Here is a 67,268-nt window from a genome sequence, read left to right as displayed (position 1 = left end):
GTGGGGAGCGGGGGAACCCCCGCGGGCGCCTCCTCGGCCCGGTCGTGTATTGGGGGCGCCGCCCCCGGGCCTCGGCGTCTTCCTTCGTAAAATGGGGCCCCTGCGGGGGCTGGCTTGCGCGCTAATGGCAAGCGGGAGGCGAAGAGAAGGACAGAGAAGCCGGGAGACGGACCCTCACAGCGAGAGGCTGAGAGACGCGGTACCCCTGACTCCCAGCTGGCCGGGGCGGGGCCTCGGAGGGGCGGGCCCACTCGGGGGCGGGGCGGACCCTACCGGGGGCGGAGCGGACCCCCTCGGGGGCGGGGCCGGGCCGGCACCTGGGTGAGGTCGCGCCGCCCCGCCCCCTTGCACTTCCGTGTGCCGCGGCACCCGGGCGAGAGGCGGCAGCCCAGAACCCCCGAGCGACCCCAGCGTCCGCCCGCCGCGCCGAGGGCCGGGCCGTACCTCCCTGGCCGCTGGGCCCGTCCCCATCGGGCCCGCGCCGACCCCCGTCCGCGCGCGCGCCCCGGAGCCGCGCGGGGAGCCGGGCCCCCGCCGCCGGGACCCTCGGCGCCTGGCCCTGCGCCCGGAGGTGAGTGAGAACTGGGCCCGGGCGCGGGATCGGCGCTACCCCGAGGGCGCGACGCCCTCCCTGCCCCCTCCCCGCTCCGGTCCCCGTTTCCCGTTTCTGAAACTGAAAAACTGAGCTGCGGCCAGTGAAAGTCCCGCCGTGCGCCGAGACTCGCCGGTGCCTCTGTCCCCTCGTCCGTCGGTCCGATCGTCCGTCCGTCCCGCCACTGGACAGTGGGGGCTGAGACCCTTTCGTCCTACAGCTCCCGGCCCCTCTACCCTCCTGTGTGGCCCCCGCTCCTCCAAGGGGTCTGTGCGTCCCTTCCGAATCTCTCCGGGGCCCTGTGTCCGTCCGTCTGTTCCCTCCCGCTCCGTGCTCGCCTGTCCGCCGCCCGCCAGACCCGCTCCGTCTGTCCCTCGCCCTCCGCGTGCTCCATCGCCCCACCCCCACCCAGCCGCCCCCTTGATCCTGTCCTCCCGGAGCCGCGCCCCCGGCCCACGCTCGCCTCCCGCTGCCTGTCCAGCCTCCTCTGCTTTTCTACCGCCCCGCCGAGGCCGGGCCGCCCGCCGGGGCTCGCCTCCCCCCTCTCCCCTCCCCCCTCCCTCCCCTGGGTCCCAGCCGGCCCGACCTGCGCGGCGCCTCCTCCTCGGTCTCTCTTTCAGTCTTGGAGTCTTTCTCGTCTCTCGGTCGGTCTCTGGGCTGGGCGTGGCTCCAGTCTCAACCATCCGCCTTCCTGCCCCTCCGCCCCTCTCAGCCCCCTGCCCTGGTGGCCCCTGCCTGGTGCGGTCTTTCCCTGCCCGCTAACCCAGATGCCGCCCCCCGTGGGGGGCCCAGCCAGTGGAAGGGGGGAGGGAACATCAGCACTGCTCCCACTTCCCCAAAAGAGCCCCACTGAACCCTTACCTGAACTGGACAGAAGGATTTGGTATGAATTGGGGGGGCCCTACCTGTACGCAGGGACCCTGTCTCCTTGTGCTGAGTTGCCTGTATCCTGGCTTGTGGGTATGTTGTGTGTCTGTCTCCTTCTGTGTTCTTTGGCACTTGCCCCTGTGCATGCATATTCTTTTTCACATGTGTGACTTGCCTGTATATACGTTCGTCTGCTTGTGTGTCCTGAGGCTCTGTGTGTGTCCTTTGCAACTGTATGTGTACCATGGCTTGGTGTGTTCTTTGTCCCCTCTGTGTATGTGTGTGTATATCTTTGCCTGCCCGTATGTGTGTCCCTGTGTGTCTGGAAGGTTCAGTGTTGCACACTGGGTGTATCATGGTGACCAGCTATCCATGAGTACCTTAGATCCATTCATTGTGGGAGCCCCTGGTGTTGGGATCCCAGCCCACCGGGCTAATGTGTGAATGTTTCTGTATGAGTGTGTTTGTGTGTGTGCACTCACATGTGGTTCTTCTTCTCCCTCTGCCACTGAGCTGCTGTGACCAGACGGACCTGGTCACCAAGGGAGAGGACTGGTCTCTTGGGTTTCCTTGTTCCTGCTGTTGACCAAGCTGGGTGTGGTGGGCAGGCCGGCAGAGGGCAGCTGTATGGCATGCATGTGTGTGGTTGTGTGTGTGAGGTGTGGAGGTGTCTGAGTGGCTGTACCTGGCAGTGTGGGGCCACAGTGGGAGTACATGACTGGTGGCAGACACACTCTGACTGTATGAAACTCCCAGGGTGTGCTTGGGGAGTGACTGTGATTGTGGGGAACTGAGAGTGCTTGGGCGTGGGTGTCAGCAGCAGGAGGGGGTGTGACAAGGTGTGTGGTGACAGTGCTGGGCGGGAAGGTGAGAGCCCAGTGTGTGTGAGCACGTGGGACACTGTGAGGGTGTGGTGTGCACGCAGCACCCTGGGGAGGCAGTGAGAGCCAGAGGGCAAGTCTTGGGGTTTGTAGTGTTATGATCAAGAAAGACCTCGGGCTCTGGGCACAAGACAGACCTGGGCTCAAATACTTGCTGTGCCTATTAAGAGTAGGAGACCCAAGCTAGGGCTCTCTAAGGCTGAGTTATCTGTAGCATGGAAAATTGTCATGAGGACTAAAGGTCCTGTGTCAAAGGTCCTTTAGCACAGTGTTGGCCCATAGTGAGAGCACAGCACATGCTAAGTCTTATTTGGTGACCACACCCCAGCTCTATAGGGTTCTCCTGGGAGGTGGGGCTAATGAAAGCCCAGAGAGTCCCCAACCCAGTTTCCTCCCTATGATGTGTCTGTTGCCCCCTGTCATCCCCTTGACCAGGCTGCTTATGGGAGGGAGGGAGTGCTGACAGAGCCCCCAGGACCCAGCACTGTTCAGCCCACATGACAATCCTTCTGCCACCAGGGGAAAGAGGGGTGAGGGGTGATTTGGAGCTGTGACTTCAGGGCCCTGACACCGTTTAGCTGGCACAGCTAATTGGAGTTTAAATTAAAATTAGAAATAATTTAAAGTGCAGACAAAAAAAAATAATAAAGCCTGAGGATGCCTTTGTCCCCAGGGAGTAGTGATGGGGGTCCTCAGCCGCGAGAGGGGCTCACATCTGGGGAGGAGAATCGTTTATGGAGGCCTGGCCTGGCCTGCAGAGTAAATGCTCAGGCCTTTCAGCTAGGAGACCCAGGGCACCTCGCTGCCTTTGCCATTCCTTCCTTCCAGGGTCTCTCCAGGCATCAGTTTTTACAGCTGTATAATGGGCACAATAGTGATGAAAGAATCACCTGAACTGTAAGGTTCAAAACAAGGGATAAAAAAATGTCGCTATTCATTTGGCACGCTCAATGTGAGTCCAGCACAGGAGCTGGCACGCCACATCACTGGAGACTTGGAACCACCTGGGGAGAGGGGTGCTAGTATTTTCCCCATTTTAAAACCTGAGGCTCAGAGGAATTGCCGCAGGGCATAAAGTGCCCAGTTTCATCCTAGGACTCCTGAGCCTGCAGGGCAGCCTCCTGTAGACAGGAGGGTCAAGAACAGCTTTTTGCTCTGTCTGTTGGTGTACTCACCAGGCTGGAAATGTTCTAAGGGCAGGGACACAGTGTTCTCTACCTCTAACATGGAGTGGACACCTAGCCGGTACTCAGGAAAAGTTGGGCCCAGCACCCCATTTCTAGAGAAGAGAAAACCAAGTCCAGAGAGGCCTGAGGTCTTAGGGCCAGGTGAGATGGAACTGGGCTGTGTCAGCCCTGCTGAGGTGGGCTGATGGGGAGAGACTGTTTGGCAGTCCCTCCCAGCTCAACTGTTTTCTTCTTTTCCTACAGGTCTGCTGAGAATTGGCCCGGGCGAGGGGGGCAGGTCTCTTTCTCCCAGTGGTTGGTGTGTGGCAGTGGCAGCAGCAGCTAGGACAAAGGACAAGGAGGAGCGGAGCCCCAGGTAGGACTGAGTCCTCTTCAACAGATGGATAGTGCGCAGGAGTGGCCTTCCTCTTTGAGCTCCTCCCCTTCCACTGTGGGGCCAGATGGGGGTGGGGGACATGTATGCAGAATCCTTGATCTGGTTGTGGGGCTTGGGTGCCCAGAGGTGGCAGCTGTTTGCCCTGCCTAGGAGGCGCTCCCTGCCCATGAGGAACTCTCTGCCAAGAACCTAGCTCTGGCTCAGGGAAGGCTTTGGCCTTGGAGCTCAGAGGACTGGGGCCCACCAGTAGTTTGGGGCAAGGAGTGGTGACACTTTTTTGGTCAGTTAGGGAGAAGATGGCATAGGAGCCAAGGGTTGGGGGTAGATGTATCAGCTTTTCCAGGGCCCCTTGTGTCTGCCTCAGACTGTCCTCATCATCACGCAAGGAAACTGAGGTTCACCCTGGGCCCCACAGTGGGTTAGATGCTGCACGGAGAACAGAGCGGGGTCCCCAGCTCTTGGCACGACTGAGCTCTCTTCTGTGCCCCAGCTCCACTCCATCTCCCTAGCCTATCTGAAGCCTGAGGAAGGGCTCTAAACCCGTCTTTCCAGCCTCCAGGTTCAGGGGGAGCTGGGCGGAGTCTCCAGGGAGTGCTGGGGAAGGAAAGCTGCAGTCTCTCTGAGGCCCCTCATAAAGCTAGAAATCCCTCCTTTGGGGGCCAACCGTGCCCTCTGTAGCCCCCGTTACAATGAAAATGCCGCTGTGAGTTACTCACTGGATGTCCAGGGCCCCAGTGAGCAGGTTTCTGGGGATGGGGTGGGTGTTGAGGAAACCTGGAACCTGGCAGTGACAGTAAGGGGATGGCAAAGATGGTGTTTCCTCCAGGAGTCCTCCCTGATCAACCCCCTATGCCCACCCCTGTGGGCTGTCAGGCACCTATAGGTCTTGGGGTTGATGGTGAGTAGACCTGAGAGGGCTGGGCCTCCTGGGCCTGACTCTGGGCAGGGGAAGAGGTCAGGGCCTTTACCCCTGGGGTGGTAGAACAAGAGTGGGGTCTTGGCTGGGCGCGGTGGCTCATGCCTGTAATCCCAGCACTTTGGGAGGCCAAGGCAGGAGGATCACTGGGGGCCAGGAGTTTGAGACCAGCCTGGGAAACATAGCAAGACCCTATCTCTACAAAAAAACAAAAAAGTAGCCAGTCGGTCATGGTGGCACGCACCTATAGTCCCACCTACTCGGGAGGCTGAGGCAGGAGGATCACTTGAGCCCAGGAGTTCTGAAGCTGCAGTGAGCTATGATTGTGCCACTGCACTCCAGCCTGGGCAACAGAGCGAGACCCTGTCTCTTAAAAAACAACAATAAAAGAGCAGGGTCTTCACTGGGCCTTGTGTTTATTCAGCCTATGCCCAAACCTGGTGGGGAGGAGGTGACGTGCCCTTGGCTGTCTGAGGGCCTCTGCCACCTGAGTTCAGGGGAGCTAGCCTTCCTGGCACTTAGTGTCGTTCCTAAAGGAGTTCAATTAGCCTTGGAGCCAGCCTACTTTCAACCCTCAAACATCACCTCCCTGGCAGGCACAGACATGCACGTGTACACACAGGGCTACAGAAAGCCAGGCCACACTGGGCACGCATACCTGCACACGCACCATACACCTGGGCACACAGGGACACAGGTATTTACGTGCACCCACCCACAGACACACTGAAACGCATGCACAGATGCTTACCTTGTTACCGTTGGCATCCATGAATTTAGATACCTGCCCACACACACCACACTGTGCCCATTCTGGGTCAGGAAGAGGGGCCCAGGATGAGGGTCCGGGTGTGGCTGTGATCACAGGGACTCGAGGGGGGGTGGGCCACACTGGGAAATGAGCTCTGCCCAGGCATTCAACAGCTACCCTGCCAACCTGGCCCAGGGCCTCAGGCTGACCAGGGCTTGACATTGGAGATAAGGGGGTGAGGGAGCATAGTGGGAGGGGCCATGTGAACTGCAGTGACGCTGTGTGTGGCCGTTGCCACAGAGGAGGAAGTGGTCATGGGCCTGAGGTGCTCATAGGAGGGTGGGGGTCCTGTCAACTCCTCTGTCCATGTAGCATCCGTGCCTGGAGAGAGTGGGGTTGCTGGGCTCTCGGGACTGGGAAGCAGGCAGGGTACTCTTCTCCTGGAGTGGTCTGTCCACTTTTCAAGGCTTGGGCCCAGGAAAGAGGCCTGTCTGTCCGAGTCGTTTCCGGAGGCTCACTTCCTCTGGGCTGCCCAGGAAGTGGTTTCAGAGTGGGACTGACCATCCCTCTGCATGTGGCCTGCCCACCCCTGCCTTGCCTGCCCAGGGAGCGGCGTCTGGCCAGAAGGTTAGGCTGACTGACCAGGCTTTTTCCTGCCAGAGCTGCCCAGGCCTTGTTGCTGGCTCTAGGAGAGGGGAAGGGGCTAAAGCCACGACATCCCCTACAGCCCCCAAAAGCCCGGCTCCTTCCTGCTCGGGGCCTGTAGGCCTGGGCTCAGGAGTTCCGGCTCTGGTAGACATGCCCCTGGGAGTGGTGATGGCTGGGCTGCATCTCAGGGATTAGGTAGCTCCAAGAGCTGTGTGAATGAGCCTGGCAAGTGGCTTTGCCACTCGGTGCCTCAGGTTTCCTCTCTGACAAATGAGATGATGATGGCATCCATCTTTATGAGATTGTGCTGGAAATAACAGTTACTGTATGCAAAGTAGCTGGCACCACTCTTGGCACATTGTTAGTGTTTAGTAAGTAGAAACTGTAGTTATATAAAGCACTTAGTGCCTGGTTGACAGTAACGATTCGAAAAATAGCAAGTGGCACCAATGAGGGGGTTAGTATTGTCACAGTGTTGCAGGGCCAGGAGGCTGCAGAGACCACCTGACTGAGAAGCCAGGTCTCTGGCTCCCTCGTCCCCCTCGATTCTGCCTCCAGTGGCAATGCCAGAAGGTGGGGAGGGCCTGTCACTTCAGTAGGTTCCGTGTCCTCTGAGGAGAAGAGCTCCCGGCTGCACAGCTCGGCCCCTGCCTGCGCTTCTCCCCCTCACTCCCTTTCAAAGGGAGAGAAACAGATCCTGTGACAAACATATATGGGGAAGGGAAAGCAGTCTGCAGCTGCCTGCTGCCCCTCAGGGCTCCCCTCAGGCGGCCCGCTCTGGCCTCCTGCAGGACGTGGTTTTGGAGAGTGGCTGGGAGTGAGGGGTGGGTGGTGAGCCCTCCTGCCAGCCCGCCTGTCCTTCTGGAGTCAGCCTTTGGGCTGGGGAGGGGACAGGAGTCTGGGATGATGAAGAGTCAGGAGAGCTAGAGATCCCCTCTACACATGTCCTTGACACGTGGCGGCTGGGGGCAGGGGCCTGCCTGTCCCAGGGACACGCAGAAGGTTGGCCCAGTGAGGGTTGGGTGAGCACTGGCCTTCACTATTTGGGGCCAGGAGGCTGGGGGTGTGGCGTGCCGGGAGCAGTAGTGACAGTGGTGGGGGAGGGCGAGGCCTGGGCTGAGTGTGGGGCGTCCTGAGGTTTAGGAGGAGCAGGGCTCCTGTGGGCACAGACAGACCGGGCTGAAGCCTCGCCCGATGCCTACTGGCTGTGTGCCTTGGAGCCGGGGATGGGACTGCTCCTTGGTTGCCTCGTCTGTGAAAAGGGCAGATCAAGGAGTGTCCTGTGTGAGCGGGCTGATGGGAAGGAGCCCTTGTGTGGGGTGGGGGTGGGGCAGGAGGGCAGAGCAGCAAGCACTGAGGCTCCGAAGCGGGAAGGAACTGGCTGTTCAGGGAACCGAAAGGGGTCAGTGTGGCTGGGGCACAGAAGTTGAGGGTGCAGCCTTGAGGTCAGGGAGGTAGTGGGAGCGGGCTGGGTGGGGAAAGCTGGGGAGGGGTCTGGGCTTATCAGAGGGGCAGTGGGAGACACTGCACGCTTGGGCAGGGGTGACAAGATCTGCTTTACTGTTTTAAAAGCCCTGTCTGGTGACTGGAGCTGAGGGACTGTGGGGCCAGAGTAGAGGCCGGGGAGCAGTGAGCAGGCAGGTGCAGAGCCCGGGGACGTGGTGGTAGCCAGGATAGGGCAGAAGGTGGATGAAGAGAGGACACGGGGACAGACTGCACATGCAAAGGCTGGCAGCGTGATGGTCTTGCTGGGTGGGGAGGGGCCCCTGGGGAGGGAGCTCAGTGGGCGGCCGTGGCAGTTTGAGCGCCTGTGGGGTCATTCATGTGGTCACTTTGGGAGGCAGGTGGGGCCATGAGCCTAGAGTTCAGGAGGGTGTGGGCCCAAGGTGGAGAACTGAGGGTCTAAAGCCTGGGCTCGGGAGGAGCGGGCGCAGCAGACCTTCACTGGGGAAGTCTGAGAGGCCCCAGGAACAGGGCTGGGGTGACTCCCTCGAAGGTCCCTGCCAAGGCACCTACGAGGACAGGCTTGCGGTGGCTGAGCCGCTGTTTTCACAACAGCCCCGGAAGCTTTGGATCATGTCTATGGCCGTGTTGGGTAAACAGGTAGAGCGGAGCAGCCAGTCGCCAAGGCCCACGGCCGATCAGATATCTGGTGGTGTGAGCTGTGGGCCAGGGTTGGGGGCGGGAGGAGGATCTCAGGGTCCTCCAGTATCGGGGCTGGAGAAACCTCAGGAGCCTCCATTGTCCAGACGGGGAGTGTGGAGCCCTGAGAGGGGCAGCAGCGGGCCGGGCTCTGCCAGTGGGCTCAGGCCACCTTCACTCAGCCCAGGCTCTTCCCGAAGCAGCAGGGCACACAGTGCACCCCACAGCGGGGTCGCTTGAACCTCTTTTCCCACTGATCCAGGAAAGTTTGGAGGCCCCTGTGGCTACCAGAGGCAGCTGGAGGAGGGTGGTAGGGCAGTTGGGGAGAGGGCCAGGTGTGAGGATGACAGTGGTGATGCTGACAGTGGTGACAGCTTCCATGTGTTATCACTGCCTCTGTGCCAGGCCCTGTGCTTAGCACAACCCCCTGGGCAGGCCATAATCAGTCCCACATTAGAGATGAGCCTCCAGAGCCGCTGGCCAAGTTCGCAGGGCACCCAGGGCACCAGATCTCCGGTTCCTCTGTTCGCTGCCCGGTGTGGGGTGGCGCACCACGTGGGCCGGTGCTGCCTCTCTCCCAGCTTTCTCGAGATCTCTGAAGTAGGGTGGCGTCGTCTGGGCCCTGCCCACCCCCCAGGGATGGATGGCGAAAGGCTCAGTGGCCGTATTGCCTTCTCCCAAACACAGAACAATTGTCTCCTGTTGTGAGCGATCAGGAACACCATGGGGCCTCTGTGTGGGAGAGAGAGGGCTAAGGAGTGGGACCACGGGGGGCTGATGGAGGATCTGTTCCCACCTCCAAACATGCCCTCGCCCGCTGGAGGCCAGGTGCAGTTCCAGGACTGGCACTGGCGGTGCTCTCCCCCTTCCCCGGGTCTGCCCCATTGGCTTTGTGGCTTCGGCTGATCTGCTCAATCTCTCTTTCAGTTTCTGCACAGTGAGCCTGGGGCTCATGGGGCTCATGCGTGCAGTGCCCGGCGTGGCTGTCCCCACCAGCACAGGTTCAAGCCCTCCCCTCCTCCTGTGCACCTGGCCTGTGACTGTCACTTGTGACCCCCAACCTTGTCCTCAGCCTCAGCTGACTTCCCCTGAGGGCCCTCTGGGTGGGCGGAGGCCTGCCCAGTGCTGTGCCTGACCAGCCCACTCCTTCCTTTACACACTTTGGACTTTGCTCCGGACCAGAAGGGGCTTTCTCCACCTCCCCCAGCGGGGAGGCCCAGCCTGGCCTGACACCCAGCTGCCCTGCCTGCCCCCTCCCCTTGTCCCCACCCATTGTGCCTGGGGGCTGCATGTGGACTTTCTTGGTGCCAGACCCTAGTCAGTCATGTGTGTGTTTATTTCTGTCTGCCTGGAGCGTCTCTGTGCCTGTGTTGTGGCTTGTGACACCCCACGTGCGTGTGGATGTGGATCCTGTGTGGCTGGGCGTGGTCTGTGTGGGCCTGGATGTCTGTTGACATGTGAGAGCCGGTGAGTGGGGGTGTGTTTCTGTGTGTGCTACTGAGTCATCACAGGAGTGTGTAATGTGCTTGTGGCTACGATGTGTGTGTGTGTGTGTGTGTCCGACTTCAGGTGGGGCTCCCGTGTGTTCGGGTTGGTGGGTGTGCCTGTGTGTGCACACACGTGTGCGGTTATTCTTGGAGAGGCCCAGACGTACCCCCACCCTGGCTTCTCACAGAGGCCCCCTTGTCCTTGCAGGAGCTGGCGCTCTGGCTCCTCCATGAAGGAGCCTTTGTTCCCTTCTCAGGGGTACCTGGAGCCCTCCCTCTGGCTGAGCCCAGGGCTTCCTAAATCCTAGGGCTAGTGGGGTCCCTCGGGGCTGTTCCCCCGAGGAGGTCCTACCCCACACATGGTGGCAGGCCTGGGCTGTGAGCCGATGACAGCCAGAGTCCCAAGTCCTGCCCCTCTGGCCCTTCCAGACCCACTGGCAGGGTGGGCTGGGATATCCCTGCTGACCCCTCAGATTGAAGGCCATCCAGCCCCATGTGACCCCAGTCCCTTTCACTCTCTACCACTTGCTGGCTGGGCTTGAGGAGGGCTGGGGAAGACCTGGGGCTGGGGTGGGCCTTTGGGGCCCACAGCTCCCGCCCTGTCATATACAGAATCATGTCGCCATGTGGGTGCATTTTCTGGGGAAGAGGACACCCATCTTTCATTGGATTCTTAGGATAGTGCAACCCCCTTTGCAATTGCAAAAGGTACGGTCATGCTGCCTGGGCCCCACTGCTGATTCCCTTGGAATTCTTGTGGGCTCGGGGGGCCTGGCAGTGGGGTTTCTGAAACACCCCCAGGAGCCAGAGCTGAGGAGACTGAGCTAGAGGCAGAGACACCACCCAGAAAAAACCCAGGTCCTCAGCATGAATGAGCCCAGATACCTGCATAGGTTACCTTCCTGGGAAGTGGGGGAGGATCCCCCAGGCTGGCCTTTTGAACTGCCTGAAAGGACACATGGGAATTCAGGAGGAGGACATCTTGGCTGAGGGAACAGCATGGACAAAAACTCAGGGACTTGAATAGAGACACATGTCCCAGAGGTGAGAGCTGAGGCAGAGAGCAGGGCAGGCTGGGGTATGGGGAGCCTCGAATGCCAGGCTGAGGTCTGGGCTTTCTCCAAGGGCGGTGGGAGCCCAGGAGTTGCAAGCTTCAAGAGGAATGGATGGAGGAAGGATCAGGGGTGGTGACAGCTGGGAGGGGCTGCTGGGGAAGGGGAGGAAGGGCTACTGTGTGGGGGGGTGAGGGGACAAGGCAGCCCTGCCTGGGGGATGAGGTGCCAGTCCTGGGGAGGAGTAGGTATGGGGAGCTCTGGGACCATAGGTCTGGTTCTTATCCTAGCACAGGGCTGGGTATGTGGGGACAGGGTCACCAGCTTTTGTGGAGGAGCCTCGAAGGGTCTTGCTGGGCCCTCCCTCCCACCTCCTGTTCCTCTTGCTGGCCCATTTCCTGGGTTGTGAAAGCCCTGTGGCCTCCCAGCCTAGCCACCGCTGCCTGCCTGCCTGGCCTGGCAGTTCCGCCGTGCCTGGGCCCCGCGCCCTGCCACGCTGCCAGGGCCAGCCCTGCTCCGTCCTGCCAATCACACCACCTCTCGCTCCCCTTCCTGCCCTGGCCTGTCTCCCCCTCCCCTCTTTATTCACCCCCGTCAAGGCGATGCAGGCTGGACAATGGCCTCCCTGCACGCAGAGTCTGCATTCTTGGAAATGCCCCCACTGTGCTGCCGCCTGCCGCCCAGTCCTGCCTGGCAGCAGGTGGCACGTTTCATGGGCAGGCGTCAGGTGTGTGTGGGAGAGGGCTGCGTGAGGTGGCGTGAGAGGCATAGCCCGCTCCCCAGGGTGCCTGTTCAAGGGAGCCAGACCCCAGGCCCACTGCAGTCTTTCCTTGCCCTTGCTTTGACCTCAGCCTGCCACCTCATGTGTCCCGACAGACACAGGCGCTTCTGAGGGAGCCCCCTGCACACCCACACCCTCCCCCCTCCATGTGACCAAGACCTCTCCTCTCCATCCCCTGTGGCCTGTGAGCAGGACTGAACCCAACGAAGGGCTGGGGTGGAGGGGACCAGGCCAGGTCTAGGAGCCAGGAGGATGTTGGCCTCAGTTTCCGCCTCTGTAAAATGAGGAGGTGGACATGTCGGTCTCTGAAGACCCATCTCTTGCAGACGTTTTGGCTTGTTGGGTTTTATTTTTCATCTTTGACAAAACTGTTATCAAATAAGTTAGACGTGGTATAGAAAAATCAGAAAAGGCATTCCTGGTCTAGATGGCAGCCCTCGGGCCACGTCTCCAGCCCCAGCCGCCTTTGTTGGTACACGCCAGCACATGCGTGGATGTGCAACACACATCCTTGTTCCCCGGCGGCCACCCTCTGTGCCCCAGGAACTCCAACCTCACAGTCACTCTGGTCACCTTGAGGCCTTGCCCGCTGCCCTGTACTGGCTGGGAACAGGTTTCCAACTGCCCCGTGGGAGGTGACCCGCCTGCTCTGGCCTGGCGAGCTACCACCTTTCCTTACTTCTGGGCTGCTGGGCCAGGGCAGGGTGGGGAGTACAGCTAGGAGACCCTCATTCCCTGGGGCTGGAATCCAGCTCAGCCCAGCCTTCTCCAGGTTTTAGGAACCCGAGGCTGGTCCAAGCAGCTGGGACAAGAGGGGAAGACAGCAGTTCAGGGGCGTGTACCTCCTTCATTGCGCAAAGACAGGGGGTCAAGGTCAGGTCTGGGACCAGCCTGCGGGGAATGGGTAGATAGACTCTGGTCAGCTCAGGGCACTTGTCTCCTGGTGCCCTTACCTCCCTATTTCCCTTTGTCTATTTGCATGCTTGAGTGCTATTTCTGGTACATTTATCTATCTCCATCTCTACCCTTTTCTCTTCTTTCGTCTCTTCTTCCCAACGTGGTATACTGGAAAGAACACGGGCTGTAACATCAGGCAGGCCAGGATTCAAACCTTTCTGCCACTGACTGGCTGTGTGACCTTGGACAAGTCGCTTAGCCTCTCTGAACCTCGATTTCTTCGTCAGTAAAATATCCACCTCCTGGCTCTGAACAGGGATGAAGTAAGCTAATGCAATTATAAGGCTAATCTGGTACATTGTCTGCCTCAGAAAAGAACTGTCCTTCTTATAAGTGGTGGAGCTGAGATTCACACCCAGACACTTTGATTCTGAGTCCAATGTGCTGCCTCTGCCACGGGTTGGAGAAGCAGGAGAATGGAGGTTAGGAGCCCACAGGCAGCCAAAACAGTCATCCCCATGGAGGCCGTGGGGGGTCCAGCCCCTGCCACCCCCATGGCCCTGCAGAGCAGCGATGAGTCTGGGGCTGAGCCAGTGGCCTTCCTTTGGGGCCTGTGGGCCTGGGCCGATTTGCATGGGGGCTATAAATAGTCAGCACACCTTGCTTTTGTGCCGTTGTTTCACCCCCTCTTTTCTCCACCACTGTTCAGATACTCTGCGACGTAGGTGGACAGACTCTGACTCCCTTATGCAGAGGGGGCCTGTGGCCCAGAGAGGCCCAGGACCTGTCAGGCTCACACCGTGATGCAAGAAGATGCCAGGGTCTGGGTAGTACAACTGGGGGCAGAGGAGGTGGCAGAACCTGGCCAGAGCCTGTGCCCTAGTTTTCATCCTAGGAAGTCGGGGCTGGGTGATCTAACTCTGGGGTTACTGCCAGGTAGCCCTGTGGTAGCCCGCAAAGACCATGGGTCCCCTGTCCTCGTGGTACTGTGGCCTGGCTGTGCAGGTTTAGGGCTGGGGCCTGGGCCTGCTGTGGTTGTGGGTTTCCCTCCAGTGCCTGTGACCGTGAGCAGCAGCTGCCCTGAGTGAGAGCTGGGAGCGCTGGCAGGCAGCCTGCACGGCTGGCAGGGGAGGCTGGTCCTAGGCTCTGCCTCAGCCTCCTGGGGCTTCTCTGACCCGCGCCTCCTCCATGCAGGCCATCAGGGCTAGCCCCCAAGGGGATGTGGCTGGGAGGAGGCGGTGGCCAGCAAGGGTGTGGAGCACCCAGTGTCCCAGGATGAGCTGCCTGTGTTCTTGGAGGCTCGGTTTCCCTGTGTGAGAGGCAGGGTCAGTAACCAGCACTGTCTTCCCAGGCTGTTGGGCAGGTGGACTGGATGGGGTGGGGGATGTGAGTGCACTTAGTAAACTGTGACGGGAGGTGCTCAGGTGAGGGATGGGTGCTGCAGGTGAGAGGGGTGGTTGTGATAAGAGGACCCCTCCCTGAGGCCTGTTGGGTTTATACCTGCCCTCATCCTACACGGGTTCTGAGCTCTTGTCATCATGACAGGCCTGAGCCCTGGCCCCCTGCAGCACACTGGCTCCTTTATCTCTGTCCACCTGCCCCTCAGCCCTCGTCCTCTGAGCACACAGCAGTCACTTCCTGCCCCAGCTGGGTCTCCAGGTTCTCCTGTGAGGAAGCATGAGGCCGAGCTGAGTCTGCTGGGGTCAGGCCCTGGGTGTTCAGGCACAGACTTGTGACAAGTGTGTGCTGTGCAGAGGCCCTGCCGATGAACATTCCAGACCCCAGGGAGCACTCACGTGGGTGCTCAATGTCTTGGACCCCCGACCAGGCAAGGCAGCAGGAGGAGCAAGACATCTTACCCCCACACTCCTACACACGCTCGAGGCAAGGCCCGTGCAGCTTGCTTTTCACTCCAACATTAACTCAGCGCCTACCATGTGCCACCCACTGCTATGGCCTTGCAGGCACACCCACCTCCACGGCAGCAGTCACACCCATCATGCCCACGTGCAACCTCACATGTGCCAACACACATATGCACGCTCCAGCCTGGAAAGGACCCAACAGCAGCCCACAGCTGGCTCTCCCTCCCTGCCTGCCAAGAGGTCATGGCAGCTGGCCTGGTACCCAGCACTCATTGCCCACTCGCTGGTCTCAGGCTGATGGCTTTGGGGCCTGGGCTCAGGTGTGAGCTTGCGTGCCCACCCTCACTCCCACCGAGTAGGAGCCAGGCCCCACCTGGTACCTCTGCTCTGGCTGCTGGCCTCAGAGGACTGGCTGGGCCCACGGGGCTGGGCTGCAGGCTGAGGTCAGTGTTTGCCATGAGCTTGTCTGGGCTGGGAGCTTCCAGCAGACCCAGCTACCTTGTGCAGAAGCTGGAGGGAGCCCTCTCAGGGGCTGGGCAGCTGTTGTATGTGTGCACACATGTTGGGGGGATGTGGGCTGGAGTCTGGCCCTGAGTGCCGGCTTACGTTCAGGATGGAGTGAGGACATATGTGTGCACACAAACACGAGTGAGCATGAGTTCACTCAACCACGGTTACGGAGCACCCTCGTGTGAGACCGGGGCTGGCAGCCAGTGTCCATGTAGGTGCTTGCACACCTGAGTGTCTTTCATGAACGGCAACCTGAGGAGCCCCTGGGGGTCACCTGCTGGAGTGCCCCTTGACGTGGGGAAGAGTGAGAATGGGGGAGTGTAGGAGCTGCCCTGTGCGAATGTGCAGAGTAGTTCCCCTGTCTGAAAAGTGGGGGTGTTCACCTTGGCCCTGCTTGTCTGCCTGAGTAGTTATGAGCAAAAACCCCCCAAACTTCAAAAACCAAGAAGGGTTGCATGGGGCAGGATGGAAGGAGGAGGGGACACCGTCCCGCCCCCTTGGCGGGTGACAACTGGCTCTGTACATACTGGGTACCTGGTGTGGAGTAGGTGCTCAGCGGTTGGGTGCTGGGGGAGGCACTGAGTGACTGTCCCAATGAATGTCTCGGGGTCACAGACACTAACCCCTTCAGGGCCTAGGCAGGTTTTGCAGAGGAGTAAAGAGAGTGCACCTGGCCTGGGTAGGTGTATGGGCCAGCTGTCCCAGCACTGGCTGGCTATTATTGCCCAGCGGGCGCGATGTCACATCTTCCAGTTTTACCGGGGATGCCACAAATGCAGACTTACATAAAACTTCTCAACTTTTAACTTTGGCAACTAGGACTAGTGCATTTTATGCACTGTGTGGGCCAAACCTGGTGGTGGGGGAGCTCTGGGGGAGTGGGTCCCTGAGCGCCTCCTGTGGCTGTCCCTACTGGTCCCATTGGCTGCCTGGCCTCACCCCTCTTTGCATAACCCCGCTGCAGGCCCCGCCATGGCGCCGTTCCTGCGCATCGCCTTCAACTCCTACGAGCTGGGCACCCTGCAGGCCGAGGACGAGGCGAGCCAGCCCTTCTGCGCCGTGAAGATGAAGGAGGCACTCAGCACAGGTGGGGCTGGAGGCTGGACCCCGGAGAGGGGCTGGGAATCTGGGCCTGGTGGGAGGCACTGGAGGGGCCTTGCCCTGTTCCTTAGAACCTCTGAAGGCCCCTTCTCTTCCTCATCCTTGACTCTTTGCCCCTCCCAACTGTGCACCCAGGAAAGCAGAAGCCACGGGGTCTCTATAGGGTCTCAAACACTGGCCAAATGGAACCCTCCCTAGGGCTTGGAGTTTCTGGCTCCTCCTCTGTCAGCTGTTTTACCCAACAATTTCCACATGTGCATCTGTGCCAGGCCCTGTGCTGAGCACTGAGGATGCTGTCATGCTCCAGCACTGATCTGGCCCTGCCCCCATGGGGCTCACAGCTAGACACATGACAAAGCAGTGAGTCCTCTGACGAGGAAGCCCAGAGAAGGCACCGTCTGAGCCTGGGGTCATGGAGGACTTCCTGGTGGAGCCACACATCTCACACCATTCCCTCTTGCTTCTTCTGTCACCTGGTGAAGCCCTACTTGTCCCTCAGGTCTCAGCTGATCTGTCCCTTCCTCCAGGAAGTCTTCCCTGATCCTTAGGCTGGGTCAGCCCACTCGACCACGGGCAGGTCTAGAACCACCAGCCTTTGTCCTCCTCAATCTCGTCACAACTATGACTTAACAGGTTACTTGAGGAATTACTTGGTTCATTCTCTACCCAGGAGGAGGGATCCGGGAGGATGGGCACTGGGTTTAACTTCTCTCAGCTGTGTTTCTGCCGCTGCTACCGTGGCTGGCACGTGGGAGCTCTCAGCGTGTGTACACTGAGTGGATGCGTAAGGGAAGGTGACATTTAAGTGGAGCTGGAGCGAGTGGGTCACAGGAAGAGGGAACAGCAGGAGCAAAGGCCTGGAGGTGGGACCTAGCAGGGCGCCCTTGAGTCACAACAGGCAGCTCGGTGTTCTGGGGGATACTGGGGAGCCACAGCAAGCCCTCAGGGCAGGAGAGGCCCACAGATTCTATCAGGGCTGAAGGCTGTGGAGGTCCAAGGAGGGAGGGACGGAGGGGCCCTGGCCTGACCTCGCCTGCCTGGCCCCACTGCAGAGCGCGGGAAGACGCTGGTGCAGAAGAAGCCTACCATGTATCCCGAGTGGAAGTCCACGTTCGATGCCCACATCTACGAGGGCCGAGTCATCCAGATAGTGCTGATGCGGGCAGCCGAGGAGCCGGTGTCTGAGGTGACCGTGGGCGTGTCGGTGCTGGCCGAGCGCTGCAAGAAGAACAACGGCAAGGCCGAGTTCTGGGTGAGGGGCGCGCGAGCCTCCGTCTGAGGTAGTGCACGCGTGCATGTGTGTGCGTGCGTGTGCGTGTGCGCATGTGCAGACTCGGTCAGCGCGCACAGCTGCGGGCGCTGGGCCCTGCGCTGGCCCACCAGGCCAGCTCTGCAGCCAATGCCGCCTGGCTTTGAATCCCGGATCTCTGAGCCCCCGTTTGTGCATCTGTAAAAGGAGGAGCCACTGGGTCAGTTGTTCAAATGAAATGAGCAACTGGATCAAAGGGCTTATTGCAGAACCTGACATGGAGTAGGTGCTCAAGAAAGCCATCTTCCTTACTGCAGCTACATTTTCCCTTTTAATTTTGAAAAGGCAGGATATGCACATAGTAAAACATTCTGAACCTCAGGGAAGGGTGTGTCCCTGCCCCAACACCAGGCCACCAGGTCCCCAGGCCCCCTTCTCAGAGGCACCCATTGTTCTGGTTCTTTTTGGAATCTTCGCAGATATTCCAGGCCTAGGCAGGCACTGGAAGACAACATTATGGTGTTTAGCAGCAGGGAGGTGGGAGAAGGGGAAGGCCAGTGAACCCACCCACTCACCTGCTGAAATGGAGACTGGACGCACGCTTGTGTCCACCTGCCTGTGTGTTCTGGGCGGCCACAGGATGCCAGCATTGGCGGAACGCCCCTGGGGTTACCTGTGGGATGTAACCAAGATGTCTCCACCAGAAAAGACCTTGTGACCGACCACTGGAGGCTCTGGTCAGCCTCCAGCAAAGGGTGAAGGGGCCAGGGCTGCGCCAACCTTCTGGCAGTCAGGCAGGGACACAGAGGGGCCCCGGCTGGGCTCTCTCTCTCTCTCCACTCCCCCAAGGGAGGACATCAGTCACCAGGTCTAGGTCCTGGGGGAGGTGAGGGAACGGAGGGTCAGGTCCTGCCCTTAAGGCTGTCCTGCCTGTATGAGGAGCCCCTGAGAGAGAGAGCCAGCACAGGAGTGTTAGGATGTGTCCATGTTTCCGCCTGTGCACATAGGGGTAGGGTCCCTCCATTCTAAGATCCTTGCTAAGGGGGCAGGGGGGTGGGGGTGGGGAGTTTCCCATCCCACTTTGTTCCCAGGGCCCTGTGGCTGGGCTGGGTGTGGGCTGGATCCTTTCACTTCCCCAAATGTAATAATACCCATGGGTACAGTGTGGGGGGGCGGGGCTCAGGGGCGGGGCCCTGCCCACACTGGGCAGACACGGGTCTGGCTAGGCTTGGTGGGGGTCCCTTGGCCTCGGGGGACCAACCATGGGGGTGGGTTCTGAGTCTGGCCTGGCCCAGGCCCACCCTCACTGACCTTGTTGTCCCCCCCACCCTGGCCCCCAACAGCTGGACCTACAGCCTCAGGCCAAGGTGTTGATGTCTGTGCAGTATTTCCTTGAGGACGTGGGTAAGACCGCCTCACCTGGGCTGGGGATGGAGGGCTCACCTGCCAGGTTCAGGGGCCAGAGCCCACACTGAGGTTTAGGGAAGCTGCCCCCTTCAGCGATCTGACTGGGGCCCCCCTGGGAGGGACTGCAGGGGTGCAGCCCCTCCCAGACGCCAGGGCCGACTTCTTCACTCCGTGGCCCCCAGATTGCAAACAGTCTATGCGTAGTGAAGAAGAGGCCAAGTTCCCCACAATGAACCGCCGTGGAGCCATCAAACAGGCCAAAATCCACTACATCAAGAACCACGAGTTTATCGCCACCTTCTTTGGGCAGCCCACCTTCTGTTCTGTGTGCAAAGAATTTGTCTGGTGAGGGCTGGCTTTGCCTGCCGGTGGTGGTACAGGGAAAGGAGGGCCCCCACCCCGGGGCACCTGCTCACGCACCCTGCCTGGGATTTTTGCCTTTCAGGGGTCTCAACAAGCAAGGCTACAAATGCAGGCGTAAGTGTCTCCGCAGCCCCGCTGTGTGGATATGTGTGTGCTTGCGGGTGCACTGCCTGTGTGCATTCACGGGCAAGTCTGTCTCCAGACTGGGACAGCCCTGGGATGGCTGGACAAGGGCTCTGTGTACTTGAGTGTGTGCATGTGCGCTTCTCCTCGTCACAGTCTGTGTGTGCAGCAGTGTGTTCAGGGAACACGAAGTTGGTAGCCTGAAGTGGGCTGTGGGAGAGTTATTTACACAGAAACCAGCCAAGGCTCTTTCCGGGAGAGGAGGTTGTGGGACCTCTGCTGGCACCCTCTGGCTGCACGTGCTCTGTGTGGACGTGGGTGTCTCCGGGTACACGAATGGGAGCACGCCTTTCTCCGCGGGGAACATGCAGGAGGCACTGTGGGCTGGCGCCGTGAGCACAGCCTCAGGAGCCAGGCTGCCTGGGTTTTAATCCCAGCTCTACCACCTGCTAGCTGCAGGGCCTTCAGCAAAGTTACTTAACCTCTCTGTTCCTCAGTTTCCTCATCTATAAACTAAGAATAGGGTCACTGTGAAGATCAAATGGGGTAAAATATGTAAAGCTGTATTTTAAGTGCCTGTCATGTGGTAAGCGTTCAATATAAGAAGTCTATTGTCATTGCCACAGATGCCTGCTGTGTGTGTAGATGTCCTTGTGTTGGGGTGTGTCCGTGTGCACGTGTGAGGGAGCTTAGATGTCTGGGGGTCTGGGGCACGGGAGAGGGAAGGAGGGGCTCTCCTGCCCTCAGTTCTCTCTCTGCAGTGCCCAGCCCCAAGGCCCCTCACTTCTGCCCACCCTCCCTGCCCGCTTGGACCCCTTAACCTTCCCTAGTCCCTGAGACCCTGCAGATTGGCCTGTCCTTCCTGCCCTGTGCTCTCCGGGGCCCTCCTTCGAGGGTTGATGGGAGGAGAAAAATCAAACACTGGGCCCAAGGCCTCTGCGGGGTGAGGGTGTGGGCGGTCAGGGAGAACGGTGGCTTTGTGTGGAGGGCTGGACTCGGCCAGCGGGCGCCAGCTCACAGACTCTGCCCCTCCCGGTGCCTTCCCATCCCCCTCCCGGGCCTGCGCCTCTTCAAGAATGCAACGCTGCCATCCACAAGAAATGCATCGACAAGATCATCGGCCGGTGCACGGGCACTGCGGCTAACAGCCGGGACACCATAGTGAGGCTGGGCCTAGGGCAGGGGGGCTTGGCCAGGTGGGAGGGGTTCCACTGCTCCCCACACCTTCCCTGGGGGGCTGACCCCATCCCCATTTTTCTCAGCCCTTCCTCGCCTCTCTGTGGAGCCCGCTTGGGACCTTGCTGTGCGTGGGGTTGGGGGAGAGCTAAGGGTTGAGGAAGGGCCTGGAGCTGGCATGCGACCCTTAACCTGTGATACCCTCACCCCCAGTTCCAGAAAGAACGCTTCAAAATCGACATGCCACACCGGTTCAAGGTCCACAACTACATGAGCCCCACCTTCTGTGACCACTGTGGCAGCCTGCTCTGGGGCCTGGTGAAGCAGGGACAAAAGTGTGAAGGTGTGTGCACCCAGCTCCCGGGCTGGCGGAGGGCCACCCCTGCCCGTGAACTCCAGCTGCCACCTCATGCTGCCCTCACCCTCAGTAGAGGCGGGGGCCTTGCGCTCAAAGGAAACTCATCTGGGGATTTGGTGTGGGAGGGGCCAATGAGGCCCCGCTGGCCTGACTGGCTCTGCCATTTACCTGCTGGGTGGCCCCTCCTCTGAGCTGTGTCCTCAAGCATAAGACTGGGGGAGAAGTGGGACCTGGACAGACACCTTGTGGTGCAAGTAGGCAGAGGTGCTTACTACGCGGGGCCTGGGGTACACCAGCAGGCACCCAGCCACGTTCCTCTCTGGCGTCCCCTGGCTTCACCTAGGGACAAGAGACAAGAGACCCCCAAGGGGTCTTACACAGGCTGCTTTGGCCTGTGTAAGTTGTCCCAGACATTCTTTCAAGGGTTTAGAATTAGGTCCCATATCTTTTGCTTTTTCCTTTTTCTTCTTTAAATCATGAAAGATTGGAAGTGCTCATGATGGCTTCAGTTCCATTTTTTCCTAAAGACAGGAAATCCAGCAGACCCTCTCAAAGCCCTCCTTTCCCTTGCTCTCCTGCCCTTTCTTCCACCCCTCTGTGCCCCTGGCTGAGCTCCGAGACTGACATCCCCGTTTCTCCCTCATCCCAGACTGTGGCATGAATGTGCACCATAAATGCCAGGAGAAGGTGGCCAACCTCTGTGGCATCAACCAGAAGCTTTTGGCAGAGGCCTTGAACCAAGTCAGCCAGGTGAGCAGGCATCATGGGGACCCAGACACAGAGCCGGGGGGTCAGGGGACAATGGGGTCAGGGCATAGCTGCTCCTGGGGAACCACTGGGGGTGCTTTTAGACCCAGGACCCCATTTCTGGGGGATCTAATTCAAGAATTTAAGCAGCAGAGGGAGGTGGGCTTGTTCTCATGAGAAATTAGTTATTCAAGCAGTTCCTCACTTGAGGGTGAACCTGGGGGACCGCAGGATTTGGTGTTGGAACGCTCTGTGAGTGGTTGGGTGTGGGCAGGGCTTGAGGGATGCCATAGACCTTTAAGGTAAAATTCTCAAATCAATCAGAAATGAAGTTAACACGAATAAATATCTATTGAACGAGTGATTGGGAAGACAGGGTTCAATTTACAAAATTTCTGTTTGTAATCAGTGCTTTCCAGACCAGCAAGGCTTCTCTGCTCTGTGCCGGGAGTGCGTACGTGCATGCGTGCGTGCGTGCGTGTGTGTGTGTGTATGTGTGTGTGTTCGTGTGTGTGTGTGTGTGTGTGTGTGTGTGTGTGTGTGTGTGTGTGTGTGTGTGTGCGCACGCGCGCACGCTCCCTGCCTGGAGGGCCCCATCGGTATTGGGGGGGCGGTTTATGGCTGGGGCTCTTGTCTCTGGGCTGGGAGTTCTGACCATGGAATGTCTGTCTGGCTCCCACCTCTGCCCCACAACAGAGAGCCTCCCGGAAATCGGATTCAGCACCTTCCGAGTCTGTTGGTGTATACCAGGGTTTCGAGAAGAAGCCAGGAGTCTCTGGTGACGATACGTTAGGTGAAGCTGAGCCCATTGCCACCATTCCAGTGCCTGCTTCCCACCGGGGTACAGAGTGGGTCCAGTCCTCCCTCCCGCTGTCAAGGAAGGAGGCATCACCCATGGGTAGCAAGTCTCTTCTTCTGCTCTCCTCTGACCCCAACCCCCAGGGGAGGGGAGCTGTGTGGGCTGGGACCCAAGTCTGAGGTGCTGTCTCTCGGGCAGATAACAATGGGACCTACGGCAAAATCTGGGAAGGCAGCAACAAGTGCAAGATGGATAACTTCATCTTCCACAAGGTCCTGGGCAAAGGCAGCTTTGGGAAGGTGAGGGACTGTGAGGCTCTGGGGCTGCCCAAGGGACCGGGGCTCTGGAGCCTAGGGGACACCTGCTTCCCTCTCCGCCCTGGCTGGGTGGCAGAAACTGGGAATCTGTGGGTGGGGCTGGGGCCTTTGCCCCGTCCTCCCCGGCTCAGCATCCCCACCTGCCCGTCAGGTGCTGCTCGCGGAGCTGAAGAGCAGCGGACAGTACTTCGCTGTCAAGACCCTGAAGAAGGATGTGGTTCTCATCGACGACGACGTAGAGTGCACCATGGTGGAGAAGCGAGTGCTGGCACTTGCCGGGGAGAATCCCTTTCTCACCCACCTCATCTGCACCTTCCAGACCAAGGTGCCTCGGTCTCCTGCTGTCATTGCCAAGTAGCACAGCCATGTGCCATAGCCCCCCCGACGCAGAGGCTGCATCTACCCCTCGGACCCCTGGGACAGGGCCATGTCTCCTCTTCAGGCCTCCCAAGGCAGGGCCTCCTCTTCCCCAGACTACCTAAGGCAGGGCCATCTCTCTCCCACCCGTGGCTCCCAGGGCAGGGTTGTCCCCTCAGCCAGGGCCTGACCCCCTGCTTCCTATTGGGGCTTGGCCTGGGGCCCCAGGGAGGGACCCTGCTGCCTGTCCTTCTGCCCTTGCTCACCATCCTGCCACCCCAGGACCACCTGTTCTTCGTAATGGAGTTCCTCAACGGGGGGGACCTGATGTACCACATTCAAGACAAAGGCCGCTTTGAGCTCTACCGTGCCACGTACGTGAGTCCCAGTGTGGGGGAAGGGACAGCGGCTCAGAGCCAGTCTGTCCTCCACTTCTCCTTCTCTCTCCCTGAGGAAGCCAGCCTGGGCTAGAGTTGGGGTCGGGGAGATTTGGCAGGAAGCCATGGGTGGTAAGTGAGCTCCGGCTGAGGGTACAGCACCAACACGCCAGGTCCTGTCCCCTCCTTGGGCCTCAGCCAGAGCAGCCGTGCAGACGGTGCTCTGATGTGTGGCCCCCAGACTTGCATTGTGATGCTGTTCCCCATTTGCGTGCCCTCCCCAAACTAACAGGTACGTGTGTGTTTGCATGTACACACGTGCATATCTATATAAATGCATACACTCTTAGGACAGAGAATTGGCTATTGGAGCTTTCCCGCCTGGGCTGCCAGCCCCCACTTGCCTGTTCCAAGATGTGCTTGGTCAGGCCCAGGTTGTCCAGGGAGTTATTTGCAGCATTTCCTGCCCCTGGGGTGGGGGTGAGGGCCCGACGAGAAACAGAGGCTAGTTGCCAGAAATCCCAGGACACTTTGTCTCTCTCCCAGGTTTTATGCAGCTGAGATAATCTGTGGACTGCAGTTTCTGCACAGCAAGGGGATCATTTACAGGTGCAGGGGTCAGGGTGGCAGGGGGTTCTGGAGGGGGGAGGCTCCAACCAACCCCATCATATCCTTTGAAATGCTCTGAGTGGGGCCTGGCCTAGCCCCAGCTTCACCTCTGCCTGGAGTCAGTCTGTAGCTGGGTGTTGGCCTAAACCTCCTATTCTGGTGCTCGAATTTCTTGCGGCCCCTCAGCTGAGGCTGACGTAGCTCCAGGGACTAGGGACTCGCTGCCCATACTTGATGCCATGGCAGGGAGGGCAGGCCGACTGGTGCAGTGGCTCCCTTCCTTGGAGCCATTGGTCTCGCTCAGAAGCCCCCCATCTGGACAGTCTAGCTTCCACCAGAAAAGACTAGTCGGTTCCACAGATTCTCATCCAACAAATTATGGGTCCATGCTATGGTGGAATACTATATAGCCATCCAAAAGGCTGAGGCCACGCTGTGTCCTGAGGTGGGACGATGCCAAGATATGTTGTCAAGTGGAAAATCAAACCTCGGGAGAGTATGTATCAAATATCAGCATTCAGATTTTAAAAGTGGAGGTGAGATGCACATTGCAATATGCTAGCCCATGCTCAGAGTCACTCGAAGGAGAGCCTGGCAGGTGAGCTTAGTGGAAGATGGACTTTGCACTGTTTGCCCATTTCTGGTACTTGTACCCATGTGAACCAATTATCTACTCAAATGACTAATTACATGAATATAGACATCGTCCCTGCCCTTGTGGAGTCAGACTGGCCTGAGCCCAGGGGCCACTTTTAGAGGACCCTGGGCAAGTGACTTGACCTCCCCAAGCCGCATTTAGGCTTCAGGGATTAGGACGGTGTGTGCCCAGCATTTAGCACACAGTAGGTGGTTTGCAGGAAGCACATATCTAGCACCTCTTTCTCTTTCTGCTGCCCTTTCTCTTGCCCATTCACTTGTTCCCTAGGGGAGAATCCCAGACTTATAGGCTGAAAATGAGGACATGGGGGACAGGGTAGGGAGGAAAAGAATTGGTCCCTGGTGACCCCTTTTCGTGTCCCCTCTTCTTAGGGACCTCAAACTGGACAATGTACTGCTGGACCGAGAGGGCCACATTAAGATCGCCGACTTCGGGATGTGCAAAGAGAACGTATTTGGGGAGAACCTGGCCAGCACCTTCTGCGGCACCCCTGACTACATCGCCCCTGAGGTGAGCAGACACCATCTCGGCCTCGCAGTCAGACACCTGGCCTCAACAGGGTGGGGCAGGGAAGGCTTCCCAGGGGCAGTGACGTCTGAGCCAACACCCAGAGGATGAGGAGGGCTGGCTGGGGCTGGTGTTCAGGGGTCCCTCGCAGCTCGGGCACCCCAGCTCCTTCTGACCTGCTGCTCCTACCCCAGATCCTGCAGGGCCTGAGGTACTCATTCTCTGTGGACTGGTGGTCGTTCGGGGTCCTTCTCTATGAAATGCTCATTGGTCAGTCCCCCTTCCATGGTGATGATGAGGATGAACTCTTTGAGTCCATCCGTGTGGACACGCCGCACTATCCCCGTTGGATTACCAAGGAGGCCAAGGACATCCTGGAGAAGGTGGGGGCCTTGGGCTGGGCCGGGCGGGGCTGGAGCCGGGGTTGGCAGACACTGGGCTGTGGGCCTGCGACAGCTTCCTGTCTCTGGAAGCACAGCCTCACTGATGCTCCAGTCCTAACATGTTGGGGGTATTGGGGGTGTTGTTCCCAGGAACTCCTGTCTGAGTCCGATGCATGGAATCGCCTGACTTGGTGACTAAGGGCTCAGGGTCAGGAGACAGACAGACCTGAGGCCAAACCCTGGCTCTGCCCATGACTATCTGGTGACCCTAGGCAGGTCACTAACCCTCTCTACATTTATGTCTGGGGTTTGTCTTCTTATCTACAAAATGGGGTTATGAGAGAACCTGCCTCACGGAGTTGTTGGGAAGAAAGAGCAAAAGTATTATGCTCACTTCTGTGCCAGGCAGATAGTAAACACTCGATGACCAGGCACCGGTTTTGCTCACAAGTCCCACCGGCCGAGTCCCAGGTGTCCGGCCGAGGCCTGTTGTTTGGGCGACCGGGGAGCACGGCAGGTCAGAGAGGCCTCCCTCAGCCCGCAGTGCACCCTGGGCCTGCCGGGGGTTGCTGAAGCTCCAGTTTCCCGTGGTCCTCAGGCACTAACCAGGGTCCCTGTTGGGTTGCAGCTATTTGAAAGGGACCCAAGTAAGAGGCTGGGAGTGACAGGAAACATCAGAATCCACCCCTTCTTTAAGACCATCAACTGGACTCTCCTGGAAAAGCGGAAGATAGAGCCGCCCTTCAGGCCCAAAGTGGTATGTGGTCCCTGCCCCTGCGATGCCTTCCGGAGTGGGTTCTTCCTCCCCTGCCCCCATCTCTCCTGCGTCATTCACACACTTTCCTCCTCTCCCTTCTTCCGGAAAACCTGCTTCCCTGGGCTCCCCATCATGTTCCGTCACCGCCTCTGCCCTTGAATTCTCATCCTCTTTCTCCTACTCAGCCATTCAGCACACACTGGGAGCCGTGGGGCCAGCCGCCTTTAACATACATTCTCTCGCACCCACTGTGTTCAGAGGGACTGTTTTGGGAATCAGAGTTCAGGTTTCACTCCCTCTCTCCATCCATCTGTCCGGCCCTTTCCCAGTAAATACTGGGAATGCCAAGTCCCTGTTGGGTACAGAGCACTGTGCTAGGCTGCATGGCCAAGTGGGAGACCAGTCCCAGAGCTGGAGGAGCCCCCAGCTAGTTGGAGAGATCAGAAACTTACACACTGATGACAATTTGTGGTACAACAGTATAACAGATGTCACAGGCCACTCATGCCCACTTGCTGTTGGGAGGATCTGTGAGCAGGAGCCCACATGCAAAAACGAGGTGGGTCTGAGAGGCCCCCCTGGAAGAAGCAGGACTTGCGCAGGGCTGGGGATGTTAGGCTGGGCAGAGGGCAGCCGGAGAGTGCAGGAGGGATGGTTTGCACACAGGCCCAGACTCGACAGGGGCCACCAAGCCACCAGCATGAGGGCAGAGGCTGGTTGGGGCCACTAAGAAGGGGGGACTCTGTGGCCCTCCGTGACCACAGTTCTTCCCTCCCAGTCTCTTTCTCTCCTTTGCTTCTCCTCCTCTGTCAGGACACGCTGTCCCCTGAAGTTGCTTGTGTAACATGTCCCACATTTATGCTTTGAGGCTACAGAGTACTTCCCTCTATACCAGGGATGTCAAACCCCAACACCTCCTGGGCTGGGCGTGTAGCTAATAGGCTAGGTCAGCTGTAAGGAAATCACACAGCCTGTGTTCAGTTTCTGGCTTTGATAGAAGGAGAGAGAGAATGGGGGCCCATGGCAAGCTGTCCAGGGGGGCTCTTAGCACCAAGAGTGGCCATGCCAGCAAGTGGGCCCAGTGCTGCTCTAATCTGCCAGTTTTCAAAAGAAGCCAGAAATCTAGATTTTATGTCACATTGCCTAATTTTAAAATATTGGCTCAAATTGCATTAAAACCCAGTGCAAAGGACCGGCTTGGTGGCTCACGCCTGTAATCTTAGCACTCTGGGAAGCCAAGGTGGGAGGATCACTTAAGCTCCAGAGTTCGAGACCAGCTTGAGCAAGAGTGAGCCCCCATCTCCACTAAAAATAGAAAAATTAGCCAGGCATGGCGGTGCATGCCTGTAGTCCCAGCTACTTGGGAGGCTGAGGCAGGAGGATCACTTGAGCCCAGGAGTTTGAGGTTGCTGTGAGCTAGGCTGATGCCACGGCGCTCTAGCCGGGGGCAACAGAGTGAGACTCTGTCTCAAAACAAAAAAACCCAGTGCAAGCCAAAATGATTGTACTTGCAGCTCAGTTTGGCCTGAGGGCTGCCACCTCGAAGCCTGTCTCTGTTACCATCTCATAAAATCCTCAGGAGCAGGGAATCAGCAAACTTTCTGTAGGCAGCCTCATGGTAAATATTTTGAACTTTACAGGCCACATGGTCTCAAAGCAGCCATAGACAATATGTGGACAAATGGGCATGGTTGTGTACTAATAAAACTTCATTTGTGGACACTGAAATTCAAATTTCACTTACTTTTCATGTCATAAAATATTCTTCTTTTTATTGTTTCCAACCACTTAATAACGTGGAGGCCATTCTTAGCTTGTGGGCCCCACAAAAGCAGGCAGCAGCTGAGACTGGCCCAGAGACTGTGGTTTGCTGGCCCCTGCTCAGGAGGGTGCCACCTGTCCTTACCCTGGCCCAGAGCCCCCTGCTTCCTTTCCTCATCCTTCCCTGTGGCAAGACAGCATCCATCTTCCAGTGGGGGTCCTCTCAGCCGCTGGGAGAGGCTCCCCTTCCTGTTCTGAGTGAGGACAGCTCTGGCCTAGCCCAGCCTGCCAGGGATTCCAGCCCTGGAGGCGGGGCCCGAAGCGATTGGAAGGCAGCCCGGAGAACTGGGAGCCTTTGGAGGACCACCCCTTAGGTCCCGCCCACCGACCCCTGCCCTCTGCTCGCAGAAGTCCCCCAGAGACTACAGCAACTTCGACCAGGAGTTCCTGACTGAGAAGCCACGCCTCTCCTACAGCGACAAGAACCTCATCGACTCCATGGACCAGTCTGCATTTAAAGGCTTCTCCTTCATGAACCCCACATTCGAGCAGCTCCTGGAAGGTTGAGGTTCCCAGACACGCCCCCCAGCCCACCTCGGGCAGAGCAGGCTGGTCCCCACCGTCCGTCTGCACCTGCCCGCTCCCCACGATAAGCAACAGTGTCTGTGTGGTGATGTCTGCTGCTGCTGCCCCCGCCCCCGCCCCCAGAGGGGCCTCGGCTCCTGCCTGGCTGGGCTCTCATGGTACTTCCTCTGTGAACTGTGTGTGAATTTGCTTTTCCTCTGCCTTCAGAGGGAAATTGTAAATCCTGTGTTTCATTACTTGAATGTAGTTATCTATTGAAAACATATATTATATATATACACACACACATATATAATAGGCTGTATATATTGCTCAGCAGAGAAAAAATGTTGGGGACTGGTGATGTGTTGATCTTTTTTAAAAATATATGTGTGTGTGTGTGTGTGTGTGTGTGTGTGAAATCAAAAAAAGGAACGCAATCTGAACCACTAGGTTCTTTTATTTGTGTGTCAATAAACACCGAATGGTACCAACCTGGCTGCTGGGACACATTTGTCCCAGGAAGCTGGTGGTGGCTGCTCCCACGTGGCAGCTCTGGCCCGGAAGCTAACTGAGCTGGGCCTTCATGCAAATGTGTTTGTGTTTATGGGTTTCCTCTGGGCCTAGAGCAGAAGGCTTTTCTGGGTGCTGCAGGGAGCCCTGGAGTCTGTGCGGTGGTGGGACCAGCTGCGGTCTGTGTGGAGAGTGAGGGGCCAGGCTGGAAGTGCAGAGAAGTGGAAGACGTGAGCAAAGGCTTAGAGGTTGGCCCCAGACCAGGGAGAAGGAAGAGGAGGAGGAGGAAGGAAATACAGCTCAGGCTTTGGGCATATCTGGATTTAAACCCCAGGGTAGCCAAAAGGTGTGGGTAGGTCACTTAATCATTGTAAGCCTCAGTTTCCTCATCTGTCATATGGGGACAGGCAAGGAGATGATAGATGGAACTCCACATCACATTATTGTTTATCCCTGTTTTTGCCATAGCGGAGTCTGTATCTAGGTTCTAGAATCAATTTCTCAGGAGCCCTTGCCTACCTAGGGAAGGGGGGCAGGCAGGGGGGGAGAGAAAGGTGGGAAATGCTGAGTGACTGGGCAAGGTTGGGAGGCAGCTCCAGTGTGCCGTGTGCAGGTGAGGAAACAGGCCCCGAGAGGCAGCTGGGGTCCCCACGAGTGAGCACAGCCGGGGACAGTGCTGGGCAGTCCTCCTGCTCTGCTGGACACCCTCCCCACCACCTCAGTGCCTCCCGCTCTCCTGGCTCTTCATTTCTTCCCCTCCACCTCTCTCTCTTTCTGTTCTCGCCTTGCTATCTGGGGCACAGGTCTCAGGCAGGGCCCACCAGCCAGCCTCAGCCCTTTGTCCCTGGAGGTGGGCGAGGCGCTCCTAGCACCTGATTGGCTGGCCCTGGCAGCCAAGCAGCTGACTTCCAGCAAGTTCATTTTTCCGGGCTGAAGTACAAGTTTCCACAACTGGAGAGGGCAGATGGTATGGGGCTGGAGTTGGCCAGGGAGGGGGCTACAGGGATAGGGGCTGAGCTCTCCCCAGAGAGCAAATGTTGCCCTCTCCACCCTCTGTCTTCTCAGGAAACACTCCTCTTGAATCCCTGCTCTGTGTTGGGCCAGTCTGGGCACCCAGGACAGCAGGGAAAACCTCAGAAGTGTTCATCCCCTTGGGCTCCCAGTCAGGTGGAGGAGACAGGCAGTGTGGCAGGGGCTCTGCTGAGGGACACTGGGGCTGTAGGAGCCTAGAGGTGGTGCCTGGGGTTCCCCTGACCTCTGCAACAACACACAAATACCCCAAAAGCCCCCATGGGGCCATCCAAAGGGGATTTAAAACAAAAATATGGTTGGTGTTTGAATTCAGAGCCTCCCACCGTCCTGAAGCTGCAAAGCAGGGCCTTGCACCTGCAGCCAGTTTCCTCCTGTGTGGAACAGGGGAGTTAGGGGCAGTGGAGGGTGGTGGGAAGAACATGGTGCCCGGAATCGGAAGCCTGGGCTTTGAATTCCACTCTGCCACCCACGCACCATGTAACCTCAATGAGTTCTTTCATCCGCCTCAATTCCCTCATCTGTAAAATGGGACCATTAATCCCTGCTGCCTCAAGGAATCCTAGCTGTGGGGGCCCCTTGTGGAACTGATACTGATACCCAGTGGTGCCAGGCAGAGCCCAGGAAAGGACAGGGGCTGAGCCTGTGGGGTCCACCTCAAGCAGCCTGGGACAGGAAGCAGCTGCTGGGGACACTGCCAAACCGTCTGGGAGGCCGTGCAGCTCCAACCCTGTTCCCAGCCACTGGGTGGGCGCCAGGCCTGACCCCGCAGCCTCAGGAAATGCCTCTCGTGGCTGGGCCCTGAGCCACACTTTCACTGGGACCTGGGGGCCCCGAAGCAGACAGATTGTGCCCCCCCACCTGCCAAGTAGGTGTGTGAGCAGCACCAGCTTGGCCCCACTGCAAGGGCAAAACAGCAATGTGCCCCACGCGGTGCTAGGCAGACAAATGCGGGCACAGGAGGGCCAGGAGCAGGAACATGGGCTCTGCTGTTAGGCAGCTCTGAGTTCAAATTCAGCATGTCCCTGGTTGTGTGACCTTGGGAGGTTCTTTGTCTCCTAGAGCCGCAATTTCCTTTACTATAAAATGAGGATGACTCCGATGATGTCTGTGAGTGCACAGCATGAGCTCAGCACACGGTAAGCAGCAGCCATGGTGACCCCACCCTGCCTGCCGCACACTGGACTCCCCAGGCCTTGGACTGGACTGCAAGCGGGCAACTAAAACGCACCCACCCCATGACCTTGGTCCCCCTTCAGGCAGAGCTACCCAGGAGCCTCATCCACATGGCCCAGGAGGTTTGCCCAAGATGCCCACCACTGCATGGCTTAATTGGGAAGAGGCTGGGGAGCTGGTTAAATACTTTCCTGACGTGGAAAATGGTGAAGGGCTAAGAGATCACCAAAAACAGCAATTTAGAGAACCAAAGACGCAGCATGATTCCGCCCTATGGTTCCACATACCCGCTTGTGAGGGCGCCCCAGGTCTGGGGGGACGGGGCAGGGCCTCAGGGAGGAAGGATGAACGAGTGAATGAATGAATGAATGAATGGACAGACTGCCCAGACTACAAGTCCCTTTCAGGCAGTGGCTCTCAAGCATACTGATGAAAGACACATATCCCCTGGGTCAAGTTCTAACCGGCAGGTCCCAGCCTTGGCTGTCACTGGAACCCGGTGCCCAGGCTGCCGTGTTCTAATTACACGGTGCGCTCTGGAGGGGCCCGGGCAGCAGTATTTTGAAAGTGCCCCTGCGGTGCAAAATGCACCGGATCGCGATCGCGAGCCAGTTGGGTGAGGTCAGGGAGTCAGCATTCTGCCCAGTCCTCCTGCTGAAGCCAGGAAATGCTGCTCCCAACAGGCCACACCCTGGAAGGCGAAGTCACCTGCCGGTACGGCCCAGGCCGTAGGCGGGGGAGGCTGGAGCCCCGGCCCCCGCCCCGCCCCTGCCGGTGCGCGGACGCGGGGCGGACGGCTGGTGCGCCCGGAGGCAGGCGGGAGGCCGCGCCGGGCTGGGCTACAGCACCCTCTGGAGGCCGGCAGGGTCGCGGGCGCCGCGGAGGGCGCAGACCCGGGAAGGGGAGGGCCCAGGGGAGGGGGCGCAGACTTTGTGCCAGGTCGTGTCACTAGTCCCCGGGGGATTGTTTCAGCAACGAGATGCTGGAGGACTATTTTGCTGAGACTCAGGGACGCGGAAGTCATCCAGCTAGACAGCTTCCCTGGCATTTTTTTGAGTCTCGGGCTGCCCTAAATCCGGCGGCGTTTTCTGACATCCATCCCAACATGACAGCCATATTTCCCCCATATATTCCTTATTAAGGCCTGGATAACCCATACTAGCTGGAAGGTCCCCGTTTCAGTAAGTTAACAGGAACCAAGGGACACCCAGCATTTGCCAGGGTGGGAGGGGCACATAGGGCTCCAGGACTCCCCCCTGCTGCCCTCAGCCCCACTCCCCAGGCTGCGGGTGGGCACCGCTGCAGCTCACCCTGCACCTGCCTCCTTGCCCCCTCCAAGCTGCTTGGGACCTCTGGCTCCCTCCTGTGCCCTCAGGCCACTACCCCGTGTGAGGCTACAGGCTGGTGAGCTGCGTTTGGTTTCTTTGAGGTCTTGACAGGCCTCCCAGGCGCTTTTTTATCTCCTTGGGGTGGGGCAGGTGGAGACGCACACAACTGAAAGCATGGGACCTGGTAGCAGAGAAGGGGGAGGGGGACAAAGAAAGACCCCCAAAGGTGGGAACCTGGCCTGAGTAAGCAAAGCCCAGGCCAGGCCAGACACGTGAGGTTTGGGGCATCCCTGGGTCTGGTCACCTGATTGAATGAGAGGGTGACAGCTATAGCCCCCGTGATTTTAGTCTTCAGAACTTTAACGCCCACCCCCAAATTAGGCTTCTTAAGTGGGCCTTAGAAGAACCCCACTTTCTTCTCTTTCCCTGCTGAGAAATACGCACCCTGAGGCCCTGACATTTGCAGCTCAGCACACGTTAAGTAGGTACAAAGCCCAGAGCCTTCTGGGAAGGCGCTTTTCCTTTTTCTTCTTAGGCTAGGGGAGTTTGGCAGTCTACTGATCTCACCTGGGAGGGCGGACTCACGAGCTGTGGGTGGGGCAGGCAGTGCTGGGCTCTGTTCCCAAATTTATACGTTCCTTCACGGCACAGGTGTGTGCAGGCGCTCCACAGGCGTCACCTGGGAGCACCACTCAACGGGCCTGACTGTGCCTGGCCCTCGCTGTGTGTGGCCGGAATGCTCACGGCTGCGACAGTCTGGGGCAAGTACTGTGCTTGATGCTTTCCCTGCGTCGTCACCTGCAGTTAATCCTCACAACAGCCCGGGAGACTGTTAGTCTCCTCATTACCAGTGAGCAAACCAAGGCTCTGAGAGGTCCAGGGATGTGCCCCATGTTTCTGGACAGGGGCCTCCCTAGGTATCTGTGAGTTGGTTTCCTTGTCCTGTTTCCTGTAGAGACAAGCATAGATAGTCTCCCAGGCTTGCTCAGGAACTGTCAGGGGGAGAACACAAGGGTCTCCTGCCCTGGTCCTCAGAGGCCCCAGGAAGAGAGGTGAGCCAGGTGGCAGGCAGGGACAGCAAAGACTAGTTAGGGTGGGGCACAGGCAGGCTGACTTCGAGCTGAAGGACCCTTGGAGATTATGGATCTCCGGTGGGGAATCTCCATGGATTCACAGTGGGGAAACTGAAGCCAGAGAGGGGATGGGGCTGGGCCACGGTCACACAGGGAGGTAGTGGCAGGGAGCTACTCAAAGGAAACAGCCAAGTGTGTCCCCAGCATGCCACCTCCTGTAGGGCAGAAGCCTGGCTCCTTTCCGGCGACTGCAAGCCCACAGCGAGCCCAGCACATGGAGGGTGGTCAGTACATGGTAATAAACGCACACACGTGAGTGAGTGAATAGGCTGTGTCCGCTGAGCGCTTACTACCCCCCAGCACAGTCCTGCCCCTCACTCTCTGCTCCCCTCCCCCTGCTCTGGTGTGGTGAAAGAGTAGGAGTCGGTAAACGCAGGAGTGGCTGCCCATCCTGCCTGTGGCAACAACAGTAGCAGGTGGCCAAAACCTGGCCTCAGAGTTGATGTCCTCTGGCTGGTGGGTGGCAGAGGCCTGCTGCCCCAGCTGAGGGTGGGACCGAGTTCAAGAGCAAGGCAGCTGCAGCAAATCCAGCCCATCAGACACCTGCCATCAGTAGTATTGGCAAGGCCTCTGCAATCCAGCTCATGGGTTTTAAATCATGAGTTTAGAAACAGTTAAGCCGATTAGACACACCTTGCATCAATAATAAGGTAAAAATAACACACTTCACAAAATACTTTCATTTAATGAAAAATGGATTTTGTTAGCTTAATTGTTCTTGAATACCCTGTTTGAAAACAAGATATGCTTTTTTAAAAAAGATATCTTTAAACTCTGGCTCAGATTTGTCAACAGCTTGATATCAAATGCCCCTGTTCACAGTGGGCCCCACTCATACGCCACCTGGCATGTGCGGGGAGGTGGCCGTGCTGATGGCCAAACCACAGGGTGCAGCCTCAGAGTCGGATCTGGGTCTACACCTGCCTGCCCCATCCTAGCCGGGTGGCTCTTAGCAGGTTCCTCAGCTTCTCGGAGCCTCAGTTTCCTCATTGGTAGCACGTGCACAATAGTACTTGCCTTATGTTGTTATGAGGCCAATTCATGGAAAACTCTTGGTGCAGCCTGACACAAAGTAAGTGCTCCAGAAACGTAAGAATGTTATCCTTAACTCCATGAACACTTTACGTGTCTTCATGCATGTTTGGTTCGTAACAATGTTGTACATGTAAGGCATGGCTGAGCCCAGGCTTAGTAACACCTAGAACTATATAGAAAGGGACACAACTTTCCCAGCATGGCAGCGGGGACAACAGCCCTGGAACAGGAGTCGGGAGTGGGCTCCTGTCCCTGAAACAGGGTCCTTCACTCCCTCTCTCACCATGGGCCACCAGCAAGCATGACAGCAGGAAAACAAGTGTCTAAGGTTGATGGGAATAGCAAATGGGTCTCATGTGGTTTTAAGTTATGAAAAAGAAAATTTAAATGTCAAATGTCCCAGTTCTTGGCAGAAATTAAAATGAATGACATGAAAGGCGCTAATTACCATTGAACAAAATTCCATTGAAAGTCGCAGCAGCAGAAAGAACAACCGATGCCTGTGACATGGCTCCTTCTCCGCCCCTGTTGTGCCCTACAGCCAGGCCATACAGAGATCTCCCCCGCGACGCTCGTGACCTCCTCAGCATGCTCCGGAGGTCCTGAGGGAGCATCCCAGCGTGGGTATGCAGGTTGCGCTGAGGTTCCTTGAGCAGCTACTAAGGGCAGATCCTGTGCTGGAGACGTTTCTAGTGCATGAGTGGTCTTGACCCTGAAATGAAGGCTGGACTCATTGATTCACTCCGTGAGCATTTAGTGAGCATGTCGGGGGCTCTGCAGGATGGTGGGAAGCTGGTGCAAACAAGGAACAGGCCTCATGGTCTCATGGGGGCAGATGTGCAAGCAATTAGAGCACAGGGAATGGTGTGGGGATGAGGGGTGCCACCTGGGCTATGGCATACAGAAGAAATGCTGGCTTTTCCAGGGTGCACAGCAGCAACCAAGGAAGAGCTCCTGGAAGAGGCAACATCTAATCCTGAGACCCAAAGACTGAGTGTGTCCCACAGTTAGACTGGCAAAACTTTTAAAGTCTGATAATACCTCGTGTTGGTGATATGTGACGTGGTGGGTCCCTATTCACAACAGTGGGAATGTAAGTTGGCCCCATTCCCCTGGACAGCAGTTTGACACCCTCTGTGCCCACTGAAGACCAGTGATTTTACTGATGGAGTTGGCACTGGTGGTAGCCTCGAGAGCCACATGGGCAAGGACATTCATCGCCATGTTGTAACCTGAACAATTGGAAACCAGCTCAATGTCTTCAGCAGGAGACCCCATCAAGCTGGGATACTGGTTCATCCACTTTAACTATCCGAGAGAGCTCCCTGCTCCAAGACCAATAAAATTCCCCACCCGCACTGAGGGGAGAACAGTACGGAGGGACAGGTGGCTGTGACGCCCTTCTGAAGCTTAGAACAGCACAGAGCTCAGGGATGCAGACACGAGGGCCTGAGAGTTCCTGGCCAGGACTCAGGCCACCTGTTGGGGTGAGGAAGAACCCTGGGAGGAGAGGGTACCCAAAGGGCTTGACTTCCATCTGCAATGCTTTACTTCTTTAAAAAAAAAATAAATATCTGGGCTAGTCACTATGGCTCACATATATAATCTCAACACTCTGGAGGATTGCTTAAGGTTAGGAGTTCGAGACCAGCCTAGGCAATAGTGAGACTCCGTCTTCTCCTAAAAACAGAAAAATTAGCCAGGCGTAGTGGCGCCTTCCTGTAGTCCCAGCTACTCAGGAGGCTGAGGCAGGAGGATCCCTTGAGCCCAGGAGTGTGAAGCTGCTGTGAGTTATGATGACACCACTGCACTCTAGCCAGGGTGACGGAGCAAGATTCTGTCTCAGAAAACAAAAACAAAAACAAAAACAAAAACACATCTGAAGCATGGAAAGAAAACCATCAGAGTTTTGCAGAGCTTGGTGGAGGGCCTATAGATGCTTATTTTAGTCTCTGTGCTTGTCTCTCTGTTCCAAATGGTTCATAATGTTTAAAAATGCTTTTTAAAGAACAGGTAGGTGTTCTGACTCTTAACCTGATGGCTGGTTACCCAGGTGTCCCTTTTATAATGATTTGTTACACCATTCTTTTGTTCTGTGTGCTTTGCTTTATGGATGTGACATTTCACAGTTTTTAAAAGTTAAAAGGAATGAGTAGGCGAGAGGCTGGGGTCAGGCAGTCCCAGGCAGAGGAACTAGCCTGAGCAAAGACCTGGGAGCTGGGCAGAGCCCACGTGTGCAGCTCTGGCCCAAGGATGTGCAGTCCCCTGGGGAGCAGCAGGCCAGCCGGTGGCAGCCCTGCTCCCACAGCTGGCCTGCGAGGAGTGCATGCCGGGCACTGCTGGGGCCAGGCCTGATTTAGTCCTGATTCAGCCTGCGTGAGGCTGGATCAAAAGTGAGCTCTCAGGGCAGGGGAGCCAGCTGGAGGTGAGACCATTGGTTTAATAAAGCGGTTTAACCACCGCTTGGTGCGGTAGGAGGTGGTTGCTGTGGCCTGCAGGTGCATGTTATTATGAGCCTGGCATTTCCTGATGGAAGTGGCAAGCGGTGGCTGTGCTGATGGGGGAACTTGTAGCAGTAGCAGCTTGACAGCCCATCTGGGGAGAGAGGGCGGAGTGGGCCACGGGCGGGGGCACACAGGAGCTGTGCCCACGGAGGTGCCACTGCCTGCTCCCCAACAAGCCCGGCAGGTATTTCCGGAGGCTTGTGGAAGGCTGGAGGAGACTTAGCATGGGCAGGGGTGATGGGAAAGTTGAGAGTTTTTCTGGGGGAAGCAAAAGACAAACTTGAAGAGAAGAGGAAAATGTTTTCTTTCTGCATAGGCGATGGGAAGTCAAACCCAAAGCACTGCGCTGGCGTGCTCGGCGGGGGCTGCGCCTGCAGGCAATGGGGCACCTGGCACCAGGGAAAATGCTGGTGACTTATCTGACAAGTCGTCTTATTAAGAAAACTCCAGGCATTATAAAAATGTATAGAGAATGATTCTGCCCCAGACTAAGAAACAAAACATTAGAGAGAAAATTGCAGCCCCTGTATCTCCCTTCCCAACACACACACACACCCCTCATTTCCTCTGTGTCCCCCAGAGGGAACCACTTTTAGTGTTTGGAGCATTTCTCTCTACCATAGGCCAGAGGCATCTCTGAACATAATCTAGAGAATTCTTTCACTCATGTTTTTAAGCTTCATATAAACAATGTTTGTGCTTTAGGTAATCCTCCTGCCATTCAATTTCCCTCTCACATGCTTTTGAAATTGATCTTTTTTTTCTTTTTTGAGACAGAGTCCCGCTCTGTTGCCTGGGCTAGCGTGCTGTGGCGTCAGCCTAGCTCAGCAACCTCAAACTCCTGAGCTCAAGCGATCCTCCTGCCTCAGCCTCCCAAGTAGCTGGGACTACAGGCATGCACCACCATGCCCGGCTAATTTTTTCTATATATATATTTTCAGATGTCCATATAATTTTTTCTTTTTAGTACAGACGGGGTCTTGCTCTTGCTCAGGCTGGTCTCGAACTCCTGAGCTCAAATGATCTGCCCGCCTCGGCCTCCCAGAGTGCTAGGATTACAGGCGTGAGCCACCGCGCCTGGCCCTGAGGCAATTCTTCAGGGGGCTACAACTTCTCCTTTAGGGGACCCCAGGGGCAGGAGGGTGCAGAGGCTGGGATCTCTGGAGTCAGAGACCAGGGCTCCAACCGCAGCTCTGCCCCTACATGCTGCCCTAGGTGTCACGTGGTGTCTTTCCTGAGCCTCGGTGTCACCTCATCTGAACGGGGATAATACTATTGTGGTGAAGATGAAATAAAACATGTACATGCAAAGCACCAGCTTGCAGGGGGCTCAATGAAGCCGCCTTTGCTCCCACTCTTCGCTGCTCTTGGCTGGCTGCTGCCGGCTCAAACCCCGCCCCAGCCCCGCTTGGGGGCTGTTAGAGGCTTTGCAGTGCCACAGGCGGCCACCAGGTGGCCACCCCGCCCCTCTCCAGGGGCTGCTGCCTGCAGACCGGTGTGATGTCCTTATTTGACTAACAGAAAAGGCATGCGGCTTGGTGCGGTGGCTCTCGCCTGCACTCTAGCCTGAGCAACACAGTGAGACCCTGTCTCAAAAAAAAAAAAAGAAAGAAAAATCAGCTGTGTGTGTTGGCACCTGCCATTAGGCTGAGGCAGGAGATCACTTGAGCCCGGGAGTTTGAAGTTGCAATGATGCCATGGCTCTCTACCCAAAACAGCATTAAAATGGTGTGAGGACCCAGAATTCCTGGTTGAGAGCCATCCACTTCCCATCCCCCTTCACCGGCCCCAGGCAGGGAGAGGCCTTGCCAGCTCGCCTCCCCTCCCCACGGCGACTTCCTGCAGTGCCTGGCACCCACAGCCTCCGGGTGCCTGCCCTGGCTGCCCACCCCAACCCAGCCTTCTAGGGCTAAGGTGGCCTCCACTGGTGCTGGCAGGCTGAGAAGAGCTGGCCCAGCGGTGAGGACAGACCGCCTCAGCCCAGGCCACTTCCCTGAGATCCAACCGTGTTACCCAAGCCCTGCTCTCAGCCTGGCAGAGCCAAACCTGGCCCAGTTTGATAGGTTTGTTCTGTCCCAATTGCCAGGCAGAGAAGTAGACATGTCTAAAAATGTGTCTCACCTTCAAGGGCTCTGAGGATTCCCTGAGGACCCCCCGCCAGTGGCCAGGGGCGCCCAGCCCCCTCCCCCACACATAGTCTGTGCTCGGCCAGCACAAGGTTCTGTGCAGTTCGCCTCACCAGCGGGGCTGAGCCCAGCTGAGCCTGAGCAGCGGGGAAGCAGGCTGTGGTCACGAGTGAGGGATCCCACCTGGGAGCAGCAGAGCACGGAGGGGCTGGAGCCTGGGCCTGCACAACTTTGGCTGTGACACCAGAAGCTCCTGGGCCAGCTATCAAGCGCAGAGTCCCAGGCCCCAGCGACAAGGCCCAGGAATCTTAACAAGTTGTGGGGGACAGTTCCACATACTTGGGATTGAGGCTCTCCGGTCTATGGTGCTAGCTGGGAGCTAGACCCTCCTGTTCCTCCTACCACCCACAGCTCTGATGCCAACCCGAGGGTCCCCCCACCTTCCTCAGGATGGGGGCTCCCCTGTTTCTCTCTGCTTCTCTGAGATGACTAAGAGGGTATGGGGAGGAGGGGAGGCAATGAGCAAATGAACATCCCCATCCTAGGAGTCTGACTGTAAGACGGTGGGGCCTTGGGGGAGGTGGGGGCCCCGGAGCAGTCCTGGACAGCGTCAGACTGTGAGGCAACTCCCCAGCCTCCCCTCAGGGCCAGGCTGGCTGGGGACAGGGTGAGGAATTTGTGCTTCAGCCTCTCGGCTAGGACGCAGGTTGTAGTCGAGTATCACCTGATGGTGCTCCGGGGACAGCAGCAGTTCTGGTGGCTGAGGGCAGATGGAGGCCCAGGGGAGGTGATTCCAGGGTGCCTTGGGGCAGGTCCTGGCCCAGAGCCAAGAGTGCAGCCTCCCTACCACTCCCTCCTTCCCCAGAGCCAGCGCTGGCTGCACCACATCATAGAAAACACTGCAGGCCGATTCATTTTTCTCAAAACATATATTTACCACTCCTCTCAATACATCTTTGAGCACCATTACCAGAATCTCTTAGGAATGTGTAGAACCCCTCCCCACGCATCACACCCTCCCTAGGCCTTGGTGACGAGGCCCCTCACAGCTTGTGCAATGGCGTCCTTATCAATACCAAACATCTTTAGCAGCTCAGCTGGCTTGCCGCTTCTTGGTACCTGGCTGACAGCCAGGCGGGTGACAGTGATGCCAGGCTCGCCCACGACGGCAGTGGACACTGCCTCCCCTATGCCACCTGGGCAAAGGAAAGGAGGCGAGTCAGAAGGTGAGGCCTCAGGATGAGCAGTGGGTGGGCCCCAGCCCTCTGCCAGTCTGAGTTTACCCCTTTAGCCAAGGACAGCAAACAAAGGTGGCACGTGCACCACTCTCTCTACTTCCCTAGGCAGAGCAGACATCACTAATCAATCAGTGCTGATTGTTTTTATAAGCCCAAATGCAGCCTCTAATCATGTTTTTTAAAGACCATTCTCTGGGCAGCGACCATCCACAGACTAACATCTACATTTGACCCCACAGTCTAAGCCCATCTCTTCCCAGGGGCCTCAAAGGAGGAGGGGGTGGTGTTACTTGCGGAGGCTGCTTTGTGAAGGACTCATAAGGACAGAAATTGAGTGCTGCTTTCCAAGTTCAATTCTGCACAATAGCTTTAATCTTAAACTACTTCAGGGGTCAGAATCCACCCACAGAGCCCCGCCAGCAGCTGTGAGTTGACTGGGTCCTCAGGCCACAGCTGCCCTCCTGGGGCTCAGATGAAGCTGTGTCCAGCCCCTGGGCTCTCTGGCCCCTGTCCCTGCCCCACATGCCCCAGGGCATTACCTTCGTAATAGTGGTCCTCCACGGTGAGGATCCTGCCCTTGGTGGCACGGGCACTGTCAAGAATGAGTTTCCTGTCCAGGGGCTTGATGGTGAAGGGGTCCAGCACACGGATGTTGATCTTCTCTGTGAGGGGAGAGGACACGGATGCGACTGAGGGGGAGGGCTGGGCACTGTGGCCTTTGATGGCCCCCGGGTGGAAGCCTGGTGGGGGGTGATCTGGGGAGAATCACTTGTCCCCTTGGCTCATGCTTGCCAACCCCCTGCCCTGAGTGCCCCGCCAGCCCTGTGGGCTGCAGACTGTCCAAGAACACCGAGCGGAACGTGTGGGCCCTGAGCGTCCTTCCCTCATCCTCCCACGACATCTCCGAAGATAAAGAGGGAGTCAGAAGAAAGACTCCAGGTGTCTGATCTGAGATAAGGCGAGAGCTAATGGGGGAGCCAGAGCCGCAGGCAGGAGGGTGTCAGAAGGTCAGGTGAGGACCCAGTGGAACGACCTTCTCAAAGGACAAAGCCAAGCCTGGCAGCATCATGCCAGAGCAAGTGCTGTAAAGGTGGCTTTCATTGCTATAATCATCATTTAATCAGATGAAATTCTTCTCAACCCCAAGACCTGGTATGCAGTCGGTGCTTAACTGATACCATTTCAGGACCCTTTCTCCTCACCTTTCTTCAGCAGCTCGGCAGCAGCCAAAGCTTCGTGCAGGGTCACCCCAGCCCCAATCACGGTCACCTGGTCATCCTTGCTCTTCAGGACCACCTGGGGGGACACGGGGCCAGTGAGGCTCAGGGCCTGGGAGTGGGGTGGGCCCCAATCGCTGGGAGTCAATGCAGGGAGGGCTCAGGCTCACTGTGGGGTCTTGCTGGGGCATGAACTGCACTGACCTTGGCTTGTCCGACCTGGAAATCCTCATTGCTGTTATAGATGATGGCGTTTTCCGGGCGGCTGGTCCGGATGAAGCAGATGCCCTGGGACCGGGATAGATAAACTGAGAAATACGGGGCGCGGCACATCCAGCCTCAGAGAGCACAGTCGTTCTGGAGAGGCCATCCCTTCCCCAAGGGCAAGCCTCTGCCACACTGCCATCCCCACAGGGTCTCTGCCAGTCACTGCATCTTGGCTACGCCCAGGGAAAAACCTCCAGCTTGCCCTCTGCAGCCTGCACCTCCCTCCGCACTCCTCCTGGGAGCTGCCGCCCATATGCAGCTCCAGACGGAAAGCAACTTCCTGCCGGGTAGACAGGCCTGCAGAGCGCCCTGTGCAGAGAAAGGACCACCCAGGCACTCTGTCTACGGCAGCGGCAGCGCAGCTCTTGATCTGGACCACGTGGCTCCGCTCAGTTTTCCCTGTCCTGGAGAACCCAGCTCAGGAAGGGTAGATTGGTGACCACTGCCAGACTGGCGGTGAGGCTGCCCGGGTTCTCGTGGGGAAAGAGTGTGGCAATCAACTGGCATTGTCTAGCGTGTGGCAATAAGGGGGTGTGTGTGTTTTGTTTTCCGTGGTCTATCTATTACGAGCTATACAAACGGCAGGGCAAGGCCAGGAAACACCCCTCTGGGCAGCGAGTGACCAGCTCTGGCCTCCTGGTCTGTCCCCTCGGGAAGAGCCAGCTGCCAGCGCGAGAAAAGCCATGGGACCAACCTTCGTGTTGGCTGCCAGTTCCACTGCCTTCTCCGTCGCAACCCCATCACTTGGGTAGAAGACAGTTGACATGGGGACTGACCGAAACATGGCCAGATCTTCCAGGGCCATCTGCGAGGGCCCATCTTCCCCTGGGGTGAGGGAAAGGATAGGCTGAGACAAAATCCCGGCCCCACCCCCTCCCAGACCCCCTGGTGCAAAAGCCAGGGGTTGTTTCAGGGGTCAACATCCCGGCCCAACTCACCGATGGACACGCCGCAGTGGGAGCCGCAGAGGTTGATGTTGCTCTCGGAGATGGCCGCCATGCGGATCTGGTCGGAGGCCCGTGTGAAGAAGGCTGCGAAAGTGCTGCAGAAAGGCACTGTCCTGTTGCGCGCGGCACAGCCCACAGCAACGCTCACCTGGGGAAGGCGGGTGGGGTCAGCCCGGAAGAGGCGAGCAGAGGGTGGCCAGGGCTCCTAGGGTGCTGTCAAGGCCACTCGAGGGATGGAGCATTCTGTAACCCCAGTGTCTGTTAATGCTCCTCTCCCACGCAAGGGACGTCTGAGCCCCCACAGACTCTGCAGTCTGTTTCTGATCACAAACTCCTCCGACTTGAAATAATCGTTTTAAAAGTTCTCTTAAAATTATTTTCCTTTGGAGCAGTTTTTTTTCTAGCAACAAGCAAACCCTTTCACAGAAGGCTAGAGCTGAGTACACACTGCCCACCCTTCCTGAGGGCCCCTCCCACGCCCATTGCCAGCCAAGGCCCCCGAGGAGACCAGTGCTCCACCCCTGCCCCTGGGTCTGAGGGCAGCAGCCTCATGCCTGCTGAGGCTTCGGGCTCCAAATCCCTCACTCAGAAGGACCGAGTGCCATCCAGCTCCAAACCAGCTGCCTCCCCCACGGCTCCGAAATCTGCCAGCTGACAAGAGCCCTCCCTCCCCAGCCCCTGCGCCCTGCCAGGGCCCTGGACTCTCTGCAAACCAGAGACAACCTTAGGTTCAGTTGGAGGAAGAACTTTGGAGATGTCAGTGGCCTCCAGAGGGAGGAAGCTCCCTGTCCCCAGGGCCCTGCAAGTCAGCCTGGGTTTCTGGGCCACAGGGAAGGGATCATTTTAAAAAACAGGACAAAACATCTTTCCTTCTTTCACAACCTTAGATCCTGACAAGCGGCTGCTCCCCTAACTGTGTGTGTGTGTCAGGGTCCCACAGCGTGTGTGTAACAGGGGCTCAGCAGACCTTGGCTGCTAAACCCATCATGGTTCAGCTACCTGCCTGTGCCCACCCTCCCCCTGGAAGCCTTTTACCCTCCCCCCCAAACCATCTCATTCACCACCACGCAGGTCCTCCTGTGTGCACCTGCAGCCCCGTCCAGCTCCCCTATTTGCACACTCATCCAGTACGTTTGCACCGGGACACCGGGACATAACGGGCTATTCAAGGTCAAGGGTTAATGCTGGGTCCTGGCTGTTCTTATGGTCTCCCTGGCCCACAGCAGGCACGGGGCGCTGCAACATAGCTGCCCAAAGAGTGAGAGGGCTTCAGTTTTGCCCTCACATCCCTCAGACCCAGGCCCTGCAGCCGTGGCTGGCCCCGTGCCTGTCAGCCCCACCCCCCCCCGGGCACCCACCATGTTCTGCTCGGCGATGTAGCACTCGATGAAGCGGTCTGGGTGCTCCTTTTTGAAGATCTCCGAGAAAGTGGAATTCTTGGTGTCCCCGTCCAGGGCAATAATGCGGTCACTCCCATGGCCCAGCTTGGCCAGGGCCTGCCCGTAGGCCTTGCGGGTGGCTATCTGCAGGGAAGAGAGCAGGAGGGCGCTGAATCCTGCCAAGGGCATGTACACAGCCGAGGCCTGGAGCCCTGCCCGCCTCTGGGGCCACAGCTTTCAGAAAAGGATAAAAGAGGGGCAGAAACAGAAGGCCAACAATGCAGGATCCTGTGGAAACGTTTAATTCCTGCAAGGCTGCCAGTGTCAACGGTGAGTATCCTTGGAGCCCCTGGAGCCCTTGCCCCCAGTGAAGCTGTGAGAGATACGAGCTACAAGACATCCTAACTTCCCCAACTTCTGCACCCACTGTGACAGGTCTGTGACTTGCCCCACGTTGTGCAGGAGTGCAGAGGGCTGGGAGTCAAAGTCTAATGCAGGCTGCATGGATGGGGTCACTCTGGGGAGAGCCCAGAAGGGGGACAGCCCTGCCTAGCCTTTGCCAGGCCTGAGTTCAGGCCAAGGGGAGTCCTGGGCTTTGATTCGGTGCTGCCAGTAGCTTGCTGTGTGACTATGGGCAAGTCCCTTGCTTTCTCTGAGCCTCTGCAGGTAAATAATTCCAGAGCTGGCTGTCCCCATGAGGAACAGACAGGAACAACATCTCAGAGTTCCCCTCCCCAGTCCTCCAAGCGCACATCTTGACCCGGCCTTGGGAAGCCAGAGAACTATGGCTGCCCCACCCCCAGCCAGTCCAGAAAAGCAAGGCCCCATACTGTACCTTGTCCCCCACTTTATAGCTTGGCGGGGTGGGCATGCGGATGTTGGTGATGTCCACTGAGGGGGCATCCTCCAGAGGGGGTGTTGCCAGGATCTTCTTTTTGCTCTGGATCTGGCTGTAGATTTCCTGGATGGTCTGTTCAGCCATGTTTTTGGGGAGAGGCTTCCCATGCCAGGACTCCTTATCTTCCACCCCTGCAGGCAGGGCACAGCAGGACGGAGGGACATGTAAGATGGGCGCTCCCAGGTGGCCAGGAACAGAGGTGCCCAATGAGCAGGACCCCCATGAGCCCACCACTCACTGAGTGCTGCCTGGCCCTCCGGGGCCCACACAGCGTGGGGAGGGGAGGGAGCGCATGGGGCAGATGTGTTTCTAGCACGTTGCCCCATCCCCTCCGCCATGGGCCCCTGCCCACCTCCTCCCACAGGGCTGCACAGAGAAGGGTCTACTGTAGGAATCGCAGACTCGCTTTGCTGACTGGGTTGGGAGGGACTCTGGCCCTCGAAGGGGAAGTTGAGGCCCAGAATAGAGTGGGTTCTGCCAGGGTCACCCCATGTGTCTGTGAGCAGCAGGGTGGGGTCTATACGCAACCAGGCAGGCCCACCCCATGGCCCCTTGCTGTGTGGGGACCAGCAAGGCTTATATCCTTCTCCCCTGAGGTCACCTCAGATGTCACTGTAGCCTGGGCAGAGCCAAAGACACTTTCCCAGCAGCACCCAGCAGCCCCACAGACCACCAGGAGCCCCCTATAAGCTGTGAAGTTTCCAGATTCTGCTGGTAGTAACTCCTGAGGGGTCCGTGTCAGGCACCAGCACTGAGGCCATGACAATGTCCCAGTCTTCTCCTGGATGTCCACCCCCTCCCAGAAGGCTCCTAGCACTGCCGCACCACCTCTCAGAGTGTCTTCACGTATCCAGGTCCCCTTCATGCATCCGGGGGAGCCATGACCCCGGGGCAGGCAGGTGGGCAGCCAGAGGTATTTGGCAGAAACCCACACCCACGGCCCCTAGTGCCACAGAATTCCTCTGTCCCTGGTCAAATCCCCAACCACTTCCAGCCCCATTTTCCCATCTTTGAAATGAGCATTAGCCAGGTGTGGTGGTGCATACCTATAGTCCCAACTACTCGGGAGGCTGAGGCAGGAAGATGGTTTGAGCCCAGGAGTTTGAGGTTGCTGTGAGCTATGATGATGCCACTGCACTCTAGCCTGGGCAAAAGAAGGAGACCATGTCTCCAAAAAATAAAAATAAAATAAAATGGGTAAGGGCCATCCCAGGCCCAGAGGCATGGAGCCTACACCTGGGTGCTGGGGGTGATTATGCCTCCGTCACTCTCAGGCACAGTGCAGGAGCCACCTTCCAAGGCTCTCAGCCACACAGGCTTCTTGTGCCTTTCTGTTGTTTGAGGAGTACCGCACCCACCCCTAGGGGAGAAGCCAGGTCTTCTCCGGATCTGCCAGGGCTCTGTGTCAGCCCTTCAACTCGGGGCAGACGGCTGGAGCCGGCAAGGACTCACTGCAAAGTGCCAGCTGGGGCAGGGGTGTAGGGGGCTGTCTCACTCTGCATCTTTCATCTTACCCACAGGCTGGCCACAGGTCCCTCCTGTCTTCTCCTACCTGTACATCCCCCCTCAGCAGAGGCCATATCGACCTGAGTTCAAATCCTGGTTCAGCCACATGGACGACTGAGTCACCTCAGAGAGCATAACATCTGCTCCTCTTCCCTGGAGCCTGGTGCACCCCAAGGATTGGCACTTCCCCAGACACAAGGGGCTCAGAGCTACGCAGCACCCTACCCCCACATCAGCCCAGCCCCAGGGGTGGAGGTGGGGAGGGAGGTTCTTGCATACAGACCTGTAATCCCTCGGCCCTTGAAGGTCTTGGCAATGATGGCTGTCGGCTGGTGCTTGGCCTGGCCGAAGGCCTTGCACAGCTCCTCCACACTGTGGCCGTCCACGATGATGGCGTGCCAGCTGGAGACAGAGAGGCAGCGTGAGGGGCCTCCCGGGGAAGGATCTGGCGTGGCATCTGAGCGTCAGCCCACACCCCACCCCCTGGCTGCGACCTGAACTGGAGGGGCCTGAAAGCCTAAAATGTTCCAGTTTCCAATTTGGGCTTTTTTCTGTTCTTTTTCACATTATTTTGCTTCCTTTTGTTTGCCTCTGAACAGATTTTCCTCCTCTTCCCTAAGTAATTCAAAGCTTAGTTCATTTATTGTTTCTTTCATTCTTGATCTGTTCATTTCCTACTGAAAGCTGCTTTAGGGACAACGCATGGGTTTGGAATGTGTCTGCTATTAGATTCTTGATAAATTTTTTTGGCCCAATTTTTATTTGGGGAGCACATTTGATCACTCCATAGGTGCTGGATGTGGCACTGGCAACTTTTATACAATGAACCATGCTGTCAAACATGTTAGAAAAGAATCGGGGCAGGGCAACTTTTCTTTTTAAAAGCAATCCTTTTTGGGACTCTTCCTGGCCTAATCTGGTAATAAAAATAGCAGCTAACATGTACCAAGTGCTCACTCTGTGCAGACACTGTGTGGAGCGCACTGTATATATTAACCCATTTAAGCCTCACAACCCCATTTCACAGACAAGTAAACTGAGACACTGAAAGTGGAGTAACTTGCCCAAAGTCACAAAGAAAGTCAGTGGCAGAGCCAAGACTCTGGCTTCAGAGTCCCAAGGTTATTGACACAGGTCCCAGGGTGGCTGCTACCAGGGTTACACTCCAAGTCCCCAGATTGATATGGCCTTGGGGAAGCCCTTGAGGCACTGTGTGGCTCAGTTTACTCATCTGTCCAACAGGGAGAATACTTCCTCCCTCCCTCCTCTCCCTTTACAAGGTCAGTCATCAGGACACACAGCCCTGAGTCTGCTGTGCTACTGCAAGGCAACCCGTTTCCCTGCCGGTTCAGTGTCATCGCAGGCACGGGTTCATTTACAGAGGGCAGCCTCGGAGGCCTGACTTGAGGTCCAAAGCCCTGCACAGCCCCCCTAGCCCACTCCCCTCCCTGCCCAGAGTCCCCCACTCCAGAGCCCCCTCAGCCAGGGCAGAGCCCCCACTGGGACTGGGGACAGAGACGTTGACGTGAGGGCCCCTCTGGCTGACACCCACACAGATCAGCCTTCCTGCTCTGTGACACCCGACTCTAAATTCAGCCATTCAGGGCTCAAGGAGGAAGTCTGGAAACCCTCTCTCATTTCGCTAGGAGCCTGTTCCTCCATCCCAGGCTGCTGTGCACCAAACTGCTGTGCAAACCTCAGCTGATGTAGCTGTGGATAGTCACATGTCCTTAGCTTCACTGAGTGAGCCCCAGCCACACCTGTGCACCCTCCTCCCTCAAGAACAAAGTGAGGCCATGTGGAAAAAAAAAAAAAATAGAAAAATTAGCCAGGTGTGGGCACCTATAGCTCCAGCTACTTGGGAGGCCGAGGCAAGAGGATCACTTGAGCCCAGGAGTTTGAGGTTGCAGTGAGCTATGATGGCACCACTGCACTCTAGCCTGGGTGACAGAATGATACTGTCTCAAAAAAACAAAACAAAAAACTACAAAAAAGCCCACAACCAAAACTGGGTTGGTGGCCTGAGCCACTAAGTCCAAATGCCCGAAGTTTGGAACTGCGAGTCAAAGTGCTAAAGAAGGGGGACGTTTCCGTGGGGCCTGACTTCCCAGCTTCAGCTCCTGCACTGCGAAGGGTCTCACGCCGCAGCCCGTACGCACCCAAAGGCCTCGCAGCGCTTCTGGTAGACGTCCAGCTGATGCTGCAGCGGGGCCGGGTCGCTCTGGCCCAGGCGGTTGATGTCAAGGATGGCGACGAGGTTGTCCAGCTTATAGATGCTGGCGAAGGCCATGGCCTCCCACACGGAGCCCTCGGACAGCTCCCCGTCGCCCAGCATGCAGTAGACGCGGTAGCTGCGGACAGAGGGCGGGTCAGCGGCCGGCCAGGCGCCCAGCCCCGCGCCACCCGCTGGAGCCTGCTTCCAGGTGAAGGAGCAGCCACTCGGACATGCAGAACAGACGGCGTTTACAGGGAAGGGGCACGAGCATCACTGGGTGCCCCCCTGCCCACCCCAAACCCACATCCCATGAGCAAACGGCTGTGAGGGAAGCTGTTAGGAGCCCCAGAAGTAAGTACTGGCGGTTAGGAAACAAGGGGTCTAAGAACAGGGATCTGGCCAGTAGGACCCAGAGGAATGCGAGGCTGGGGGGCACACTGCTCACACTGGGCAGGAGGGGCCGAGCCACCTGCCGCGGGGGCCAGACCCTCACATGAACCAGGAGGCGCCCCGGGGACCCGCCGGGTGGGCTGGCGGGAGGGGAAGCCTGTGTGGGAGACCCTGGAGGACTGACTGGGTGACTCACAGGAGGGGCTTTCCCCAAGGCTCCAGGGCTGGTTCTTGTCCCTAGACAAGCTGGACCTGGCCCTTTTTCTACCCTCGGGGCCTTCTCCCCTCAACAAGGCAATGAGATATGGTGAAAGGAGCCCTGAACTCAGGATAAATCACCCAGTGAACAGAACCTGCAACAGAACCTGCCCCAGCCGAGGCGGGATGAGTGCGGGTGAGGCTGGGGGCAGGGAGGCCAGGCCGGGACTCTGATCCCAGCCCTGGGAGATGTGAGGAGACAGAGGTGGCAGAGGGGTGGCAGCAACGGGCCTAGAAAGAGTGATCCCCTCCACCCCAGGAGGGGACACTCCCCTCAAGGTATGTTCAGCTGTTACTCCCAAAATATGCAAAAAAGGAAACAGGCTCAGAATGGTGAGGGGACTCGTCTGAAGGCCGCGCTGTCAGGAAGGAGCTGAGCCAGGATTCAAACCGCCTGGCCGCAGCCTAGAGCTGCGCTGCTCGCTGTGAGGCACGCACACAGGGTGAGGGGCGGCAGGACCAGGGGAACCCCCTTTGTCCTGCCCTGGACCCAGCTGTGTGGCCCCAGGAAAGGAGGCCGGTGCCTGGACGGGCTCAGAGGGACACGGCTGCCCTCCTGCTGCTGCAGAAAAAGGCCCTGGACCCGGCTGAGGCTCAGCTGTCCAGGCTTCCGGATCTTCCTGCTGCAGGGCTGAGGCAGGGGGAGCAGGAGGAAGAGGATGGGACAGACAGCACGAGCTGTCAGCATGACTCAGCACTTCCTCAGGCCACCGACAGGGCGGGCTCCCTGCACCCTCCTGTGGGCCTCCACCAGGCCGGGCCACTGGTCCCAAGGACAAGGCCTCAGTGCCCACACTTCGCAGAGGCCCTACTGGACCCAGGCGTTTCTGAAACTGGGTTCTGTCCCAGGTTTGTCTCCTCTCTCTCCTGCAGGGTGTGAAGGGGCCCAGAGACCCTGGGGGGCTCTGCTCTGGCACAGTAGCTCCCAAAAGGGACTATCTGACAGGGCTGAGCCAGAGAGGCCCACAGGAAACCTGGACTTCCCTAGGAAGGGGTCCCAGGGAAGCAGACTGGCTGCTGCCCCAGCCCACACCCACTTCTGCAGAAGTCAGGCTGGGGCTAACGGTGGAGTCACCGCATAGCTTTGCACTGAGGCCAGGGACAAGGCCGGCCCTCCGGGGCCAACAGGCTCAGGCCAGACTTGATGGCTCACGCCTGTAATCCTAGCACTTTGGGAAGTTGAAGCAGAAGAATGGCTTGAGGTCAGAAGTTCGAGACCAGCCTGAGCAAGAGGGAGACCCTGTCTCTACTAAAAATAGAAAGAAATTAGCTGGACAACTAAAAGTATATAGAAAAAAAGTTAGCTGGGCATGGTGGCACATGCCTGTAGTCCCAGCTACTCGGGAGGCTGAGGCAGGAGGATCGCTTAAGCCCAGGAGTTTGAGGTTGCTGTGAGCTAGGCTGACGCCATGGCACTCTAACCCAGGCAACAGAGGCTCTGTCTCCAAAAAACAAAAAGAAAAAAAGCAGAATATAAAGTTATTTGTACACTAGGATTACAAATTTTTGTGTTTTTTTTCATGATAACATGGAGGAAATACAATATATTGTTAGATTTAAATCAGGGCCGGTGGTGGTATTAAGAACAAGGAAAATGTTTGTTTCTTTTTAACACCATCTGTATTTTTCAAACAGATGAGAGGGCAGGGAGGAATGGTGCCTGGAGCCTGATCTGCTGTCAGGACGCTGCCTCCGGGAGCCTGGCCTGCCCTGATAATGCCTCGATGCCCTGACCCCGTCCCGCAGGTACAGTCTGAGGGCCTAGACCTCAGCCAGCCCTGGCCCCAGGGAACCCAGCTCCTCCCTACACTGACTTGTTCCATTATGCTGGGGTCGGGAAATGACCCTACATAGGGAATTATTTCAAGCAACTGTAGGGAATAATTAACTCACATCTCTGGTTCTATGCCAAACAGAATGCTCTTAAAAATACATCCCATTCATTGTGACCTCCTCTCTTCACGGTGAATCACTTCTGGGTGTAGCTGAGCCTGTCCCAAAGCTGGGCTGGGACTGAAAGCCAGAGCTGTGCTGTCAGGTGACGCTGGCCTGCGGGGCTCTGGAAGGGGCTGTGAGGCCTGCTGGAGAGCCAGCCCTGGGGAAGGGCCTGCACAGGGAAGGTGCCCCCTGCACGCCTAACCTCAGGGGGCCCACGGTCAGGCTGCTCACACACCTTCTGCAGTTCAATCCCTGCTGATACGATAGCAGGTGGCTCACGGGTACCCCAGAGCCCCCCAGGACTTACGACTCCCCTTTTCCCAAGAGGAAAGCAAATGGCCCGAGTTTGGGCTCCAGTGCCTAGTCGTACAGGGGATGGAGGGTCCTTCTGAGACCTCCATGGTCCAGGCACCTGGGGGTAAGGCTGGGCTACAGAGAACCCCTCCCAAAACTGCCGAGGGTGGGAGTGAGAAGTAAGGATGTTACCTGGCTTTGTCGAAGTATTTGCCCGTGTAGGCCATCCCACAGGCAGCTCCAAGTCCCTGGCCCAGGGAGCCAGTGGCCACGTCTGTGAAAGCTTGTTTCTGTCATAACAGAGGGCCACAGTTAATCACAGGAGACAGGAGAGATCCTGGCCTCACCAGCCTCTGGAGCCAGGGCTGCCACACGCCCACCTAGAAGGCCCTGCCCCAGGGCTGCCTCCACCTAGGGTGTGACTCCATTCAAGTAACTGTAGGTGTGGGTTCAAATCCCAGCCCTGCCCCCTAGAGTGCTGTGTGGCCTTAGGCAGGGAAATGAACCTCTCTGAGACTCAGTTCCCACATCACACAGCTCATAAAGTGGTCAGGTAATTCATGACAAAATTGACATAAAATGCTGGCCCTAGTGGATACCGAGACCACGGTGACAATTCTTGTGGTAACCCATGAAATCCAAACAGCTGCAGAGATGCCAGCTGACACCCCAAGGAGCAAACTAGGTCCCTTCCCTGGGGTGTCACCAACATCCTGCGGCCACTCCCTCGTTGACTCTCAGTGGCCCCCTGTGCTGTGTCTATTTAGCCAGGGGAGCCCGCTGGGGAAGGGAAGCTTGGGAGTGGCCTCCCTGAGGCCAGCCAGGGCACCTTGGCTGGGGACTCGAAAGGCCTTGCCCGGGCTGGGCGCGGTGGCTCACGCCTGTAATCCTAGCTCTCTGGGAGGCCAAGGTTGGCGGATCCTTTGAGCTCAGGAGTTTGAGACCAGCCTGAGCAAGAGTGAGACCCTGTCTCTACTAAAAAAAAAAAAAGAAAGAAATTAGCTGGACAACTAAAAATATATATATAAAATTAGCCGGGCATGGTGCCACATGCCTGTAGTCCCAGCTACTTGGGAGGCTGAGGCAGGAGGATCGCTTGAGCCCAGGAGTTTGAGGTTGCTGTGAGCTAGGCTGACGCCACGGCACTCACTCTATCCCAGGCAACAGAGGGAGACTCTGTCTCAAAAAAAAAAGAAAAAAAAAGGCCTTGCCCTTCAGCAGCAGCTTGGGGTGAATACAGGGTATCCGCAAAACACCTGGTTCTTCCCTTCCTTCCCTCGACACCCTCCTCTGCCTCTCAACACTGTCAGCGTCTCAGTGGGCAGCCCTGCCCCTTCCCACACGGCTGGGGAGCCAGGCAGGCAGGGGCCGGCGGGCGTGCTTACCGGGACAGGGTGCCCGTCCAAGTCGGAGCTGATCTTCCTCAGGTTCAGCAGCTCTGCCTCTGGGAGGAAGCCAGCTTCGGCCCAGACCGCGTACAGGATGGGAGCCGCGTGGCCCTGCAGGAGGTGGACGGCAGGGGCGGGTCAGACGGGGAGCTGATGCATTCGGGGCTGTTCCCACCGCACACTGAACCCCAGGGCCCGGCTGAGCCGGCCAGCTGGGGTATCCATTTCAGAGGAGGAAGCAACTGACGGCCACTTCTCCCTTTCATCCCTCACCAGCCTCTTGGTTCACAGCCCAGAGTTCCCACAGCCAAGGCTGGGCAGGCACTAAGACAGGTGCCGGGGACACAGCTGTGAGGCTGGACGAAGCCAAAACCCCAGCAGGCAGCCGGCTGCCCAAATCACTGGACTTGGACAGACTTCTAAGCTCTAAAGCCTACCCCAAGAGACCAGAGGCCGCTGAGGCAGGCCCGGGTACAGGTGGATTCAAGGGCTTTGTGGCTGGGAGGGTGCGGCAAGGAGACCCCATCCAAAACCCTGCTGCCGTGCAAGACCACTCCTGCGGGGAGCAGGCCACGGCCTCAGGGGTGCTGGCACAACACAGAGGTGTGGGCAGAAGGCCGCACACTGTAACCCTGACCTACATTCCAGTCCTGCCTGTCAACACCCGACAGATCGTTTCCATCGTCCCCTACCCATTCCTGCGGGTTAAGGCCTTGTTAATACCCCACGGAAGAGCAACCCATTAATTCAGTCCCGTATTCCTTAATCAGCTGGGCCAGCCCAGAGCAAGACAGAGGGAGGAGGCCCCTGGGAGGGTGGGCCACGGCTGGGCTTGGACTGCGGGCAGCTCTCCTGCGAGAGGAGGGCCTACCATTCCAGGGCCCACGGACTCCAGCCCCAGGCAGAGGGTGAACAGCAGTGGGCACCGGGGCTCTTACCTTGGAGAGCACGAAGCGGTCGTTGTGAGGGTTCCGGGGGTCCTGAGACTTATAGCGCATGGTGTGGAAAAAGAGGACAGCCATGATCTCCGCGGCGCTGCAGCATGACGTGGGGTGGCTGTAGCCCAGGAGAGAAGATGCACACATGCATGGTGGCCTGGACCCAAGCTAGTCACACAGCCTGGCTTGTCAGGGAGCCACGTGCTCCTGCTCCCTGGGCAGGTACATGAGCTCAGGAGCCCACTGCTAGCAGCTTGGGGAATGGGCCAGCTAGTGGGTGCCAGGGGCTGTCAAACCTTCCTGGGGCACCAGCCCGGACCCTCAGAGTCATGGCAACTGAACAATCCCAGGGCTGGACTAGAGTGAGAAGGCAGGAGGGGCCAGGAGAGACCGAGCACAGAAGACCCAGCCCAAGGCCTACCCATGGCTGGGGGCGGCTGGTGTAGGGGGAGCCCTGTTCCAACCCTGTGGCTCTTAGCAAGAGTCTAAGGACTCAGTAGCCAAGGAGCAATGACACCCTTATGACCGACCAGCGAGCCACATCCCAGGACTCTGCCCACTTTGGGGGTCACCCTGCCCTCCCAGCCCCAGTGGTACTGGTCCTCTGAGGCCAGGGGGCAGAGGTGAGGGACTGAGGCTCTCGGAGTCACCACAAACTTCTCAGAAGCCTCGACATAACTTTGGTAGCCTTAAAAATGGGGCTTTGGGCTTTCTAATCACACCACTGGGCTACTGGCAGCCTCATAAATGGGTATTTTGAGAGCTGGTATAGCAGCTTGGAACTAGGCTTTTGTGCAGAATTTTAAAAGGAAAACATAGTCTCATCTTCTGTGAAGGCTACAATCATGTGAAAATAAAACTCCTGCCTTTGGACAAGGGCTGGGGGAAAGGTAGAAAAAAGCAAGAACATGCCCTTCCAGCCCTGTAGTAGTAGGGACAAGGGGTCCCCCTCCTTTATTAGACTCTTACTTTAATCACTGAATGACTAACAGAGTACAAGGATTACACCTTAGACATGAGCCTTGTTCAGGTCTTCTAGGACCCACTTGATTCAACCAGCCCCTGCCCCAGAATGGGGCTAGAGGTTGGGCTTCCTGCTGGGAAACACGGCAAGTCCTGCTCAGCTCTGACATCGCGGGGTCCACACAGTTTTGTTAAGATGTCAGCCTCAGGTCACATCCTCCCAGCTCCCCCCACATGCAGCTCAGCTCAGCCCTCTCACGCTGCTCTCTGAGGTCCTTCACACTAAAACATGCCCGACGCCAAAGCCAAGGGCACATGCAACATCTGGAGTTCACACCAGCCTCCCTCCTCCCGTCCGGTCGGAGCCCCCAGCGGGTTAAGGGTGAGTCACTCTCAGTGCAGACACATTAGTAGAGAAATCCGGAGAACTGTCCATGCTGGTTTAGTACCCACATCCCCGCACACAATCATACTTAACCATTTCTACGAACTCCTGGTCATGGGGAAAAGACACTACACCTGAAAGAGGGAGGTGAGGACATGTAAAGAGAAACCCTTTCCTGCCTGGCAGGGCCCTAATCTCTTGCTCCCGGTGCCAACTTCAGCCAGAGAACACCCCGATCAACACCGGCCAGGCTGACCTCTCACCCTTCCCACCTCCAGGGCTGGCCCCGTTCCCCAGGAACCCTGTTTCAAAAGTCATGGCCAGTTATGAGAAGCCTTGGTGGGAGAAGAATGTGGGTGGATACCGGGCCAAAGTGTCCTGTGAAGAAAGGACGACGACAAGTGCAGGGCTCCACCTGCCTCGTCCACCTTGAGACCCCAGGGCGACAGTCCCACTTGACCACCAGGAAAAGCAGAGTGGCACAAGCACTCTCTGCATGTACCGGAGGCATGCCCAGGCTCAGACAATGGATGAGGAGGGAGGAGAAAGGCAGCCACAAAGTGACACCACGAGTTGGAAAGTAGGAACAGCGGTTGATTTTAAATCTTCCTTGCCAGGCCCTTGAGGGGTAAGCCCGCAGTATTTCATCCCCTCCAAAGCCACATCCAGCCAACTGCTGGCACTGTCTTCATGCCCACAACACACAAAATAAGGGGTCCTTAGGAGCCAGTTGACCACCCCGCTCCTCCCAGAGCTTTCAGGGCTCTCCCTCTGCAAAGCGTCCCAGGGTGTAGGCAATGCCACTTGAGCTGTGTGCCTGGAGCAGGGGCTTCAACTCCCTGGGGCTCAGCTTCTCCACTTTCTGTAGGAGCGTCTGGGAGACCCAGTGAGATAAAGCAGGCAAGGTGCCCAGGTCGCCACCAGCCACCACCAGCCACCGAGGGACCACTTACCAAACCTCAGTGCCTCTAACCCCTCACCTGCAGGCTGGGACCATGACCCCCACCCCCGCCCCTGCTGGCCACAGGCAGGCGAGAGGTCGGAGATTGTCAGGGACTGAGACGGGGATCTGCAAACTATAGAGCACCTTTTCCAGCTGAACCTACTAGAGGGCCTTTGGGGCCAAAAGTGTAAGTCTGTGGCCTCAGGCCTGAGCTTTGCCTGCAATTCCAGCCTGCCTGGGCAGGACAACTGCAGGTGGAGGCCCCACCCTGTGGTGCTGTGTATGACACACCTGTGGAGGAAAACTGGTGCGAGACGGGCGTCGGGCGTACTGGGTACTCGCCACACTAATTAGCACTGACTGTGATAATGGGGGTTATAAGCAGACTTGTTCGGAAACCCTGCCTTGGCCTCAACAGCCCACTTACAGTCCCAACTAGTTCAGTCTGGGAAGATGGCGTGGAGCTTAGAGCTGGGCCCAAACCAAGTTTCTCAAAGCACCTCCCTGTCTCGAAGAACACACATTCCTCCAGATGTCCCCTGGCCAGGAGGGTTTCTCTCAACCCTTTGGCACTCACTCCACCTGCTCACAAGCTTCCATGCAGGAAAAGGCCAGAGAAGCTCCCTCACCCTCAGGCTGGGCCCCTTCAAGAGATAAAAGATGTCAGCTTCCGTTCACAAAATGGCCCCTCTCCTGCCACACACAGGATGGGCCTGATCCGCAAGGAGTCGCAAGGTTTCAAGGAATGAAAACCATGGAGGCCAGGCACTTATGACAGCCTCACCAAGGCAACTCCCGTGCTTAAAAACTACAAAAGAAATAAGGAAAAACTGTTACAGAGAAGGAATAAGTACCCAAAGAAAGTAAAAAACACAAAAATGAAAATCTAAGATACAACTTAAAAAATTAAAAAAAAACACAGTGAGCTCAAAGACAGTAGAAAGAAGATGGCTGGAATCAAGGTGTAGTCCGAAAAAGAAAAGGGAAAGGGAAAAAAAAAAAAAAAGAAAGAGCTGGGCATGGTGGCTCCCACCTACAACTAGCCCTGTAATCCTAGCCTGTAATCCTGGGAGGCCAAGGCAGGAGGATCACTGGAGCCCAGGAGTTTGAGGTTGCTGTGAGCTAGGCTGACGCCACGGCACTCTAGTCCGGGCAACAGAGTGAGACTCTGTCTCAAAAAAAAAAAAAAAAGGAAAGATTATAAAGGACAGAAATTTATGAAATGGGAAGCAAACATACAATAAAAAGAACCAAAGCCAAAAGATAGTTCTTAAAAAAAAAAGAAAAACAAAAAACTACAAACTTAGCCAACACATAATGTTCTATGCACACTGTAAAACGCAGAGGCAAGACCCAAAAGCCACCCATGCGTCCGTTGATAGACTACTCACCATATAGTCACACAATGCAATACTGCAGAACAGTGGGAATGACTAAGCTGCTCCTCACAGATGCACTATCATCCCACAAATACAACACAGAAAAAGGCACAGTGCAGAAGGATCAGTGCAACGACCATATTATTTATGAATATGTACAAATGTTATCTGTATACATTATAAAGGAAATGATGGAATGACAACAACCACCACAAAAAATCAGAATATAGTTCTTTTTTGGAGGAAGGGAAGATGAGGGCAGAGGAGCACACAGGAGTTTTGAAAGTACTATAAAGCCCTAGTTATTAAGCCTGGTAGTAGCTATAGAACAGGTTCATTATTTATGACATAGGTACATTATTTATTTTTTTTATGCACACATTTCTTAAAAAAAAAAAAAAATACTCAGGAGAGAATCCCAGGATGCCAGGGTGGAAGGGAACACCAGAGGCAGTTCTTGTTCTTCCTGTTCCCTGAACTACTCGAGCTGGCTCCTGCCTGGAAAGAACCTGACTCCAGACCTCAGATTGTGTCTTCAGATCTCTGCCCCATGTCACCTCTTCTGAGAAGCCCTCCCTGACCACTGTCTAAAACAGCTCGTCTTCCCCTCACTCACACTTGCCACCACCGGACATGATGTGATTGTTTCCTCGCTGTCCTACTGCAACGCAAGCTCCATGAAGACAGAGGCTTTGAGCCCTTTCACGGTTGTTGTGTTCTCAGCCCTGAACATCGTCAGGCACAAACTGAGTGCACAAATGAATACATGATGTATCCTGACTGTGACCTCTGAGCCTCAGATTCCTCTATAAAAGAGACAAATACAGAACCTGACTGAATAAAGTATAATGAATACAAATAAAGTATAATGTATACTTATATTAAGTCTAACTTCCTTCGCATTTTGAGGATGCGATCACTAAGGTCCACAGAAGGGTAGTGACTTGCCAAAGGTCACACAGCCTGCCAACAACCGAGCTAGGACAAGAGCAAAATGCTAAGAAAAACTGGTAAGTGGGCCAGGCGCGGTGGCTCACACCCGTAATCCTAGCTTTCTGGGAGGCCGAGGTGGGAGGATCGCTGTAGCTCAGGGGTTCGACACCACCCTGAGCACAGGGAGACCCTGTCTCTTTAAAAAGGAAAAAAGAAAAACTGGTGAATGAATAAACAAAACACCATGGATACAGTCAATGGAATATTCAGCCATAAAGAAATGAAGTGCTGATTCATGCTACAACATGATGACTCTCTAAATATGATGCTAAGAGAATGAAGCCAGGTCCAAAAGCCTTCATTCATTCCATTTATAAGAAATGTCCAGAAGAGGTAAACATAAAGAGACAGAAAAGTAGTAGAGATGGCCCCATGCCCTGGGACTAGGGGTGGGAATGGGAAGTGTCTGTAAATGGGCAGATATCTTTTAGGAGTAATGAAATGTCCTAAAATTGGATGTGGCAAACTGACTAAAATCCCATTGTAAATCACTGTAAGTTCATTAAACATCACTGAATTGTACACTTAAAATGATATGATATGTAAAGTATACCTTAAAGCTGTTAAAAGATTTGTTTTCAAAAGGAGGAAAAAGGTACAGAGAAGCTGGTAGAGGAAGTTTTCAGGCACCCACACTCCCCAGTCTGGCCGTGCAGTCCTCAGAGACTACATCCAGTCCACAACAAGGACAACTGACCTCTGAGCGAACCCCAGCCCCCAACAAGTCCACCCTACTCTGAACGCCACCCTGCCCTCCCGTGCCTGGCCACTCAGGAAGAGCAGCACCTGCCCAAGGACCCAGCTCTGTGCAGGTCTCCAGGGCAGATATCTATGATCTGTGGCAATAGGGGAGTTCCTGATTTTGTGGCACCAGGCTATGGTGATAACAGGCTTGCCTAAATAGGCAAAGTTGAAGGGTCAAAGCTGAGATGGGTCAGAGTTCAGTTGGAGTTCACAGGAAGCCAGGAGATTGTCTCAGCCAGATCCTAACTAGAGGGCTGTACTCCATTCCCAGTTTCTAGAAAAAATGACCAGCAGCCCTGCTGAGGTCAGAGGTCATTCTAGCAAAGAACTAAGTTGCTCCAGGGCAGCGGGTGTCTTCATACCGAGTTGGGAAATGCCGCTGTTGCTGGGGCAATCGCAACAGGCTTCACTCTTGCCTCAGTAAGGGCCGGGCTGGGACAGGAACCAGGGGTCGCAAGGAAACCCCAAAAGAGAAGCAGGCCCAGAGAACCAAAGGGGTCCCATGAGCACTCAGCCAAAGCATCCCAGGAGCCAGAGCTGGGTAGCAGGGATGTGATCCCAGCCACCTCAAGGCCACATAGAGCACCAGGATGAAAAACCAACAACAGCAGGTGGTGGGACCCCAGAGCCTGCTCACTCTACTGCCCCACCCCATCCCTAAAGGACCCAGCTTGAAACCACCTAGCAACTACTTTCTCCTTTAATGATGGGGAAACTGAGGCCCTGGGATGGGGAGGGCCTTTCTGACAGGGACACAGCCACCAAGAACAGAGCTGGGGTTATCTTGTGCCCACCAGCCAGGTCTGGCCAGCTGTTGCCCTCCCCAAAGCCGTGGGTCAGAAGCCCTGGGGCACTTACAAAAAGCACAACCCCCGCCCCCACCTTTGCATCAAGCACACTATAGTGTCCTCAGCTGACACTTGGCAATGTTTGGATACCAACACAGTCGAGCCCTGCTAAGTGAGAACTGAGAAATCTTTACCACTATCCTCAGCGTCTACACCACTTCTGGCAAGGTTCTGGCAAGGTCGCTGGGGTTTCATTTTTTAAAAGCTTGGATGAGCGGGACCCTTGCCACAGTTCCCTCAGCACATGAAGGAGATGACCCAGAGAAGCTCTGGCTACTGCGGGCGCCGCCTCAACAAAGGGCCCTCTGTGAATGCCCAGCATCCTTACTCCCCAGGGCCTGGCGAGGTCCCCTGTGCACAGGAATGGGAAAGCTATCGAGAAATCAGGTTTTCACCCAAGCTTGAAACCAACAGCCTGGGTCCTCACTGATAGAATGCCAGAGTCCAGCCTCAATGGGTGGCCAGCAAAGACTGGACCAAAGTCCTGTTTTACCACTAAGTCTGTGAACCCCCCTAGAATCCCAGGGGACTACATCTTGACAGAATGGTCACTTTAGCTGGGACTGCAGTCCCACCTGGGCCAGGGCCTCAGGACTGAGCCCTCTCTCGATGGAACTTGCCCACCACAGTGAGGGAACAGCAGGCCTCAAAATAAACAGCACGGGACCAGGACACTGCCTGTGTCTCAAGTCTTACTTGATTATTTTTTGCACCACACATACACTATTGGCACACATCTTTCAAAATCTCTCTTGTGACAGGGGCTGCAAAGCAACGTTACTTCCTCTGAAAAACAAGTTTTCTCTAAGTATTTCTTTGTGCATCTTATGCAGGCACACGCAGAGGAATCACTGTATTTTATACATTTTTTTCTCTTTTGCAAATGGATACTTTTTGAGTTCAGTGAGTTTCCCCCTAAGGGAGATTTATGTTTACATTGTAACATTTATGTTACATTTGTAAACATGGTGTAACTCTCAGTGGCGACATATAGTATCTTTGCCGTATACAGTATCTTTCTGGGTGGAAATCAGATCTTACTTAACAAAGACCCAGGGATCCACCTGACAGTTCACCCTTTTGGAGCCCCCTACAGTTGTAAATGTTACTTCATTTCTCTCCAAGTGCCTTTCGAACTGACTGTTATCTGCCATGGCTGCACCTGACCTTCCCCTTTCCCTCCATTCTCCAGTCTGGTGCTGCTCACCTGTCCAAGAAGTATTCCAGATAATGTGAGCCGCCCAGGACAGTAGGGAATGGCCACGAATTCCCAGCTTGGGCAAGTAACTTAGCACACTAGCCTCGGTGTCCCCATCTATAACATGTGAAGGTAATACAGTCTATCTCATAAGGATGCTATGTTACAACATGATACCTACTTGGCTGCCCATCAACCCTGTAAGTATCTGCATGTCTTATCTAGCCCTGTAAGATGCTCAGATATGTAATACTATTTGGTTGAGGAATTGCTATGTCTCTCCAGCAAGACCCTCAGATCCCCTGAAGTGGCCAAGGGAGGTGGGCCCAATAGTACCGAACAAGCAACACAAAGTGTGTAGACCTATTGTGTGCCAGGCTGGGGGGAGGGGGCACTGGGACAAGGGATACCCCACTCAAGTGGTAGGACTGATGTAAGCCCAGAAGAGATAATAGGTCAAGTGTGCATGGCAGTGGGGTGGGAGGGAAATGGCTGTGAGAAAGGTCCAATCTCTTCCAAAGCATGAGTGCATACAAAAAAAAAAAAAAAAAAAAACTCAGTAATATATCCTGTACAAAATTGTCCGGAAGCCAGAATCTTGTCTTTGTTCTAACCACACAGCTTATTTGGGAAGGTCTCTGGAAATCACCGCCCGCCCCCGCCCCCCAGCTCTCAATACCATTTCATGAACCCAGCACATTCCTGGCACTGTGGCCTCACACCAGGCTGCCAGTGGAGCACTGGAATCCTTGAAACCACCTAGTGTGGTAAGCGCCATTAGTGTCCCCATCGTACAGAGTGGGAAACAGACTCTGGAGCAACTCACTGGCTGACACCCCCACCGCTCCACCAGACACCTCCAGAAGCATGCATGGTGGGCCTTACTAATTATCACCATCCCTGCTACCGGCCACTTTCAGAGGAGGCTCCTTGGGATCAACAATAGCCTTTCTCCCAGAAGGATTGGCTGGGAAAGAATCTTGGGGGATGGGCACCCTGGTCCCTGCCTCGGGGAACGTGCACCCTGGTGGCTGGGCCTGCCCTAGGACTTCATTCCCTACTGCTCGGGTCCTGGAACCCGGTGCTCTGTTCACTTAGCCTTTCCAGTTTCCTTCCCCTCCACCTCCTCTCCCCTCAGGTCAGATCTTAGACCCATTCCCCGCTTAGAGTGGGTGCAAGGGTTCTTTCTGCATTCACGTGCCACCTTCCTCTCCACCCCTCCCCCTCCCCACCGCCGCCTGCCCCCTCAGCAGTCCCCTGCTCCAAACTTGGACCCGACCCAAGGGGGGCAGGAATGTGGGTAGTAACGATAGGGGTGCGTGGAGGTGGGGAGAAGGCCGGGCCCAGAGTCTCCTGCAAGATAGGAGGTTAAAACAGGCGCTCACGAGTTGGGCTGCTTGGGCTCAAATCCCAGCTCTCGCTGTGTGCAATCCTGGGCGAGGGACTTGGGAAACCCGGAGCCTCAGTTTCCCCATCTGGAAGGCCGAGCGTTGCCGGTGGCGCCCACACAGGGTTGTGGAGAGGTTTAAGAGGGCCGCACGAGCAGAGCCCACGGTAAAGGGCCTTGTTCTCAGGAAGAGCAATAATGGTGGCTTTCCCGGCAGGGCCGGAGACAGGCTTTGCGTTCACGAGCCCATCCCCGAGCCACAGCGCAGCGGGCAGGCGGAGCCCAGGCGGCTGCGGAGCCGGCCAGAGGCCCACGCGGCCGGGCCCGGGAAGCCGGGCGGAGAGTGCGCGGCGCAGCGGAAGGCGCCTGCGGCCGGGGGCCTAGCGGGGCGCCCGTCTCCGCAGTCTGACCGCGCCCCCGGCCACCTCCCTCATGGTGGCACCGCGCAGCACGACCCGGAGCCGACGGGCCCGCCACCGCGGCCTCCGGAAGCGGCTCCCCGCCCTGCCTGAGCCCCGCTGCGGCCGGGCGCCCTTGCCCGCGCCCTGCACTCACCCCGAGCCCGCAGCCGTGGTGGCCTGGATGGAGCTGATGCGCAGGCGGTTGGCCGTGTCCTTCAGGGCCTGCAGCTTCTGCTGATCAGGCTTGTGGTAGCCCTCCATGGCGCAGCCGGGCGAGGACGAGGACACGGGCGCAGGCACGTACGGGTGGCAGCAGCTCCCGCGGCGACTGGCGGCGGCCGAGGCCCGGTGCCGGGCGGGGCAGTGTTAAGACTCCCCGGGACCCGCCCTTGGGGGCGGAGCGGGAGCGGGGCGGGGCTCCGGATCACCCCAGGGCCCCTCGGACGCAGGCCCCGCCCTGCCCCGCCCCCGGCCCGGGGGCCGCAGCCCGCGCCGGAGGCTTGCACGCGCTGAGTCGCCGCTGCTCCGCGCCCCTGCTGGGCTGCTAGGGCTGCCAGGCTCGCGGGTGTCAGCCCGCACTGCCTTGCCGCTGTTAACCACGCATGCAATAATAATGATGGCAACAGACGACAACTCCAGGTTCTAGGCCTGGCTCAGAGTTTGTTGACTTGCAGACTGCTCTGTCTCCTTCCTCCACACAATCTTGGGTGGGATTAGGAGGGGAGGCTTCATTGGTAATCCCATTTTCGAGATAAGCAAACTGAGACTTGGCAAAGTCAATCAAGGTCACGGGGCTGGTGGGTGCCTGGCTTTGCCCCAGCGGAACAGCCCAAGCCGAAGAGAGCCCAGTGCCTTAGAGCCCTATACAGGAGGTGGGGAGTATGAAAATGAGACTACAGTAGTAGTAGCAATGATACTAGGAACCAGCTAGGGTTAACTGAGAAGTTGCTAGAGGCAGACCCTTCACAAATTATTAGGTTTGCTTCTGGGTCTGTAGGGACAGGGGCACTGTTACCAGGTCCCCAGAGGGATGAGGCTCCCCAGAGTGGGGGTAGGGGACTGTCATCACCGACACTGTTGCATTGAATCTACCCACCCCACCCAGTGAGGTCCGTACTGTCTACAACACCTATTTTACAGAGGAGGAAGCTCCATTTGACAGAGGAGGGATAAAGGTAAGCCCCTCAAATGGGTGGCCACACAGGGGGCTGAACCCCTGAGAGAGGCGAGTGGCCAGGCCAGCCTATGTCTTCTCTGTGTCCTCTGCATAGCTCATACCCAGAGCTTGGGGCTGTGAGACAATGGACTGAATTCCAGTGGGTCCCCCAGCCGGCTTCCGGGTGCTCCTGGGCTGGCCTGCCTCCCAGATGCCCGATCAGACCCCAAGTATGCCATCCCACAGTGCCTCGCTCCTGCTGGCCCAGCCCGCAGAGGCCAGCCCCATGGCATCTGGGTGGTGAGGACTACGGGCTGGGATTGCAGTGACGAGGCCCCAGGGTGTGCCACCTTCAGAGGCCTGTCTGGTAAAAGAGGCAAACACTTGAAAACCTTTCAAAGCTCTGTTTCTTCTAATCCTGTGGCCCCTAGGATAGTGGCTCCCTATTCCAAACTTCAATCTCCCCATCTGCCCAATGGGACTAATCCTTGCCACTCAGCATTCATCCTGGTCTCTGATGATGTCACATGGCTCTGGGGACCTAGTAGTGATGGAAAGAAAATTGCCCACCTCCCACAGGCTTCTAGGGACCTCAGGGCAGCTTCCTCTCATCCTGGGATTCCACATGAATGTGGCCTGGGTTTGTACCTACAGTTCCTTCTCATAACTCCCTTAGCCCTTGTTAGTAACATCATGTTGGGGCCCTTTAGGCCTCAGGAGCAGGTCTCAGAAAACAGAATCTCTCTCTCTGACCTTTTCCTGCCCTCCTTTCACCTGCTCCTTTTTCTCCCCAAGGCAGGAATCTTTCCCCACCTTTCTGTCTTGGAGCTGGCCACAAAGAAATTCTCTCACCTACCTTGTCTGATTGTAGGTAGGTCACAGGACCCCCATTGCAGAAGGAGTCCTGAGCCACAGGAGTGCTACACAGAGAGGCCAAGAGGAATCTGAACAGACGGGCCTTGCGGGGTTTCCCCACTCCATCTATTAGTATTAGAACATGCCCTTTTTGTCTAATCACATTTCTATACAGTTGTCTATGCTTCAATAGTGCCTATTAATGAAGTCTCAATAAAAGGCCCAAGAGGCTGGGCATGGTGGGTGATGTCTGTAATCCTAGCCCTCTGGGAGGTCAAGGCCAGAGGATTGCTTGAGATCAGGAGTTCAAGACCACCCTGAGCAAGAGCCCTGTCTCTATCAAAAATAGAAAAAATTAGCCGGGTGTGGTGGTGCCCAAGGACAGGGTTTGGAGAGTTTCTGGATAGCTGAATGTGTGGAGACTCACAGGAAGGTGAATAAGAACCCATCCACATGGCTGGGATAGGTGGCTCACGCCTATAATCCTAGCACTCTGAGAGGCCAAGGCAGGAGGATTGCTTGATTCAAGACCAGCCTGAGCAAGAGCAAGACCCCATTTCTACCAAAAATAGAAAATTGGCTGGGCACAGTGGTGCACACCTGTAGTCCCAGCTACTCGGGAGGCTGAGGCAGGAGGATCACTTTAGCCCAGGAGTTTGAGGTTGCAGTGAGCTGGGATGATGCCACGGCACTCTACCCAGGGCAACCAAGTGAGACTGTCTCAAAAAAAAAAAAAGAACTCATCCACTCATCCATGTGTGGGCAAGGTGGTACATACTCCAACTCCAGCTCCAGGGAGAGAGACGCTCCTGCCTCGGGAACCTTCCAGACTTTCCCTCTTCATCTGGTTCACTTGTAGCCTTTAAAATATCCTTAAAGTATTTCCCTGAGCTCTGTGAGCCTCTAGTAAATTAATCAAACACAAAGAGGGGGGCGTCGGAACCCTAACTTGAAGCCAGTTCGTCAGGAGTTCTGGAGAAAGGACAAGGCGGTCTTGTGGGTCTGATCTCTCAACCTGTGGTTGCTGAGGCCATCTCCAGGTAGACAGCATCAGAACTGAGCTGAACTGGCGGACACCCAGCTGCTGTCTACTGCAGAACTGCTTGCTTGGTGTGGGGGAGAAACCCCCACACGTTTGGTCACAGCAGTCTTGTGTTGGTTGATGTGGTACAAGAACCCAGGGAAGCACAGAGGGAAAACGCAGTGTGAGTTTTTCCACTTTCATGCAGCCCAGGTCACCCTAGTCTCCAGCCACATTGCAGGAGCTTTTGGTCTTCCCCAAGGTCACCTTCGGAACCAGAATCCTGGGCTGGCTGCAGGCGTGGCCAGCAAGCTGTTTGCCCATGCTCGTCCCCCCCCCCCCAGATTCCCAGGTCCTGGGTCTTCATTCAGACACACACCTCCTTGGTCACGTGGCACTTGGGAGGGAGCCCTTGGATCCTGCCTGGTTTCCAGCTGACATCTGGCTCCTTCCTGCCCTCACACCTGTCCTCTTTCAGCCTCCTGCTTCATCTCCCATGGCTGCCAGAGAAAACGTTGCTCCCCAGCTTAGCCCCCCATTGCTCTCCCTCTGCCCTTAGAATCAAATTCAGCTCCCTCACCTTCACCCACTCCAGCCACACTGGCCTTCGTGCTTTCCTTACAAACCCAAGCTCACTCCCACCTAGAGGTTTTGCAGATGCCACTCCCTGAGCCAGTAGAGCCCTTCTCCAGGCTCCTTGCATGGCCTGGACC

General features: G+C 56.9%; 2 protein-coding genes across 3 annotated transcripts; one reads left to right on the top strand and one right to left on the bottom strand.

Annotated features, from left to right (window-relative positions):
• Positions 1 to 537: 537 nt before the first annotated feature.
• Positions 538 to 29,059, top strand: PRKCD (protein kinase C delta). Of its 2 annotated transcripts, none has more exons than XM_045529987.1 (19): positions 538 to 571; positions 3,771 to 3,882; positions 15,917 to 16,039; positions 17,106 to 17,239; positions 18,646 to 18,706; positions 18,892 to 19,054; positions 19,155 to 19,186; positions 20,271 to 20,356; positions 20,585 to 20,714; positions 21,379 to 21,479; positions 22,173 to 22,269; positions 22,474 to 22,574; positions 22,744 to 22,917; positions 23,232 to 23,323; positions 23,873 to 23,935; positions 24,965 to 25,103; positions 25,295 to 25,483; positions 26,112 to 26,240; positions 28,410 to 29,059. In XM_045529987.1, the coding sequence occupies exons 3-19, from the start codon at positions 15,925 to 15,927 to the stop codon at positions 28,566 to 28,568; spliced, it is 1,965 nt and encodes a 654-aa protein (XP_045385943.1). In that variant the 5' UTR covers positions 538 to 571; positions 3,771 to 3,882; positions 15,917 to 15,924; the 3' UTR covers positions 28,569 to 29,059. The 2 variants fall into 2 exon arrangements, with proteins under 2 accessions (XP_045385943.1, XP_045385942.1); XM_045529986.1 differs by having other exon boundaries at positions 17,106 to 17,305.
• An 11,260-nt stretch (positions 29,060 to 40,319) lies between these two features.
• On the bottom strand, positions 40,320 to 63,899 carry TKT (transketolase). The gene is made up of 14 exons (XM_045529985.1): positions 63,678 to 63,899; positions 54,283 to 54,400; positions 53,342 to 53,455; positions 52,149 to 52,246; positions 49,021 to 49,212; positions 47,145 to 47,263; positions 45,293 to 45,486; positions 44,437 to 44,601; positions 43,070 to 43,226; positions 42,826 to 42,956; positions 42,069 to 42,152; positions 41,850 to 41,943; positions 41,187 to 41,309; positions 40,320 to 40,605 (listed from the first exon to the last, which is right to left on the bottom strand). Exons 1-14 carry the CDS (start codon positions 63,782 to 63,784, stop codon positions 40,430 to 40,432), a joined length of 1,872 nt encoding a protein of 623 aa, XP_045385941.1. The 5' UTR covers positions 63,785 to 63,899; the 3' UTR covers positions 40,320 to 40,429.
• Positions 63,900 to 67,268: the final 3,369 nt, after the last annotated feature.

Source organism: Lemur catta, chromosome 18, assembly GCF_020740605.2.
Source record: "Lemur catta isolate mLemCat1 chromosome 18, mLemCat1.pri, whole genome shotgun sequence".
Taxonomy (NCBI): Eukaryota; Metazoa; Chordata; class Mammalia; order Primates; family Lemuridae; genus Lemur; species Lemur catta.
This window is presented reverse-complemented; position numbering and strand designations above follow the sequence as displayed.

Coding starts and splice junctions, on each gene's coding strand:
- TKT (XM_045529985.1), bottom strand. CDS start 63,784: ATGGAGGGCTACCACAAGCCTGATCAGCAGAAGCTGCAGGCCCTGAAG. Junction 54,401..63,677: donor ACCACGGCTGCGGGCTCGGG/GTGAGTGCAGGG, acceptor CCTGGGCTACAG/CCACCCCACGTCATGCTGCA. Junction 44,602..45,292: donor GCTATAAAGTGGGGGACAAG/GTACAGTATGGG, acceptor TCTTCCCTGCAG/ATAGCCACCCGCAAGGCCTA.
- PRKCD (XM_045529986.1), top strand. CDS start 15,925: ATGGCGCCGTTCCTGCGCATCGCCTTCAACTCCTACGAGCTGGGCACC. Junction 19,187..20,270: donor GCAAGGCTACAAATGCAGGC/GTAAGTGTCTCC, acceptor CGCCTCTTCAAG/AATGCAACGCTGCCATCCAC. Junction 23,936..24,964: donor AGCAAGGGGATCATTTACAG/GTGCAGGGGTCA, acceptor CCCTCTTCTTAG/GGACCTCAAACTGGACAATG.